The 72089-nt window shown below is 40.2% G+C and overlaps 1 protein-coding gene, 1 non-coding gene and 1 pseudogene across 2 annotated transcripts in view; 2 read left to right on the forward strand and 1 right to left on the reverse strand.

The window, feature by feature from the left end:
- The first annotated feature begins 35821 nt into the window (after positions 1 to 35821).
- LOC131252398 (small nucleolar RNA R71) lies at positions 35822 to 35928 on the forward strand. The gene has a single exon (XR_009174420.1). It is a non-coding gene; the product is annotated as a small nucleolar RNA R71 (small nucleolar RNA).
- Positions 35929 to 41967: 6039 nt separating this feature from the next.
- Positions 41968 to 49587, reverse strand: LOC131250681 (elongation factor 2-like; annotated as a pseudogene).
- Positions 49588 to 71659: 22072 nt separating this feature from the next.
- LOC131252157 ((S)-scoulerine 9-O-methyltransferase-like) overlaps positions 71660 to 72089 on the forward strand; it is a 3519-nt gene continuing 3089 nt past the window's right edge. Inside the window, exon 1 of the mRNA XM_058253028.1 lies at positions 71660 to 72089. This exon is cut by the window's right edge and continues 619 nt beyond it. Coding sequence (XP_058109011.1) covers positions 72030 to 72089 — 60 coding nt within the window. The 5' untranslated portion in view covers positions 71660 to 72029.

Here is a 72089-nt window from a genome sequence, read left to right on the forward strand (position 1 = left end):
TGTTTGTTAATCATGTGTTAGTGAGTTAATTAGTTAAGTCTTAGAAACTGAAGACTGAATACACATGAAGACTTGAAGCATAAAGAAGTGAAGAAATGTATAAATTGATGTGCCTTAGTAACCCTAACCTTAACTCCTTTAAGTTCCAAAGCAACCTCCATTAGATGACTTGATCTTAATAGATAAACTTTAAGCCATATTTGTATATCCTAAGAGTCCATTTGATTGGGTTAAGATTGACTAGTAAATGTGCGAAGTGATTAGAAAGAAAGAAAACACAATTGCACATTTTCAATGGATCTTCGATTGGATCAAGTGATGATCAATCGATGGACCTTGGCTTGATCGATCGAAGGTGCGCAAAACCATCCAACAACATTTTACCCCAGAATGAAATTAAGTTCAATCGATCGATACTAGCCGTTATAGATATGTTGGAGCTTTTTTCATATATATATATATATATATATATATATATATATTTCGCATTCGAATCTTTGAACAAATGATGAAATTTGGTGTTTTAGAGACCCTAGTGTATCACAATACTTACCAATGCTCCTAGGCTCTATCTCAAAGAGATCCATACTTTCTTCATAATGATTCTTCACTCTAATGAGCATTCAAAGCTCTATTGCAAGAAGAACATGTTATCCTATATTATTTATAGATCAGACATACATTTATAGGTAAATCCTCACGTTTATCATGCTTTAAAATGCCCATGTAGGTAAATCCTTAATTGGAAAATAATTATCACATAGTTGTAGGAGATTCGACCTCTCTTCCATTACCTTAGCATCTCAATGGGAAGATCATTGCCAGTAGTTGATTCTAAGAAGCAGAAGAAAATCAACTTCAAAGATCGATGAAGCATAAGAGAAGCAGATTCAAGCATTGAAGAAGGTTCTCAAAGGTGTGTCAACAGGGCTCATCTAAACATGTAAGGTATTTGAGTCTATAAAGTTTGCAACCCAAACTCAAAAAGGTTCTTATGTAGGACCATCATTGGACACAAATACATATGTGTTAGTCTCTTTGAGATCCTTCAGTGGGAATAAACATAAGTACTTGGATTAGGACCGTAGATATTATTGGTGAACTGATAGAAAATGGCATAGGGGAGGAAATGAGGTCGAGCACCATCTTCCTCGAGAGGATAACTATTCCAAATCCACAAAACTTCTCTAGACTCCTCACAGAGACTTCTCGAATCTACAAAGAAAGAAAGCAAGAATATAGAAATAAATTCTAATAAATTTGAAATTGATTGATGAATAATTGTTTAATGTGTCTCCTTACACCATTAATAAAGAAAAATTGAACTAAAATTCGTAATTACCAAAAATAGCAAAATTCTAACTCTAATAAAAATTCTAATTTTAATAAAAATATTTTTAAGCCTAATTTCTAAAAAAAAAAATTCCAAATAAACTTTCTCTAGAAGAGTCCTAGTATAATTAAAAGTTATTTCTAAAAGGGAAGAAAATCTAAAACTCAAAAAATAGAAAAAAAAAATTTTAAAAATCAAAATTACTAAAAATAGTGAAATTTTCCCAAAAAATTATTTTTGAGCTGAAAGCGCACATTTTCTAACGAAACGGATGATGTGACCCACAACGTGGGTCAATTCACCTCGGATGGCCCGTCTTAGTAAAGATTGATAGGTTGTGCACCCCGTAACGATACCCGCATCAAAAGTTATGATTAATTTACAGTCCACCTTTTATTGTACTTGGCATTAGGCTATTTAGCTAACACAATACATGTCCTCGTGCTTTCCTTGACTTGACTAGTATCGATCAGTTCCTTCACTTCTACCTTCAATATCTCACATTCTTTCTTATCTTTTCTTTTTTCTTTTTTCTTTTTTTTTAAAAGAGCCTTGATTCCATGGTAAAGACATTATACATGAGACACTTCAGGCTACCATCAGGCCAGAAAAGATGCCTGAGGCCGCCTATCATATGATTTACAAAACCACCACATCCTGCGCTTGACATTCTCTAATCATTCCTAACCCTGCTTTGTCAAGCACAACCAGCCCCCTGATATGAATGGGAAGATCCGCTGCTTTCTAGAAAGTATGTTGCTCTTGGTTTTTGCTTCCCTCTTGAGCCAGGCCATCCGCCTGCCCATTTCCTTCTCTAAGGATGTGGGAAATGTGGGTGTAGACTACCTTTTACAAATTTTGAATTCTTTCCAGCCAATAGCACTAATTTCGGGGGGCAGAGGATCTCCCATTAAAGACATCCACCACCAGCTTGGAGTCCATCTCAACCTCCACTCTAGGGATGACAAGATTCACGTATAGAGCGAGATCGTCATGGACAGCACAGAGTTGGGCTATGTTGTTAAAACCCACTCCGTACCCAGTAGCGAAAGTAAAAATGAGATTACTACGAACTTCTCTATAGATACACCTCCTCTAGACAAGCCCGGGTTGCCTCTAGTAGAGTCGTCCACATTTAATTTCGACCAACCCTCCTTCAGCCTGTACCACTTGACCACATGGCACTTCATAGGGGCTAAAGTAGGAGGGCTGATCCCCCTGCCATTTAACGAAAATGAACTAGATTCTAGATGAGTGTCGGTTGGAAGGGGATCATTGTAGGCCCACGACAGCCACCAATTGACCCTGACCACCACTGAAGAGACTTGAGGGGGAGAATCCTCAAATTTCGCTGCATTCCTAGCCTTTCATACCTCCCACACTATAAAATAGGGGGTAAGGTGCCTCATTTCCTGCAACCTGTAGCCCACAAAATCCATAACCACCACTGGTTCATTCTCTGCAGCGACGTTTGATTTTCAGGTAGGAGTAACCCAAAAACTGAGCTAAAATACCTCCACACCTTAGCTGCGTGTTCCCCTGCACAAATAGGTGATCAATGGACTCAGAGTCAAGCCTTTGCCCCTGATTTTCCCCACAGTAGACACAATTAGATGCAAGCATGACACCTTTCTTTTGCACCCTACCGTCCACCGGTATGACCCCCTCTAGTAACCTCCAAACGAACATGGAGATCTTGGGTGGCATTTTAGCATGCCACACCCATTTGGCCTAACTCCTTTGCTGCCCTGCTACTGTACTAACCTACCATACCGACTTCACTGAGATTTTCCCTAACGGATCTCGGGCCCAAATACAAGAATCTAGCTTTTCAGAAGTACGAAAACCACCCTGCCACTCTCACATTCTTTCTGATAACATGAGAAATTATGTAGACTTTCCCCTGAGATGGGATCAATGTGGTTTTGTATATCTTGTATGAGAGGTAATTTATTAGGGAGTTCATTGAGCACAACCGACTTGAAGTCTTACAACACTGGTTCCAAATCCTTTGGGATGTTCATAGGCTCCACATATTTTTTTCTCTTCAATTAATACATACATATCTCCTGTTTCCTTAGATTGTTTAGCAAAGGTCTGTTCAGTCATGAGAGATTGTCCCTTCACTTTAGAAGTATTGAGTTGGTTCTCCGTTCCCATAAGGGTCACATGTTCGCCACTGATGAATCATGTGGCCTGTTGCAACTCTATTTTAACTTGGTCACCTTTCGCCGACAAATAATGGGATTTCTCTGCATAACCCTTTAATGATTGGTTATCTAGCTAATAATTTTGATTTTGTTGGAATAATACCTGATCATAATCTCGGGGGAGGAATCGCATGCACAATAACTGCTTCATCTGCTACCATGTGTGGATTGGCGCCTCCATCTGTCTCGTTTGCTCGAGTTGAAGTTGTTCCCACCAATCTGAAGCTCTGCCCGTCAACTTGTAGGCCATGAGTTTAACTTTCTTTTCTTCCATGATATTCATGTAGTCGAAGAAACGTTCGACTTTAAGCAACCGATCGAGGAATTCCTTGAAGTAGAGTTGGTCATTAAAACTAGGAAGATCGACTTTCATCTTGAATTCTTGATCCATCTGATCTATCTGATCAATGCCTCGTCTAGGATGTTGTGGAATCATGTCGTTGGATCCCACCTTCTCAAAAGTGATCCTATGGTTCACTGATAGCATCACCCTACGATTGGTATGAATACGAATTCCAACAATTGCTGGTGGTGGATCACCATCATGAACATGGAGCTGCCCTAGGGCCTCCGTTATGCGATCTGCCATGTGATCGATGGAAGCCTGCAACCCTTGTATGGCGTGCCGATTCTCTCGTTGCGCTGCTTCGAAAACTATTAAAAGATAATTCAATGGAGCATCGTCCATGGGATTGTTACCCGTCCCGTCATTAGAAGCCATCGATCCGAGGAAAAACCTTGATCTGATACCAAACTAGTGCAGGGGAGGATGTGAGGTCGAGCACCATCTTCCTCAAAAGGATAACTATTCCGAATCCATGAACTTCTCTGGACTCCTCACAGAGACTTCTTGAATCCACGAGGACATACAGAAAGAAGATAGAAATAAATTCTAATAAATTAGAAATTGATTGATGAATAATTGTTTAATGTGTCTCCTTACACCATTAATAAAGAAAAATTAAACCAAAATTCATAATTACCAAAAATAGTAAAATTCTAACTCTAATAAAAATCCTAATTTTAATAAAACTCTTCTAAAGCCTAATTTCTAAAAATAAAAATTCCAAATAAACTTTCTTTAGAAGAGTCCTAGTATAATTCAAAGTTGTTTCTAAAAGGGAAGAAAATCTAAAACTCTAAAAATAGAAAAAAAAAATTAGAAAAAATTAGAATTACTAAAAATAGTAAAATTTTCCTAAAAATTTGTTTGTGAGCTAAAAGCTTTCGTTTTCTGATGAAACAGGTAGATGCGACCCACGATGTGGGTTGGTTCACCTCGGATGGCCCATTTCAGTATAAAGATTGATAGGTTGTGCGCCCCGCAACGATACTCAGATCAAAAGTTATGATCAATTTACGCTCCACCTTCTTTTGGCCCAACCATGCTAGGAACATACTTGTGTCATGTTCTGCATCAAAAAATTAATTAAGTCTTCGTGGGACCCATCGACATGGGTGAAAACTTGGTCTAGCGACATAGGAGTATGTGTTCCACCAATACGAGTGCGAACATGTAGGTTCTTGTGTAGGATAAAAGGTTTGTGGTAAACTTATTAAAAACTATTACAAAAGTTAGTGTTATGTATTGAAAACCATCAAGATAGTGAACTCTGGTATACTCAAGGAGAGTGTGTCCGCCGGGAATTGAGTAGGTATTTAACCGAACCACTACACAACATTGTATTTGTGATTGCTTATGTGGATGAATTTCTATTATGATTTTGTTTGAATTGTTTATTATGTATGTATGAATATATTGTATGCTAAGCAACTAATTTGTACCCAATAAAATTGGTATATCATATCTCACCTCATGGACTAGTTGTTTAATTAATTGTATTTTGTTTAGTTTATGATGTTGGACCCCTATGCCTTATTTCTTTAAAATTGATAAATATTTAAATTGGTCATATTCACTCTCCTCTGGGACTTAACCATAATTCTAACTCTGTAGGCTTCCGCATGCTTTGGTATCATGTTAGATAATTAACGCAATCTCATTAGGAACATAAGATCAAAGTGATTTTTTAAATCGATATTGAAAAGTGTGTCGATATAATAAACAACTGATATCACTAGTCAAACATTTTATAGTATAATAAATATAAAACATTTATCAATTGATCAGATCATTAGGAATGCTAGTAAAGAAAAAAACTACCACACTACATTTTAGTTTGGTTTGGGCCCATTTGAATGACCAGTGTGGAGGCCACCCATGAGGATTCTCCATTGAGAAATATTAGCTCTAATGACCATGCTACGATGATCAGGAACATGAGCAAGGTCTATTAAAATGCTCTCTATGCCCGAGACTCTTAAATGTTTTCATGTCCGTAATCGATTCGGGTGCCGAAGTGGACCCACTTCTAGTTTTTCTCTATAATGAGTAAGAATTACCCAATTTCTTAAGAGGTCCAATAAATGAGACTTGAGCTTTTAAAACCAGGTCGAATCAATTAGGTACCGGGGATTCCGATTCCCATTGACAACCCTAAGATCAAAACTTTCAACTTAGCATGCTCTTTAGAGCAATACAATATGTGGGGCCCACTTATGTGTCTTTAGCTGTCAATCCCCAAAATCAGAAAATGGGCTTACAGAATTCCCGATCATCGAATCCGGTGTCGATAGCCTCCGTAGTACCCCATTCTCGGTTCCTAGTGCCCATACACTAGGTTTCGATCCTGGGATCCTACAAGGAGGATTTTCCAATGTACATTTATCTCGTAAGAAGCATAACCACAAGGATACCCAAATCACAAAGGCAACATCATCATCACATATCCACTATTATAAACAGTTAAATACAGTGCTGAAAGGGAAATATATATATCAAAAATCAAAGCTCCAGAAGACAGCTGTACGCTCTAAGCTCAACACTGCTGCGACCTATCGTCACCTACACGCATCTATCGTGCATAAGCTTATAGAAATCTTAGAGGGTGGTGTAAGTGTGTGCGATTCACGTGCCAAGCATATAAATATTAGAGTAAGTGAAAATACTAGCAATCCATAAATTGTACAATATCAAAGTAATGTGGAAACATACTGGTAAGTCTATAAATACCATCAGCCATATCCAAGCTATGTGATGCAGAATGTAATAAACCAATATCACATACTGAGGAAGCAATGTAGATCAGCTATGCAATGCAGAGACATAGTAAGCCAAATATCATATACTTAGAATGCAATACAATATGCAAATCTTTAGGAGTCCACGAATACCGTTAACCTCATCTAGGTCATATAAATGCAGAAATATAGCAACTCAAAATGTCATATGCCGCAGATGTAATGGAATATGTGGTGCGAATGAAATGACTAAGCTGGAGTGTGAAGTCGGGATGATAGTACGTAGTATCGCAGGTTATAGGGTTCATCACAAGGGACTTCTATTAAAACCAGTTCCATACCTAAATTTGGATAACCAGATCCATGTGGTAAACTCCTAATATCTGGTTAGTCACGCACCCCAACCAAAATCCTGGCCATTGCGAAAGTACAGCCAAATAGTTGTGCACCACTAGCCCAAGTGGATAGTGTATGAATGAATGAATCAATGCTGAGTATGCAACTACTGCTCGGTAAGTCCACATACCAGTATCGTACATCTCTAGGATCATCATTGAGGTTTAGTATACTCCAAGCTAGCTACTGCCCCTGCCGGTCGTGCAGCCTAGTGAGTGGAAAAGACCTCATTACCCGCTTGCCAGCAGTATACCAATGCCTACTCGGCTCATCGATAACAGACCCATTTGGGAGTTGGTCAAACTCAGCCTAGCTTAAAGCCCCCTCACTCGGGCGGATATGGCCACACCCCCTTCCAACCAACCTGGGAGACGTGACCTACTAGTATTTGGCACTCAGGCGCTCGTGTATATCCATTCGGTCTAGATATTAGAGCGTCTCCTAGCCACAGAGGTTTAAGGACTTTTACCCACGGACATCTAACATGCCTAGATGCTTGAACTAAAACATTTTCGGTGTCCCATCTGGCCATCCACAATATGCCTATGGAGGCTACAGCCCTGATTTTGCTAGGGCATACAGTAGTCATATCACAAATGCACGATACATGAGTCACACAGTCCAATCATGCATCAATCCTGCCCATACCGTTCGCTCATATGGGACGACTCCGCCTATCAAGGAGTCCCATAAACAACTTACCCTATGACATATGCAAGGGTCAATCACATCTCATAACAAACATGCAGATGATGCGTATGGGTATATATCATGATGTTATGCTGTCACATACTCATAATCAGTATCGATAACCCACATAAATAATCGGCATCAATAATCGGCCTCGATAATCAGCATCAATAATCGTCCTCGACAATCGTCCTCAACAATCGGCCTAGATAATCGGCTTCGATAATCAGCATTGATAATCGACCTCAATAATCGGCCTCGATAATCGACCTCGACAGTTAGCCTTAATAATCGGCATCGACAATCGGCATCGATAATCAGTCTCGATAATTAGCCTCGATAATCAGCATCGATAATCAGCCTCAACAATCGGTCTATATACAAGGCGAGGTCCATAGATGAACATTTAACCAACATTGCTCCTAAGAAGTGGCCCACATAGAGCCGAACGTATAGTAGGCCCATGGCCTCACACAAGGGCTTAATATACATCACCATGGGCCTCACTCAAGGGCCTAATATACGTCATGATGGGCCTCACTCATGGGCCACATGTACATCAAGTGGGCCGCATCGCATGGGCCTCATATGCATCACAATGGGCCGCACCAATAGGCCTCATATACATCAAGTGGGCGGCATCACAAGGGCCGCACCAATGGGCCTCATATACATCAAGTGGGGTGCATTAATGGGCCGCACCAATGGACCTTATATACATCAAGTGGGCCACACATATGGGCCATAAATACATCAAATTGGGGTGGGCCCTACATATTTCAAATGGACCACAAATACACCACAATGGGCCTTGCTAAATGGGCATGAATACACCACAATGGGCCTCACCAAACGGGCTATAAATACATCATAATGGGCCGCTCCAAATGGGCCATAAATACATCACAATGGGCCGCATCACATGGGCCACAAATACATCATAATAAGTCGTGCCAAATGGGCCATAAATACATCACAATGGGCCGCATCACATGGGTTGCACCAATGGGCCTCATATACGTCAAGTGGGTCGCACCATCTATACCATTCATCTATTTAAGGATCTATTTAGAGCATTACCAAAAAATGAATCACATCGGAAGATTATCTGGACCATACCACAAATAACAATGGAGGTAATGATTTTCATAGTTAGAACTTCACGGGGCCCACCATAGCGTTTATTCTCCATCCAATCTGTTCATATGGTGACAAAGACCTAAATCAAGAGGAAAAACAAATATCATATTGATCTAGAACTTTCGTGGTACCAAAAGGGTTTTAATGGTAGCCATTCAACTCTCCACTAGTTTCTGCAGTGTGGTCCACCTGATAGATCTACCTCATTTATAGTCTTAGACCTTAAGATGAGCTCACCCAATAGACGGTCGGTTTGGATCTAACAAATAACTCATGATTAGGCCCACGCTTGCTGACGTGGACGGTATGGATACAACACATGCATCATGCAGACCACAGATTTTGATGACGTCAATACATCAGCTATGAAGCTGGTGGTCCTCACAGACATGGACGGCATGGGGTACACAATACATAGAAGTGGGTCCCACCCATCCAGAATGTTGGACGGTGTGGATGAAACACATACACCATGCAGACCTACGGAACTTGCTGACGATGCACAATAGCTATATAGCTGGGTGTGTTGGTCCACCGTCCATCACATGGATGGTCTAGATATGAAAAAAATGGACGGTGTGGGTGAGATCCACACATTAGGTGGGTCCCACGTGGATGGGCCACCTAGATATACATCTGTATATGAAATATATAATATAATATAATATAATATATATACACTATTCATTCATTTATTATTTTATTATTATCTTTTTTTTAAATGTGCAGCAGCGTCCAGGCCTGGGACGGCTTGGATGATCTGCATACATCAAGTACAACCCCACATGTGGGGTGGGTCCCACCATCCAAGCAATGGATGGTGTAGATGTACAACACATACATGAGGGTGGGTCCCACCGTCTAGGGACTAGATGGTGTGGATACACCACATATATCACGAGTGGGCCCCACAGCTAGACGGTGTGGATAAAATACAAAAATCATGGTGGGTTCCCACATGGTGTGGCCCACCCACTATATATATGTTATATATATATATAGATAAGTTTAAAACTAACTAATGTTAGTGATTTCCCTTCATATGGTCCAACAGCAGAAGCTGCTGGATGTCCCATGGCGGGACGGTAGGAATACAACACATCCATTAAGGTGGCCCTACATACACGTGGCCCACTGATGGATGATGTAGATCTAATCCATTTAACAAGGCGGGCCGCGAAAAGGGGAAAAAAGAGAGGGAGAAAGAGGATCGTGTGATGGAGGGACCCCGGCACAATGGGCCCTCCCTTCCATGCATACAACATACATCAAGTGGGTCCCATTACATGTGGGCCCATGTTCACACCCCTAATATAGGGTTGTGATGTAGTAATAAACTCGGTAAGACCGAGGTCGAATCCACAGAGACCGAACCTTATACGTAATCTGAAAATAACCTGAACCAAAACTAGGCGAAGATGAAATCTAAATCTGGAATAATTGAGGAAGTAATTATGATTAAAGTGAGTAAAACTACTTAATGAAATTAAAGGTGGGAACTAGGGTTTTCAAGGATCCACTTGTAGAGATTAGGGAGATCTATGCTTGATTCATAAACATAACTAGAATCAGAGTCCTATCTTCATCAAGATGGAAGATAATACGTTAAAAATCCAAATATGAACTTCCTTTGATATAGTTTTCAATAGAAGATAGGTATGAGAATTAGAATTGATTCCATCACAAAACCATGCCCATGAGACAAAACAAACAACAGAATTTAACCAATCCACAACCAATCTGAGAGATATATGAATGTTAGGAAGGGTTCCATCATCTGACCATGCCTAGGAGATGATGGTGAACAACAGTGTTCCCAAATTCACAACCCCTATAATGCTAAGAACATGCTCAAAGCTATCGCAGATCCATTGTAATTTAACTCACAACAAACCATTAAAAACTGAAAGCAGTCCTATTAATCAAACTATAATAAAATAGAGTTCAAGTAACATGAATTAAAGTCGTAGAAATCCTCCATCACACTGCAAGCTTCACCTCTTAGCCCTAGCTAAGAGGTTCAGCCCATCACAGACATGCTGAAGCAAAATCTCTTAAAAAGAAAGCATCTAAGAAAGAAAACAACTAAAGAAGAAAAGGAGAAAATGAAGAAGAAGAAAAACAAAGAGGAAGGAAGGAAGGAAGACTCCCAGTTGTCGGCTGTCCACTCTCTCTCTTCTTCTCTTACTTTCACCTCACGTGCATGGCCTCCACGACTGCCCCAGGCTTGGATCCCCTTCTTTCTCTTCTCATTTATATAGAACTACCAAGGGAGTCGGTTGGAGTGGAGAACTTCATGCAGAAGTCTTCCTTACGCAGCAATAGGCGGTAGAAAATTCTGTAGCAAGTAGTTTGCGCAGACCCCATTTACGCAGCCATGAAAACAGCGCCGAAATTGCCCACTTTCCTTTCATTTTTTCCAAAGAAATAACGTCCCTTGGGGCATTTTTAGATGAGCTACACGATGGACAGTTTGGATCATCAAGATGATAAAAGATAGTCGGCCACAAACGGTCAGAAAATCCAGATTTCCCAAACGCAGGGGCGGCATAAACAGAGTACGTTGTGATACTCGGTGGGCCCCATAGTGGTGTTTTTGGAAGAATTTACCCCATCCATTTGTTTCTTGGCGAAAAATCAGTCGGGAAGGGGTGGTTTTGGTTGGTTCTGGCGTGACCCACTGTACCAACTCAAGTCAACGTTCATCCTGCGTTTTCTAACTATCCACGTGCGTACACGTGTATAGGCCAAAAAGGAAAGCTAGGCGAGGGTCTTGCCCCCCCCCCCCCCAATGGAGTGATTATGCTATCCATTTTTTGAATTTTTTTAGTTTTCAGTCGGACTGGCTTTCTGAGATTTGGTGCACGACTAGTGCACGTGCGCATTGTGTACACACGATGCACATGTGAGGTCCACTATGATGTGTATCCAAAATCCGCTCTGTCCATTCATTTCTCCGCATAATTTAAAGTGTTGAGACTGAAATTGAAGCATTTCCAAATACCAGGCAGGCCCCAAATCAGGATTTTAGGGGCTAATCTATCTGTTGGGCCACTTTCACAAGGATCTAATGGCTAAAATTTGATATGTATAGTTAATTTATGGTCCTCAGGCCATATATGAAGTTTTGAACCAAACGGATGGTGGGAACCCTGTGATCTTGCATTCTGGACGATTTTCGAGCCCGTTTAACGTAAGTGGCCTGATTTTCTCAAATCTCTGACATGTAAATTCCTCAATATCGGTCTCATGGAGTCCGTCCCTTTGCCTTGGTGACTTCAGAGTGTTAATTCCATGCTTTTAGTACCCTTTTCAGTCCAGGCTCCTAAATTCACCATACGACACAAACACGATTAAAATATGACATTAAACAATATCATGTTCGTAAAAGCAGACAATAATTGGGGTCTAATATGCAATATTCGACCCTCAACACAACCCCCAACCAGCATTTTGCTAGTCCCGAGCAAAGTATGCGAAAAATAAGTTGAGACTTAAAGGACAATTTCTATGAACTCGAGTGAATTTTGTAAAATAATCCAGATATGAGAATTCTAAGATTCATGAATGTTGGCCATTACTTTATACCAGACTCAAGCACATGGTAAACTTCATAATCAAATTCAAAGTATTAGTTCATCAATTAGAAAAAATTTCTAAATATTAAGTTCCATGGGTGTATAGTGTAATCTCGGCTTATCATCATTAAGAGATCCGATCATCAATTTCATGATTGGTAACCAATAAGAGAATTCATGACAACCAAAACTTGCCTCACAGATCATCTTTTCATTCCTCAAATCCTCACCTATAGGGAGCAAACTTATGGTGAAGACCAGTTGTCTAACCCTTTCCAAAGGTAACCTTGGGGAATCGAACCTTTACCTATAGGGAGCAAACCTATGGTGAAGACCATTCGCCCAACCCTTTCTAAAGGCAGTTGTTTTTATTTATTTTTATTTTTTTCTTTTTCTTCAATTCTAGCATGATGGGCAAATTTCTCAGGCTGGTTCCTTTCATGCTTTGTGATTACCAAGTTAATACTTCAATATTGAACTGAAACCTCAATGTGTAAGCGAGATGTGACATGTGAAATCACAATTCAATCAATGTTTACAACTTCTAATTATGGATTAACAATTCAAACTTAACTGTGAAATCTAATAGACAACTAAATCCAAGAGTCATAAATCACCAACATTAAGTATCTTATACGTCTAAATCAAAGATGACCGTCAAAATCACTTCGAATTCACAAGAATTTCCAAAAAAAAAATTAAAAAATTTCACAATTTTTTCAATTTTTTTCACAATTTTCACAATTTTTGCTCAGAACTAAGAAAATACTAATTAGATAACCTAATCTCCCACCCCCAACCTCAAATCTACATTGTCCTCAATATAAAAAGAAATAACCTTGCAATGCACATGAGACAATGAAATTAAAAGAGAAGTGATGGAAAGATAGCACCTGACGAGGAAATTGAACGACCTTTCCAAAGAGGTATCAGCATGAGAGCGAGTTAGCACAAGACTGAAACCAACGAAAGCAACCTATCCTAAAACAACTTAGAAAGAAAACTAACCTAACAGCATATAGCCGACTATCCTATAACAACATCAAGTAAACTATCCTAGTCCTATTAAAGCAGAGGAAAAGTTACTCAGTCATGCCGCAAGGTTCCTCTTTTGGCTAGTATCGTGATAAATTTCTCAGTAGGTTTCTTAACAGGATCATCTAAAAGCCCTTTTTGTAATAGGCTTGGATGCCCTGGAGCATGACTTTTTAGAGAAACTTATGTACCTCTTCAAAAATTTGTCGTTGATTCACCTGAGGTATCCAAAGTATATATGATTCACGTGTGTCAGAAAAAGTTTCAAAGTTAATATCCCATAGTGAATCAAAGACTACAAGTAAAGAGAATTCAGAAAAAATTTTAGAAAGTGATATAGTCTCAACACAGTTTGAAGTTTTAGACTCTGATTCAATTCTTAGCTCCTCCTTTAATGGTAAGCGTTTAAGATCTATTGAGGGAAGGATTTCAGAGTAAGGGTTCCTTCGGCCCATGACAACCATCGAGGTATTGTTTTGCAAGGCATCCACTATTTCTTTTATCATGAGATCATTTGAATCTGCAAAGTGTGTCAAGTAATTATTCAAAGAGATGAGAAATTCAGCTAAGAGTGACTCGTTTTCCATATTGAAGCCCGTGATGATCTGTTCAAGGATTCCATCGTCTTTAAAAGTGGATGGACACATGCTCTCTTTCTCTTGTCCTGCACAGACAGATTGAAAATCAACAAGGGAAGCATTGATGTGAATACTCTATTCATTAACACTACTCAGTGGAGGCATTAAATTGTTAAAAGTGTATAACTCAGATGGTGACCTCAACTGGGTGGTTTCAAATTCCAGAGTCATATCGAGCAACTCATCCTTCTCCTGACTCATATCATCATTCAATTTAGAGTGGTCCAAACATGTTTCACAAGAGTTAGAAGGGTCGGTTGTAAGGGGCTCATCATTCACATTTAAATCAAGCATGTTAGACGAGTAGAGTAAATCCTTATGACCAATCACTTCGTGTACTTCTTGATCATTGACTTGGACAATACTTAAGATTGATTCTAGGGGAATTTGGGCTACACATTCATAATCGTCATCCCAATACGCATCATCACCTAATTCCATGCTATACACTCTTGGGATGGGATCGCTTTCCTCACATATTCTCTTTCTAAATTGATTTGAGGTTTGAATAAACTAACCTCTCCCTCATCATTGAAACCTATTGTGGCATATGAGTGAAGTGTGTCATCATCATTGTATTTGAAAGACACCCATGTCTCTTGACCATTCCTTTAGACCATCATCGAGATCGACTCATCAGCAAATTGAACTGTATGCTTATTATCACAATCCAACTTTTCATTCTCAATAGTTGTATTTTCCATAATCACATCACGTGAACTCAACTATTGTATATCGTTTATAAGCTCTTCAAATCTTTGAAGTGTATTTTGTTGGATGAGCTTTAGATTTTGTATTGAATTCTGAAGTGAAATCTCTTGGATTTCGGAAGTATATGACCCAAGAGAATTGTCACTATGATGTATTGCTGGTTTATCTTCCCAATTTTGATGGTTCCGCTGGTTATAGTCATATGGATCATAGGTGGGAGAATATATGGTTGATAATAGTCCTCACTCCCATAATTATGATTGCGTAAGGACTTATTAACCGATGGAGCATAATATTCCAGTTGGTTCTCGATGATGGTTTGAGAAAAATCTTGAGATATATGTTGAATTACATCATAATCATTATATACTCCTCCCCAACATCTTTTATCCATCTCAACATAATGACATACCCACTCTTCCATGGTGAAACCCTAACTCTAAATTTAATAATAAGAATAAAGAAAAATCCTATAGCAATAAGAGATCTAGAAATAGGAAGAGAAAGAATTAGAAAGAAGTTACCAGATTAGAAGCTCCTATGTTAGAATCCTGTAAAATAAAACACAATAAGTTAGTTTCTAATTTTATTTTTTAAAAAAAAATTCTAAAGTTAGAATGTTCTAAAAAAAAAAAAAGAAAGATGAGTTAGTTTCTAAAAAAAAAAATCCTAAAATTAAAAAGTTTTTAAAAATAAACTAGTTCTTAAAAAGGAAAGTTTCTAAACCCTAAAATTAGAAAGTAATGTTAGTTTCTAAAATTAAAACAAATCTTAGAATTAAAATTAGAAAAATAAAATCTAATCCTAAAGTTAGAAAACCCTAATCTTAACTTAATTATAAAACTAGTTAATCTCAGAAAAACGTAACCGTCAGTCCCCAGCAACGACGCCAAAAACTTGTTCACACCCCAAGTATAGGGTTGTGATGTAGTAATAAACTTGGTAAGACCGATGTCAAATCCACAGGGACTAAACCTTGTATGTAATCTGAAAATAACCAGAACTAGAACTACGTGAAGATGAAATCTAAATCTGGAATAATTGAGGAAGTAATTATGATTAAAGTGAGTAAAACTACTTAATGAAATTAAAAGTAGGAACTAGGGTTTTCAAGGATCCACTTATAGAGATTAGGGAGATCTACGCTTGATTCATAAACACAACTGGAATCAAAGTCCTATCTTCATCTAGATGGAAGATAATATGTTAAAAATCCAAATATGAACTTCCTTTGATATAGTTTTCAATAGAAGATTGGTATGAGAATTAGAATTGATTCCATCACAAAACCATGCCCATGAGACAAAGCAAACAATAGAATTTAACCAATCCACAACCAATCTGAGAGATATATGAATGTTAGGAAGGGCTCCATCATTCAACCATGCCCAAGAGATGATGGTGAACAACAGTGTTCCCAAATTCACAGTCCTTATAATCCTAAGAATATGCTTAAAGCTATCGTGGATCCATTGTAATTTAAGTCACAACAAACCATTAAAAACTGAAAGTAGTCCTATTAATCAAACTATAATAAAATAGAGTTCAAGTAACATGAATCAAAGCCATAGAAATCCCCCATCACACTACAAGCTTCACCTCTTAGCCCTAGCTAAGAGGTTCAGCCCATCACAGACATGATGAGGCAAAATCCCTTAAAAAGAAAGCATCTAAGAAAGAAAACAACTAAAGAAGAAAAGGAGAAAATAAAGAAGAAGAAAAACAAAGAGGAAGGAAGGAAGACTCCCAGCCGCTGGCCATCCACTCTCTCTCTCTCCTTCTCTTGCTTTCACCTCACGTGCATGGCCTCCACGGCTGCCCCAGGCTTGGATCCCTTTCCTTCTCTTCTCCTTTATATAGAACCACCAAGGGAGTCATTTAGAGTGGAGAACTTCATATGGAAGTCTTCCTGATGTAGCAACAGGCGGTAGAAAATTCTATACCAAGCAATTTGCGCAGGCCCGGTTTACGCAACCATGAAAACAGTGCCGAAAATGCCCACTTCCCTTTCATTTTTTCCAAAGAAATAACGTCCCTTAGGGCGTTTTTGGATGAGCTACACGATCGACGGTTTGGGTCATGAAGATGATTAAAGATAGTGGGCCACAAACGGCCGAAAAATCTGGATTTCCCAGATGCAGGAGCTGCGTAAACAGAGTACGTTGTGATACTCGGTGGGCCCCACAATGGTATTTTTGGAAGAATCCACCCCATTCATTGGATTCTTGGTGAAAAACTAGTTGGGAAGGGGTGGTTTTGGTAGGTTCTAGCATGGCCCACTATACCAACTCAAGTCACCGTTCATCCGGCATTTTCTAACTATCCACATGCGTACACGTGTATGGGCCAAAAAGGAAAGCTAGTTGAGGGTCTTGCCCCCCCTATAGAGTGAATGGACGGTCCAGATCTTAGAGATGTGAGATGGGTGGGGCCCGCAATTGAAAAACGGACGAACAACATAATGGCGCTATCCATTTTTTGATTTATTTTTTTTAGTCTGTTAGCATGCGCTAACTGACTGGTGAGATTTGGTGCACGACCAGTGCACATGGGCACTATATACGCACGATGCACATGTGGGGTCCACTGTGATGTGTATCCAAAATCCACTCTGTCCATTCATTTCTTTGTATAATTTAAGGAGTTGAGACCGAAATTGAAGCATTTTCAGATATCAGGTAGGCCCTAAATCAGGATTTTAGGGGCTGATCTGTCCGTTGGGCCACTTTCACAAGGATCCAATGGCTGAAATTTAACGTGTACAGTTAATTTATGGTTCTCAGGCCATATCTGAAGTTTTGAACTGAATGGATTGAGGGAACCCTGTGATCTTGCATTCTGGATGATTTTCGGGCCCGTTTAACGTGCATGGCCTGATTTTCTTGAATCTCTGGCGTGTAAATTCCTCGATCTCGGTCCCATGGAGTCCGTACCTTTGCCTTGGTGACTTCGGAGCGTTAATTCCATGCTTTTAGTACCCTTTTTCAGTCCAAGCTCCTAAATTCACCTTTCAGCACAAACACGATTAAAATATGGCATTAAACAGTATCATGTTTATAAAAGTAGTTAATAACTGGGGTCTAATATGCAATATTCGACCCTCAACAGCTCACCAATCAAAATCAACGGTGGAGATCTCTTCTCCACCAAAATGCAAGGTCTACATGACCCTTTTCATACAAGGAAATAGACATCATGATGGGTTCCATGGAGAATGGCCCCATCATGGGATGGATATAGGAATCATGGTAGGGCATCGGCCACACCTAGGGTCCAAAGTGAGATCCATACCATCAATTGGTAGGCCCCACTTGGCCCATCATCAAAACATAAAATCTAAGCCTATGAAAATACCCACCGTTGGATCTTCTTGATCCGATGGAATGCCAAGCTCCTTGGCCCTCTCTTTGATGGAAGATGATGAGGATTGAAGGGCTAGGATGGGAGATCTTGGAGTAGGAAGTGGGTCACACACAAAGTTCTCTCTCCTTAGGATTCTTCTCTCATGGTTGCTTGGAAATGGTGGAGAATGGTGTGAAATGCGAGAGGAGTGGGGTTGTGTAAAAAGGATGGGATGAGAGGAATGGGTAGTGTAAGAGAGAGATAAGTGTGTATAAGAGAGAGTTGACTTATAGGGGGTGAGGGGGCATGGGGTATGGGTTGCTTATCTTTGTTGGTAAGAAAGGGATGGGAGAGGCATGGGTTATGTACTTGACTTGTGATTGATTGATTGATGTGATGGGTTGTAGAGATTCTCTCAAATTTCACGTGTAGCGTTTCTTCAAAAAATACGCGGGCCCACATCTCCCGGCCTAGGTATCGCATCGACATGCAAGATGCGGCGTTTGAACAGCGACAATGGTGCGGTCATAATGGTACAAGTCTCGGGTCGAGCCTACTCAGAATTACATGATGCAACTTAGGGTCACACGCAAATACCGATTACAAGTCGAGGGTTGCCAGAATTCGATAGGGAGGACCACGGAAGTCTATGGAATGGTATGGTCTGAGGTACGAGTCTTACGTTAGCCACTTCCAAATTTTGGGTATATGTAGATCCCAATATTTGTATATTTGGAAGTAGTTCCTATTTCTACTCCACATACATCTCTGGCGTCGGTATCACCTTTTAGACTCGGTTAAAATATTGGTTTAACTGGGTTGGGTTGGTTCCTTGTGATGGACTAGGTTAAGGCCTTATCGGGTCTGATCTTGTTAGGTTTTATTATGGGAAAAGTTGAATTGCTCCCTCACACGGGAAGAACGATCAACTAACCATAAGAAAATCTGAACCAATGTGATCGAAGGCCCAAGGTGGGTTTTTGAGCCAATTTGTTCAATGCACAAGGCTCGGAGATGGAATGAGCAACTCTCCCAACAAAGGGATGAACCCTTAAGCTAAGTTGTTCGAGGATAGAGCTCGGTGGGGAATGATTTGTGTCACCAAGAACATTTACGACATAAGCGAATGGCTCGTAAGTCAAGGAGCTCAAGATCTGAGCTCTTCCCACCCTCCAAGTTGCCTCATCCAACCATCGCCAAGATGGTAGAAGTAATCCAGAGGGGATTATGCCCTAGGTTCAGAGAAAGAGAGCCCGACCTGATCTTGGCCGAAGAATAAGTTGACTGAGGTGGGCCGATGACAGTTTGGGGAGCAATTTGCGTCGCCAATTTTTGTGTGCCCCACATTGATGTATTTATTATATCCACACCATTCATCCATGTTATGAGATCATTTTATAAAGTATACTAAAAAGTATATCCACACCGTTTTGTGGGCTGCATCCATTTTCCACTCCAGCTCCTCTCAGATCTGGACATCAAACTCAGCATGTAGCCATATAACAGATGATGAGATAGACCCAACCGAAAATCTGCCCATCACAGCTTCAGCGAATCAGACACCTCATTTGGCTACCATTGCCCACCCTGCGTAGCAGAACGAAGCATTAGAACTTTGGGTTGACATTCAAGGCTAGCCTAGCTCCACTGATGGCTACGTCGGCCCCCAAGAGGGAAGTATCAGAAGGACATCTCTCATGCCGAAAAGGAAGAAGAACCTAAAAGAAATTCTGTCTAATAGAAGAAGTTAAAGACTAAAGAGTCTCTAGAAGAGGGTTGCGATCAAAAGATGTGTTACTGATGACTAGTATCCTATCTTGGAATGCAAGAGGGGTAGGTAACACACAAACTACCTGACACCTGAGAAGACTTGTTAGAAAGCACAACATCGCCTTATTGCTTATTCAGGAACCTATGGTCAGGGAATCTAAATGCCATCAGCTGGCAACGAAACTGGGCTTTCAGCATCACCTTTTAAATGATATTTTGAGGGGCAGAATCTGGATATTGGCTAAAGGAGATTTTCCCTTATAAATGGTTAATGCCTCTAGCCAATTGATCACATTCAAAATCAATCCAGCCTCCTTTTCTCAGCCCGTTCACATTACAGCAGTGTATGCAAGCCGATGTAAAGAGTAGAGAAAATTCCTATGGGATGATCTAAGATCTATTCATGGTATGGTCAGGGGTCCTTAGCTCATTTGTGGGGACTTTAACGCCACTACTAGCCCGAGAGAGCGGCTTGGTGGTACTCAACGTATCACAAGAGCAATGACTTATTTTCAGGACCTCATCAATGACATTGGACTGATGGATGCTGGGCACTCAGGCTCAATCTACACATGGTGCAACAACAGAGTTGGTACTAATCGAAGATGGGCCAGATTGGATAGGATACTATTTAACATTGACTGGATGCGAGCCTCCTCACCCTTCAAGGTGGATCATCTCACTCGATCCTTCTCTGATCACTCCCCTGTCTTACTGTCTTTCCACCAACCAATGGTTAGTACCCCCCACCCTTTCAGACTTCAGTGTATGTGGACTCACCATGAGGACTTCATGAGGATTATGAAATATGGCTGGGATGTTAAGATTGAAGCTCCTCCCATGATAAAATTCTTGATTAAAATGAAGAATATCAAGACCACACTTAGAGTGTGGAATTTGGAGGTATTTGAGAATTTACAGAGGAACATTCAGGTGGCTGAGGATGAGGTCAACAGGGCTGAGTATAATCTTCTGTCCTCCTAGTTAGTTGCCAACACCTTATCCCTCAACCTTGTGCAGGCTAAACTCAAGAAGGCCTACCTCCATGAAGAGATCTTTTGGAAGCAAAAATTGAGGGTCTCTTGGCTTGCAGAGGGGGACAGAAACACTAGGTTTTTCCATGATACAGTGCTGGATAAATATAGAAGACTCTAGATTAAGAAGCTTAAGAAGGACACGGCGAAAGTCATTGACAAGGTAAAAGACATTGGCGTCGAGGCGGAAGAGTATTATAGAAAGTCATCCTCTTCTCAACAATCTACTATGAACCAGGACCTTCTTCATTGTATTCCCTTGCTGGTGACTGAGGAGATGAATGTGGACCTTATGAGACCCCTAACCATGGATGAAGTGAAGCAGGTTGTCTCATCCATCCCTCCCGATAGTGCTTCGAGTCCGGATGGATTTGGGGGGTCCTTTTTCTCTTCATGTTGGGAAGTTATCAAAGAGGATTTGTTTGACATGGCCAACAAGTTCATCTAAGGGGGGCAGATTCCTAGAGCCTTCCAATGCACTCTTATCTATCTCATACCGAAAAGGAACAATCCAAAAGTCATCTCAGATTTTAGGCCAATTAGCCTGTGCAAGTGTATTATGAAGATCTTCTCTAAAATCATGTCTTCCAGGCTGGCTCCTATCCTCCCTCTTATCATCTCTAATCAACAGAGAGCTTTTGTGAAGGGCAGATCAATCACAGAGAATATCTCGATAGCTAGAGAGATGGCTTATGAGATAGACCGCAAGACCTATGGTGGCAATCTGATTATCAAATTAGATATGGAAAAGGCCTACGACCACCTAGAATGGTCCTTCATATCCAATGTGCTCCTCAAATTTGAATTTCACCCTTGTTGGGTCTCTTCCCTCCAACGTTGCTAGACAAACATGTGGTTCTCCATCCTAATCAATGGGAGAAGGTTTAGTTTCTTTTCAGCTAGTAAGGGCATAAGGCAGGGAGACCCGATCTCTCCCTCAATCTTTATCATAGCAACTGAAGTGTTAAGCAGGGGAATCTCCAACCTATTCTCATCTGGGGCATGTCATCCATTTCATCTTCTCAGGTGATGCCCTACTATCTCCCATCTTCTTTTCGCTAACGATGTCATTCTCTTTCTTAACGGCAGGTTGTCCAACGTCAGGAAACTCCTTCATTTTATTGTTGTTTATGAATCAGCCTCGGGGCAAAAAGTTTTTTTGTTTTTTTTTTAAATTAAAAAAGTCTTTCATTGATAAAATATTTTGCACACTATTTCGGACCCCTCAGACCAAAAAACAAAGAGAGGGTCTATCGTCGGGATCACAGGTGACCCCTATATATAAAAGAAAGCAAAGCCAGAAATAAGTAAAAGGAAGGAAGCAGAACTTAACAGACTATTTTGAGTGACCCTAGCCTGACCCTATCTAAGAACAGCAACCCTCGGACATGAATCGGGAGCATCATCAGCTATAAATGGATCACGTTTAGTTGACGATGACTCCCCTCCCGGGCCAGACCGTCAGCTGGACCATTACCTTCTCTGAGAGTGTGATGGAAGGAAAAAATTCCAAAATGGTGCATGCAGTTAATATGAGTAATCTAAGGTTTCCACTTCCACGGAATGTTGGACTGATTTGTGAGACTAAAAATCACCAAATTTGAGTCAGACTCAACCATAACTCTCTGCATACCTTTCTCTAAGCATAACACCATGCCATCGTGAATTGCACGAAGCTTAGCCAGGTTGTTAGAACCATTTCCATAGGCCGTAGAAAAATTGAACATGAAAGCACCATTGTCATTCCTGCAAACACCGCCTCCACCTGAAGGGCCAGGATTCTGTAACACCGACCCATCCACATTTAATTTTACCCACCTGGGGGTAGGGTGTTTTCATTTCACCAGGAACGAGGCAGTGCATCTCGTATTACAGGACGGCTGTCTAGAAACTAGTCCAAAGGGCCTGTCAAGACTACCCATCCGATCAGCGCCAATGACCAAGTTCGCCCACCATCGGACTTAGGCCAAGGATCTCCTGACGTCCATGGGGGAGTTGTCAAAGACCGTAGCATTCCTGGATCACCATATCTCCCACCGAATTAGAATTGGAAGCAGCGTTCTAACAGAGTTTGGCACAGATCCTGGTGTCGTTGCATTTCTCCTGTGATTCTGCTTGCTGACCATGGAATTATGATGCAGGGGGGCACACCACATTGTGTACTGAACTCAGTCCAGAGGGCGGTTGCATAGCTCCCAGCAAGAAAGAGATGGGCAATAGACTCCACTTGCGGACAGGCGTTTCCTTCTCGAAGGCAGCAGCAACACTTTGACGCAAGGCCCACACCTTTTGCTTGTACTCTGCTTTCAACAGGGATCGCATTTTAGAGAACTCTCGCCATAAATATGGAAAATTTTGGAGGGAGCGAACCGTGCCAAATCTAGCTTTCCCACTAGGTTAAGGTGGCCGAGTTCCTTAACAGTTTCCAGGTAGACCACAAGGAAAATGTACCTGAAGATTCAAACAGCCACAGGCACTCTGCATTCTCATCAGATGTTACGAAGCCACCATTGAAAATATCATCGATGATCTGTTGAGGAAGAAGGGAAAAAACCTGGGAGGGAGGGAGAGGGCCAGAGGCCCCGAGGACGTCTTTCACTTGCAACTCCATGAGCTCAAAGGGGATCGGGCTATCAATCAGTTGCTGAAGGGGGGCCCCTGCCCATCCAATGAACTTGCCAAAAATTCAAATCACCGCATCCAACATACCATTGGACAGTCTCCGAAAGGAGCGGGAAGAGAGACCTGACTCTCTTCCAGAAGGGGGACGCGCTTGGAGAAGAAGGCTGCTCGGCGATGGGGAGGAGATCCCTAATATACTTGCTCTGCATGAGCTTAACCCAGGGCCCCGAAATTAACAGCCGAAGCTAACTTAAGTTTGTAAGCTACCATAACTTCATGCAGATTTCTGACACCCAAACCTCCTTCTTTGATGGGCCTGACAATCTTCTTCCACGCTAGCCAATGATATTTTTTTCCCATCAATCCAACCCCAGAAGAAATTTGAGAAACTTTTCTCTAATTTTTCAATTACTTGACTGAGGATGTGCATTGCTGACATGATATGGATGGGAACGCTGCCCAAAACATGTTGAATTAACTTAAGCCTACCTGCTTGGGAGATCAGCCTGCCAGCCCAGCCCGAGGTCTTCCGACCCACCTTGTCCACCAGAAACTGAATATCTGAAGATCTAATTCTTCCTAGGCAGAGAGGGGCACCCAAATAGTGAATGGCTCCAACGGCTTGCTGGAAGCCAAGAGTATGCGCTATAGACCTAATTCTGTGTAGCCGAAGGGCTCTAGAACAGATGAAACTACTCTTACCTGTGCTGATTTTCTGGCCAGTTGCTTCCTGGAAAGCGAACAGAAACTAAAGGACCTGGCGGAGAGTCTCCCTAGAGCCGTTTGTGAAGAGCAGAATATCATCTGTGTATAATAAATGGGAGATGTTGGGGCTACCACGATGCATCAAGAAATGTTGAAAACCGACACTCTCGAACAGAAGTTGAGATTAGCTGAGAACGACTCCATAGCAATGATAAATAGGGCCAGGGAGAGTGGATCCCCCTGTCGCAAACCCCTAGAAGATCGAAAGAAACCCGTGGATTCGCCATTTATCAGGACAGAGAACCAGTTGTTCCCCTAACAACCTTGCATGATCTGCACCCACCTCTGGTTGAATCCAAATTTTTAAAGCACTTGCTTGAGATAATTCCAACTAACCCTATCATACACTTTCTCGAGGTTGAGCTTGAGGATAAGATTGCCCCCCCCCCCCTAACTTTTTGATTGATATCTCCAATCATCTCCTGGGTAAGCGTAATATTTTCAGCGATGGATCTTCCCTGGATGAAAGCACCTTGTTCCTACGATATCAACTTGGGTAATAAAGAGGATAACCTGTTAGGTAAAACCTTGGCAAAGATTTTATAAATCACATTACACAAACTAATAGGCCGAAAATCAGCAAAAGTGAAGGCAGACTGGGACTTGGGAATGAGGAAGTGTATGCTCTAGGGAGGGAAGCCCCAGCCATGAAATCATTCACTGCGTTGAGGATGTCTCTGCCCACTATATCCCAACAATTCGTGTAAAATGCCGTTGAGAATCCATCCGGGCCCGCGGCCCCATCCTTAGGTATAGAGAAAGCAGCCATTTTAACCTCGTCTATCGTTAGCGGAGCCAGCAAGGTGTCATTATCCATCTGACTAATCACTTGGGGGATAGGCTGAATAAACTCAGAACAAGGGGAGGTAGTCTCTGCTTGAAGAAGGTCTTGGAAGAACCTGACCGCCTCGGGGCAAAAAGTTAACACTGCCAAATCTTCTTTCATTGCTCCTAAGTCTATGTCCATGGCTAGAGCACTAAGGCTAACCAATCTGACAGGCTTTAAGCGAGCCTACTTCCCCATGACTTACCTTGGGGTCCCTTTAGCCAAAGGCAGAATCAAGCAGCCATAACTTCACCCGCTTATTCAGAAGATTTCCAACAAGATTGCAGGATGGAAGGCGAAGCTTCTCAATCCAACTACCAAACTAGTTCTAATCAAGCACCTCCTCTCTAGTATCCACATCTTCCTCATGTCAGCTATCAACATCTCGAAGTCGGTATCCAAAAGCATCGACAGGGTGCTTGCTAATTTCTTCTGGGGCAACTTTGAAGATGGTGACAAGAGACATTGGATTAGCTAGCAAAAGATTTGCATTCCAACTAAGGAAGGTGGCCTCGAAATCAGGCGTTCCCAGGATGTATTATGGGCTTTTGGTGCCAAGATGGGATGAAATTTGTTGTAGGGTTCATCGCTATGTGCTAAGCTCTTCAATGCTAAATACTTTAACAACCTCATCATCAGTAAGGGTGTTGCCCGATCTGCATCTTCCCCAGTCTGGAAAGAGATTTTTAAAGATCTCCGGTTCACCCTTCGGAATTCCAGATGGTTTCTTGGCATTGGCGACATCAGTTTCTGGTTCTCCAACTGGACTAGCAGAGGTTTTCTTAGAGTTGCAATGAGAGGATCTATTCCGTCGCATCTCCTTCAGATCTCTGTTTGTCAGCTCGTCTCCTCTGATGGAAGCGCCTCCTCTCTTCCTTAGCTCACTTACTCCTTGCGACCTCTTTACAGGTAGCCATCTGCAGTGCAGACGCTATGTCTGACCGACCTGATAAGCTTGTTTGACCTTGTCTTCCTCTGGTAACTTCACTCTAAAGTCGGCCTGGGATGGAATTAGAACTCATTAGCAAAGATAGTGATGGTCTAAATGGATGTGGAATGATTTTCTGTCCCCGAAAATAGCGTTATTTGTGTGGAAATTTATCCAAGGTGTTGTCCCAATCAATGTCGCGATGTAAAATGTTGGCATTCTGATGGTGTCGAAATGTGAATGTTGCCCATTGCTTCCTCCTCAGCCCCACCATCAACGGCCTTCAACTCTGCCAATTCCAGATGTTGTTGCTTCCCCTGTCGCTAGCCGGTCCCTCTGGTTAGACTCCCACACCCTTTCTCCCCCTCATTTAGCCCCCTCCAACCATGCGGCTGGGGATGTGAACCACTTGTTCTATTTGGGTGAAACATCTAAGTGTGTTTGGGCCCACTTTCATAAGGTTTTTGGCATCCCTTTTACCCAAAACCAAGCCCTGATACTAAAATTCCACCAGTGGAATTCTCTGGCCTCTCCCAAATCGAGGTTTAGAATCCTTCTTGGTTCAGCCCCTTCATTTATTCTCTGAGAGATTTGGCTGAGTAAAAACTCAGCCCAGTTTAATGGCACCAACATGGCAGCTTCTTCCATCATTCATTGAGTCAGCAACTGGCTGAGGGAGACTGCTTCTTTCATTATGGCCCTTGACAAGCACTCCCTTTCAGAAGTCATTTCTCTCCAGATTCTGAAGATTTCCTGTCTTCCCCTGCCTCTCCCTAGGAAGTTGACTCTAGTCAGATGGCTCAAACTGCCTGTTGGCTAGTTGAAGCTCAACTCAGATGGTTCTTCTTTAGGCAATCCAGGCCAAAGTGAGGGTGGGGGTATCTATAAGGATAGTCATGGCTGCTTTATATTTGCTTATAGGAGAAATTATGGGCTAGCTTCCAACACCTTTGCTGAAGCCCAAGCCTTGTTGGATGGATTGATCATATGTAACAATATTCGTCTAAACAACATTGCCGCTGAAGTGGACTCCAAGCTTATCTCTGATGCAACAAGTAACGTGCCTGTTACCTTTCCCTGGAGAATTTGGTGGATCATAGGAGCTGTCCATCGTTGGAGCAAGAAGCTTAACATCTCCTTTTCCCACACTTATAGGGAAGGTAACGCTGTTGCAGACGCTTTAGCCAGATCCGCCAGTGAAGGATGCCCAGACCGGATATCCAAATTGCGCTCTCTTCTCCCTAAAGAAGTTCAAGGATTGCTTGTCATGGATAACACTGGCTTACGCTCTTTCAGATTTCATTAAGCCTCCCTATTTCAGCTTTAGTTTCCTGTTTTTTCTTGTAAATGTATCATGATAGGTGGGGACCATCCCTTTTTGTAGGTCCCAAGCTGACACTACTAGAAAGCAGGGCAAAGGCTATGGATAAAATCCGTAGCTAAAGACCTATGGCTACAGTTTTAGTCCGCAGCACGACCGTAGTCGTAGGTGCCGTAACAATAGGTCTAAAGGCTATGGCTACGGATTTAATCTGTAGCCATAGATTAAAATAGCTACAGATATAATCCATAGCAATCATTTCTATAGCCAAAAGTAACTGTTCACTCCCCAAGTGTAGGGTTGTGATGTAGTAATAAACTCGGTAAGACCGAGGTCGAATCCACAGGGACTGATACCTGTACGTTATCTGAAACCAAGTAGAACTAGAACTAGACTAAGATGCGATCTAAACAAAATAGAATTTAAGAAATAATTGTGGAATAATTATCTAAAACTTTAAGGAATTCAGAGGAAGGAAACTAGGGATTCAGAGGATCCACTTGTAGAGATCAGGGAGATCTTATGCCTGCATCAAGGATTCAAACTGAACTTACTTGATCTGGTTTTCAAGAGATGAAAGGTATATGAATTAGAATGGATTCCATCATCCTACCATGCCCAGGAGACAAAGTAAATAACGGGATTAAACTAATTGCCAACCAATCGAAAGTACATGAAAGTTAGGAAGAGTACTATCAACCAACCATGCCCAGGAGACGATGGTGAACAACAGGGCCTCCTGACGTCATAAACATCAAAAGAGAAAAAGAGATATTCAAAGCCATTGCAAACCCATTGTAATTTCAGTCACAACAGACCATTAAAGACTGAGTAAATATTCTTTTAATAATCAACTCAAAACCAAGTTCAGTTCATGAAAAGCAGGAAATAGTGTCTCCCATCTCGCTACAGGCTTCACCTCTTAGCCCTAGCTAAGAGGATTAGCTACACATGATATGGGCTAAATTCTAACTAAAAGAAAGAAGAAGAAGAAGAAAACGAAGAGGAAGAAGGAGAACCGTTTCAGCCAAGCTTTGGATCCACACGCTGACAGCAGCCACGTCTCCTTTCAACCTCTTGCTTTCTTTTTCACGTCCAGCCCCTCCAAATTCCCTGTACTCTCTCTTTTTATCCTTCAAAGGGCGGTGGAGAGGTCGCAGTAGAGAACCGGCGCTGTTGGAGTCCCTCTGGAGAATTTCACAGCCAGCAACTATAGCTGCGTCGCAGAAACAGTTTACACAACCACAGAAGCAGCACCGACACTCCCACTTCCTTTGCTTTCTTTGCAAAGAAGCAACGTCCCTTGGGGAATAATTTGATGAGCTACACGATGGACGGTTTGGATCGTCCATCCGATCAAAGGTAGTGGCCCACATGATTCCGGAACATCCGGAACTCGCGGACGCGCGAAACAGGGGCCTGCGAACGCGGGGCTCGCTGTCGAAGTTGGTGGGGTCCATGATCGATTTCGGTTTCGAAATCCAGTCCGTCCGTTCGATTTCCCTCGGAATTTCGGTTGGAGATGGACGGTTTTGGTTGTCTGTTGATGCGGCCCACGGGATTAAATCAGTTGCACCTGCTTTGAACATTTTAAAACAATCTCCTTATGACCCCTGTAGCAGACATGCATGTATGTATGGCTGCCCACGGTCAACGTGGTTTTGATTTTTTCGATACCCTCTGCATGATGGATGGATTGGATCACTCGTCTGGATGATGAAAGTGGGCCTGCTAATGAAGCAGCGGACGGTTCGTGCGTGAAGGAAAACAGAGCTTCCGTCTCTGGAAAGGAAGCTGACGGGCGCGCGTTGTTTGAAGTTTTGCTCCGGTGCAGTGCACTGCAAGTGCACTTACTGCAGTGCTCGTGCAGCACTCGTGTGGCCCCTCAATGATGGTTATGCAAAATCCAATCCGTCCTTCCCCTGTATCATCTCATTTAACAGCTGATACCAAAATTGAGGCATATCCAGATATCGTGCGGGCCCCAAAATCAATGGTTTATGGGCTGATCTGTCCGTTGGGCCAATTCCACAGCGATCCAATGGATGAAATTTTACGTGTACGGTTCATTTATGGTCTTCAGGCCACGTATGGAGTTTCGAAATGTTGGATGGTGGGAACCCTATGATCTTGCATTCTTCACCAATTTCGGGCCTCTTTAACGTGAATGGCCTGCTTTCCTCGGATCCTTGATGCATAATTCCATCGATCTTCATCTCCTGGAGTCCGTCCCTTGCCTTAGGTGTCATCAGAGCGTTAAATCCATGCTTTTAATACTATTTTTCAGTCCACGCTCCTGATTCCACCTTGCAACAGAAACATGATTAAAATGAGATATTAAACAATACTATGTTTGTAAATCCAGGTAACAACTGGGTCTGATATGCAATATTTGACCCTCAACACAACCCCCAACCAGCATTTTGCTAGTCCCGAGCAAAGTATGCGAAAAATAAATTGAGAATTACAGGATAATTTCTACAACTCAAGGGATTTATGAAAAATAGTTCAGATACTCAAATTCTAAGATTCATGAATGTTGGCATTACTTTTTCCTGAAATCAAGCTCATGGTAAGCTTCATAATCAAGTTCAAAATATTAGTCCATCAATTAGTATAATTCTAAATATTGAATTCCATGGATGTATAGTCCAATCTCGACTTGTCAACATTAAGATTCACCTTGATATTTAAGGATATCATTGGTAACAGATAAGAGAAATCATGATAACCCAACTTGGCTTACACCTTATCTTTTTATTCTTTTAATTTTTGATTTTTTTTTTCATTAGGAGTAATGTCAAGAAGAGGGATCAAATCCTCACCTACAGGGAGCAAACCTAAGGTAAAGACTGTACACCCAACTTTTTCACATATCATTCATGGGGAAACGAATCCTCATCTATAGGGAGCAAACCTATGGTAAAGACTGTTCGCCCAATCCATTCAATTTCTCAAGTTGGTTCCTTTCATGTTTAGTGATTACCAAGTTAATCCTTTAATATCGAACTGAAACCTTCATATGCAAGCGAGATGTGTCCTGCGAATTCATGACTCAACCAATGTTCACAATTCTAATAATGGATTAACAATTCAAACTTAGCTGTGAAATTTAATAGATAACTGAATCCAAGAGTCATGAAGTACCAACATCACGCATCTTGAAATTCTAAGTGCCCTAGATGGCCTGTCAAAATCACTTCGACTTCATTAAAAATCCTGAAAAATTAAAAATTTTCACAACTTTTGCTCAAGACCAAGAAAACACTGATTAGGAAACCTAATCTCCCACCCCCAACCTAAAAGCTACATTGTCCTCAATGTAAAAGAAATAAACATGCGATGCACCTGGGACAACAGAAATATAAGAGGAGTGATGGAAAGATAGTACCTGGACGAAAGAATCAAGAGGCTTTCCAAAGATATCTATGTAAGAGCGGGTCAGCACAAGAGAGAAACCAACAAAAGTACTAAAATAAAATCCTACCTATACCACTTTCGTAGGTGCTCTCGATTGCATTTAGCGTATGCAACAAGCCTTTAAACCCCTAAGTTACCCCTAGTGGACGAGTTGTAGTCTCGTGAGGGTTTGCAGTAATGTTACCCACAAACATTGAACTGACTAATGATAAAAATGACATGAAATGAAGAACTGGGTTGCCTCCCAGGAGCGCTAAGTTTACCGTCTTCAGCCAGACAAATAAAGCAACTACCCCAGTCCTAAGAAAATAGGAAACCTACCTATACCTCCATCAGACTAGGAGATCAATCCTGGTAAACAGGATCAGTCAGAGGCATGGACATGTCCTCTGAATCAAATTTCTCGACAAATGGTTTCAATCGATGTCCATTGACTTTAAACTCCTTGCCATTGTCGGGATCTCTTATCTCAACGGCCCCATATGGAAAAATAGTGACAACAATGTAAGGGCCGGTCCAACGAGATCGAAGCTTACTCGGAAAGAGATGTAATCGAGAATTGTACAAAAGGACCTTCTAACCAGGCGTGAATGATTTTCACAAAATTTGTTGGTCATGAAATGTTTTCATCTTGTCCTTGTAAATTCTCGAATTATCGTACGCATCATTCCGGATTTCTTCAAGTTCATTCAATTGAAGTTTGCATAGCGAGCCAGCGTTGTCCAGATTGAAATTAAGATTTTTGATCGCCCAGTACGCTTTATGTTCCAGCTCCACAGGCAAGTGACAAGCTTTCCCATAGACAAGTCTAAAGGGAGACATTCCAATAGGGGTTTTAAAGGCAATACGGTATACCCATAAGGCATCGGTCAATCGGATTGACCAATCCTTACACTCTGGGTTAACCGTTTTCTCCAAAATGTGTTTGATCTCCCTATTGGAAATCTCAGCTTGTCCACTTGTCTGTGGATGGTATGGGGTGCTCACCTTATGAGAGATACCGTATTTCTTCATTAAGCTCTCAAATGGTTTATTGCAAAAGTGTGAGCCCCCATCACTAATGATGGCTCGAGGCGTTCCGAATCGAGAAAGGATTTTTTCTTTTAGGAATTTAATGACCGTGCGATGGTCATTCTTTCGACACGGAATCGCTTCGACCCATTTAGTGACATAATCCACGGCGAGCAAAATATACAGATTCCCAAACGATTGGGGGAATGGTCCCATGAAATCGATGCCCCAGCAATCAAATGCTTCAATGATAAGGATGGGATTCAAAGGCATCATATTTCGACGGGATAATGCTCCCAATTTCTGACAACACTCATAAGCTTTGCAAAACTCATGAGTGTCCCTAAACATAGTGGGCCAGTAAAAGCCACACTGCAGAATCTTGGTCGTGGTCTTTTTAGCAGAAAAGTGACCACCACAGGCCTCTGAGTGACAGAAGGAGATGACGCTCTGATGCTCATCGTCTGGTACACATCTCCTTAGAATTTGGTCTGGGCAATATTTAAATAAATAAGGATCATCCCAAAAAAAGTTGCGCACCTCGATGAAGAATTTCTTCTTATCTTGCGCAATCCATTGTGTCGGTATGGCACCTATAGCAAGATAATTAGCAATATCAGCGAACCAAGGTGAATGGGAAACTCGGAACAGTTGTTCATCAGGGAACATGTCGTTGATATGAGTCGCCTCAAGGGAATCAGAGGTATTAAGGTGAGAAAGGTTATCGGCCACTACGTTCTCTACTCCCTTTTTATCTTTAATTTCTAAATCAAATTCTTGGAGTAGAAGGATCCATCGTATCAAACGGGGCTTAGAATCATTCTTAGAAAGAAGATACTTAAGTGCCGCATGATCTGTGTAGATAATGATTTTGGATCCGATCAAGTAGGACCTAAATTTGTCCAAGGCGAACACTACAGCTAAGAGTTCCTTTTCCGTAGTCGAGTAGTTTACCTGGGTAGAATTTAAAGTTCTACTTGCGTAATGAATGACGTGGGGCCGCCTATCTTTTCTCTGGCCTAGGACCGCTCCAAGAGCATAATCAGAAGCGTCGCACATAAGCTCAAAAGGAAGGCTCCAGTCGGGTGGCTGCATGATAGGTGCAGTGGTTAACGTGCCCTTAAGCTTGGTGAAAGCTTCCTGGCACTGCTCAGTCCACTCGTACGGAGCATCCTTTTGAAGAAGATTACATAAAGGACGAGAGAGAAGACTAAAGTCCTTTATGAATCGCCTGTAAAATCCTGCGTGTCCTAAGAAGGATCGCACGTTTCTGATGTTCTTGGGTGGAGGTAGGTTAGAGATAAGATCGATTTTTGCCTTATCTACCTCGATTTCTTTGGACGAGATGATATGCCCAAGGACAATTCCCTTCTGAACCATGAAATGGCACTTCTCCCAATTAAGTACCAAGTTCTTTTCTTCACATCTTTTCAGCACACATTTAAGACTTTCCAAGCACTTGCTGAAAGATGGACTATAAACAGAGAAGTCGTCCATAGTCCAAATGGCATCCTTCGATAGGCAAAGGTGCCGTAGGGACATGTAAATGTGGTCTTTTTCTGGTCTTCAGGGGCTATCTCTATCTGGTTGTAGCCCGAATACCCGTCAAGAAAACTGTAATAGGAATGACCAGCTAATCTTTCAAGGATCTGATCAATGAATGGTAAAGGGAAGTGATCTTTTCTCGTGACGGTATTCAACTTCTTGTAGTCAATGCACATTCTCCAACCAGTAGTGACTCTAGTTGGCACGAGTTCATTATTAGCATTGGCTACGATGGTGATTCCGGACTTCTTAGGGACCACTTGAGTTGGACTCACCCATTGACTATCAGATATAGGGTATATAATACCCACGTCTCATAGTTTAAGAACCTCGGCCTTAACCACTTCCTTCATGTTTGGATTTAGTCTACGTTGTGGTTGCCGAGCGATTTTTGCATTATCCTCAAGGTATATGCGGTGAGTACAAATCAAGGGATCGATTCCCTTGAGGTCCGCTATCGTCCATCCCAGGGCTCCTTTATGCTCAATGAGAGTAGATATGAGCATACTCTCTTGTTCTTTCTCCAGGTGGACAGAGATCACCACCGAGTATGTCTCATCTTGACCTAAATATGCATATTTCAAATCAGAGGGCAAAGGTTTTAGGTCAAGCTTCAGCGGCTTGAGGTTAGACGGTAGAGGCACTACATCGGTTTATGGCAATTCTTCAAATTGTGGCCTCCACCGGTTAACTTCAAGTACCGGTGAAGTATCAAGCAAGGCACACGTCTCCCTAATCATGTCATCATCAAAATCATGGGAGTGGGCCAGGCACGTCTCCAGATGGTCGGAGGATAAGGTCAGCGGTGTCGCATCTTCCACGAAAGAGTCAATCATGTTAATGTCGTGGAAATCGTCATCATCCTCTAAGTTGCTGCCGTTATTGAAAAAAAATGTTTGACTCCAATGTCAAATTTCTAAAAGACATAGTCATGATACCATTCCTACAATTGATAATTGCATTTGACGTGGCAAGGAATGGGCGACCAAGAATGACGGGAATCTGAGTGCTCATGTTGTTGATGGGTTCGATGTCCAGGATGATAAAATCTACAGGGTAGTAAAATCTATCGACCTGGACTAACACATCCTCAATTATCCCTCTTGGTACACGAACAGAGCGATCAGCAAGTTGTAGTGTGGTTAGGGTGGGTTTTAATTCACCCAAACCTAACTGTTTGTATACCGAATAGGGAATCAGATTGACGCTCGCTCCTAAGTCAAGAAGTGCGTGATCAATTCGATGGTTCCCGATTACACATGATATGGTTGGGCTACCGGGATCCTTGAATTTCTATGGCACGTCTTGCTTCAGGATGGCACTCACTTTCTCAGTCAAGAAGATTTTCTTTTGAATAATTTTCCGTCTTTTGGTCGTGCATAAGTCTTTCAGGAATTTGGCATATGAAGGTATCTGTTTAACGACATCAAGTAGAGGAATGTTGACTTTCACCTGTTTCAACACCTCTAGGATATCCTGAGAGTTAGAGAGAGGTTTTGGTGAAACCAACCGTTGGGGGAATGGAGCAACTGGCTTCTCTAGAAGTTCCGGTTCTACTTTTTGTGGGGCATCACTGGATCCATCATTGTTGTCTTCTTCTGGTTCTTGAGGCTTTTTGGGCCTAACCGGAAGAGTTTTATCAATGATCTTCCCACTCCTAAGAGTGGTGATAGATTTAGCATGCCCCATCTGATTTGAAGAGCTGGGATCATTGATCTCGTACTGCGGTTTAGGATTGGGGAGAGGTTGTGCAGGAAGCATCCCCTTTTCTATAACCGTCATACGAGAATCTATCTTTTGCATAAAATCTGTGATTCCCCGCATTGCCTGAGCCAGCTCTTGTATGGAATTTTGAACCGGTTCCTCTTGAGGTTTCACTTGATTTGGATTTTGATTGAAGAAACCTGGAGGAGTAGCCGTCTGTCCATTCCTCCAACTAAAGTTTGGATGATTTTTCCAGCCAGGGTTGTATGTATTGGAGTTAGGTCCAATAAAAGGTCTTTGATAATTATTTACGGCATTGGCTTGTTCATTCAACACTCCTCGAAAGGCAGGTATTGTAGGACAGTTTTCAGTTGTGTGAATGTTGCAATCACAGATGCCGCAAACAATTTCATTGACCTTATCCTTCTTTCCTTCCATGGCCTCAACTTTCCTTATGAGCGTAGTCACTTTATACTTGAGATCATCCTCTTCTTTCAAGAGATATAATCCACCTTTCTCCTTTGATTGAGTCGGCCTGGACGTGGTGTTCGACTTTGGATAATAGTCCCAAGATTGTGTTTTTTCAGCCAGACTGTCGAGGTAGTCCCATACCTCGTCGACATCTTTAGTAATGAACTCTCCATTACACATTGTCTCGACCATTTGGCGCATGGAAGATGTCAGTCCATCATAGAAAAAATTTGTAATGCGCCACGTTTCAAATCCGTGTTGTGGGCATGAACTGACCAAATCTTTGAACCTTTCCCAACATTCGAAGAATGTTTCATCTTCCTTTTGGGCAAAGTTCATGATTGCTTTTCTGAGGGTAATCGTTTTATGATGTGGGAAGAATTTTTTTATGAATTCCCTCTGCATGTCGTTCCATGTGCCAATGGATCTAGGACGCAGTGAATGTAACCACGTCTTAGCTTTCTCTTTTAAGGAAAAAGGAAAGAGTTTCAGCCTAATTGTATCCTCAGATACATTAGGAAAACATAATGTAGCTATTATCTCATCGAACTCTTTCAAATGTAAATATGGACTTTCAGATTCAAGTCCATGGAATTTGGGAAGGAGTTGGATAACTCCTGGCTTGATGTCCATTTATCCTGTGTTTTCAGGAAAAATCATGCATGAGGGCGTACTCACTCCCGCCGGTTGTAGATAATCTCGTAAAGTACGAGGCGGGGGTGCCTGTTGCACCTCATTTTCATCTTGGGTATCCTCCACCCTGGGTGGAAGTAGAGGAGGTTGGTCTTCAGCCATAACCTCAATTAACTCAGGGGATTTCGAACGGTATCTAGTCCTGCGATGGATAGTCAACCCCTCAACCAATCCTCCTTCAGTCAAGAGACGTCGAGTGTTGTCACGGGCCCACTTGTGCATGAAAACACTCGCAGCCCTCAATTAAAAACCTAATCCTAAGAAAGGAAAAGAAAATCTAGAAAGAAAGAGAGGGAGAGTTGGAAAGGAATTACCAAATTGAAGCTCCTAAGTTAAGGACCTGCAAAATAAAACAAAAATAAGTTAGATTCTAAAAAGGAGAAAAACAATCCTTTAAAAGAAAGATAACAGCAAACTGATTTCTAAAAGAAAGTGGAAACTTCTAAAATGAATTAGGAAAGTCCTAAACTAGAAAATAAATTACTAAAAGAGAACTGAAAAATAGGAAGTAGAGAAAGAGGGTACCGAATTAGAGATTTCTATCTTAAAGGCCTACAAAATAGGAAGGTTAGTTTCTAAACAAAAATTCTAAAAATAAATTAGGAAACAAATTAGATTCTAAGATTAGAAAGTTACTAAAAATAAAAGTAGAAAGTTAATTAAGAAATAACCTAGTTTCTATTTCCTACAGATGAGAGGATACTAGAATTAGAAAATTTCTAAGATTTAAACCTTAATTCTAAAAACAGAAAAAGTAGAGAATTTAGGAAAGAATTACCAATTTAGAAATTTATGTCAGGATCCTACAAAACAGGAAACAAGTTAGTTCTAAAAATCAAATAGAAATAAAAATCTAAAACTAAAGTTAATAAAATCCTAATCTCAAACTAATTCTAAAACTAATTAATTTCAAAGAATCGTAACCGTCAGTCCCCGGCAACGGCGCCAAAAACTTGTTCACTCCCCAAGTGTAGGGTTGTGATGTAGTAATAAACTCGGTAAGACCGAGGTCGAATCCACAGGGACTGATACCTGTACGTTATCTGAAACCAAGTAGAACTAGAACTAGACTAAGATGCGATCTAAACAAAATAGAATTTAAGAAATAATTGTGGAATAATTATCTAAAACTTTAAGGAATTCAGAGGAAGGAAACTAGGGATTCAGAGGATCCACTTGTAGAGATCAGGGAGATCTTATGCCTGCATCAAGGATTATGGAATTCAAACTGAACTTACTTGATCTGGTTTTCAAGAGATGAAAGGTATATGAATTAGAATGGATTCCATCATCCTACCATGCCCAGGAGACAAAGTAAATAACGGGATTAAACTAATTGCCAACCAATCGAAAGTACATGAAAGTTAGGAAGAGTACTATCATCCAACCATGCCCAGGAGACGATGGTGAACAACAGGGCCTCCTGACGTCATAAACATCAAAAGAGAAAAAGAGATATTCAAAGCCATTGCAAACCCATTGTAATTTCAGTCACAACAGACCATTAAAGACTGAGTAAATATTCTTTTAATAATCAACTCAAAACCAAGTTCAGTTCATGAAAAGTAGGAAATAGTGTCTCCCATCTCGCTACAGGCTTCACCTCTTAGCCCTAGCTAAGAGGATTAGCTACACATGATATGGGCTAAATTCTAACTAAAAGAAAGAAGAAGAAGAAGAAAAAGAAGAGGAAGAAGGAGAACCGTTTCAGCCAAGCTTTGGATCCACACGCTGACAGCAGCCACGTCTCCTTTCAACCTCTTGCTTTCTTTTTCACGTCCAGCCCCTCCAAATTCCCTGTACTCTCTCTTTTTATCCTTCAAAGGGCGGTGAAGAGGTTGCAGTAGAGAACCGACGCTATTGGAGTCCCTCTGGAGAATTTCACAGCCAGCAACTATAGCTGCGTCGCAGAAACGGTTTACACAGCCACAGAAGCAGCACCGACACTCCCACTTCCTTTGCTTTCTTTGCAAAGAAGCAACGTCCCTTGGGGAATAATTTGATGAGCTACACGATGGACGGTTTGGATCGTCCATCCGATCAAAGGTAGTGGCCCACATGATTCCGGAACATCCGGAACTCGCGGACGCGCGAAACAGGGGCCTGCGAATGCGAGGCTCGCTGTCGAAGTTGGTGGGGTCCATGATCGATTTCGGTTTCGAAATCCAGTCCGTCCGTTCGATTTCCCTCGGAATTTCGGTTGGAGATGGACGGTTTTGGTTGTCTGTTGATGCGGCCCACGGGATTAAATCAGTTGCACCTGCTTTGAACGTTTTAAAACAATCTCCTTATGACCCCTGTAGCAGACACGCATGTATGTATGGCTGCCCACGGTCAACGTGGTTTTGATTTTTTCGATATCCTCTGCATGATGGATGGATTGGATCACTCGTCTGGATGATGAAAGTGGGCCTGCTAATGAAGCAGCGGACGGTTCGTGCGCAAAGGAAAACAGAGCTTCCATCTCTGGAAAGGAAGCTGACGGGCGCGCGTTGTTTGAAGTTTTGCTCCGGTGCAGTGCACTGCAAGTGCACTTACTGCAGTGCTCGTGCAGCACTCGTGTGGCCCCTCAATGATGGTTATGCAAAATCCAATCCGTCCTTCCCCTGTATCATCTCATTTAATAGCTGATACCAAAATTGAGGCATATCCAGATATCGTGCGGGCCCTAAAATCAATGGTTTATGGGCTGATCTGTCCGTTGGGCCAATTCCACAGCGATCTAATGGATGAAATTTTACGTGTATGGTTCATTTATGGTCTTCAGGCCACGTATGGAGTTTCGAAATGATTGGATGGTGGGAACCCTATGATCTTGCATTCTTCACCAATTTCGGGCCTCTTTAACGTGAATGGCCTGCTTTCCTCGGATCCTTGATGCATAATTCCATCGATCTTCGTCTCCTGGAGTCCGTCCCTTGCCTTGGGTGTCATCAGAGCGTTAAATCCATGCTTTTAGTACCCTTTTCCAGTCCAAGCTCGTGAATACACCTTGCATCACAAACATGATTAAATCAGGCCGTTAAACAATACTATGTTTGTAAATCCAGGTAACAACTGGGTCTGATATGCAATATTTGACCCTCAACAGTAACTACAGCTACAGATAGTATTTGTAGCTAAAAGTGGTGCTATGTCCGTAGCAATATTTAGAATTTAATAACAGCTATGGTTGTAAGATTACCAGCTACGGTCAATATCCGTAGCTATTACCTACATTTAAAAGAAATTGTAATCATTCATTCATTCAATTACCAGATGCATAATCATTCATTCATTCATTCATTCAATTACAATCATTCATTCACTAAGTCAATTACAATCATTCATTCATTCAATTCAATTATAATTATAATAATGTTGAAAGTACAAATCTTGGTGAGTCTGTGTGCACTCGCATATGGCTAGGTGATTCCTTCAGCCACCATAGATAGAAAATGGATGCGAGTATCAATAGTCCACCCGCACATCCGACAGCTATACTGAAACTTGTCCTGTGCATCTTCTGTAATTATATTCGAGGGCAAACCACCACTAGAGGACTCTGCAACATAAAAACAAAGAATCTGTCAATTGAATAATGATGAAAACTAAATGCAAGGAAAACATAAAATTCCCCTAATATAAACTGAATTAATGCTCCAAACAACGTTCATGCATTGCTAAAGTACCGTTGAAGCAAGCAATCATTCACTACACCACACATTACATAGAAGTACAACAAGTTCAAAAACACCTGCAGATGATTCATACATACCTTATTATAAGAATCAAATACCATAGCATTAGTCAAGTGATGAAAATTTAAAAATGGAAAGGGAATCAAGAGTGGTAAAACTGAAAATATGAAGAGAGATGAAAGTGCATGTAATTGGCAACTTTCAAAGAAAAGAAAAAAGAAGTAACTAATAAAGCAGCTTGTTAAGCCCACATGCACCTCATACAAGGCCACACTACTGGCCTACCACTTGCATGGGAAGTCTGACATGTGCATCAGGTGGGCTCAATGTGAAGAAAACCTAGAGAAACTCCCAAAGAGGACCATGTCCTCTATATATCAATGAAGATAAAAAAGCATTTTCCAATACAGACAATTGTTCTTTTTTTTAAAAAAGGTGATATTAGACATACTCAGTGTTGCAGCCATACATTGATACATCTCAAAATATTGCACTGCCCATTTACAAATATTCCTGAATATTATCGATACATGCGACCCGTATCAACGATATCTCAATTCAGAATATTCAGTTGTAGTTGAGCACTTGAGCATGAACCGAACAATCTAGCCAAATCAATTTTTAAACTTGATCATTTGATTTAGTATGTGAATTTCACAATCAATTTGAGACACCTTATATTAACTTGAGAGATGTAACACAAAAGATAACGCCAATGAGTGAACATACTGCCACCACAACAAGGATACATATCACTTTCCCTTCACCATTTTTGAAGAAAACCAATTGAGCTGCAAAAACAGAAAAACAAGAACATGGATAAATAATAGCAAAACTAGTAATCCAGAAATATTTCAAATTTCATATAAAGCATAGACCATCGTCGTAGGTGCCGAGCCAATAGGTCTAAAACAAGTAATCCAGAAACTTGTAAATTTTTCATTAGAAATTCTGAAAGGAATGAATTTACAAAATGGTCCACATTCAACAATCAACATACACATTGCCCAGCTGATGAGTGGATGGGCCTGATTTTTAGACCACATAATTTACATGCTTGGGCCCACCTGATGCATGGCATTAATGTGAATGTCCAATAGATTTGCCTGATAGGTCCATGTAGGCACATGTAAAGGTGTATGTGGACATAAGAAACTCTTGACTTCAACATAAAACAGGAGGGAGAACCCTTTGGATCAATCATGATAATAGAGCAACTGTTGTATTCAAATTTTCAATAGTTAAATCTAGTAAATAAACAAGTTGATGATTGTAAAAGAAGTTAATCATTCAAAACTCTTTCAGCCATGTGAAAAGGACCACATCCTTTATAAGGACCGTTCTTAATCTAGTTTCAAGCTTTAAATAAAATGGTTTGGTACAGAAGAGCAGCTTTATCTTGCCAACGACATTTTCTTTTGCTACATTTATTGTGTGAGTTGCTCCTAGCATCTTTGCATTACGAAGTTTATCATCTTGAACATCAACAACAATAATTTCAGAAGCCCCAAATGCCCGTGCTATCAGTAAACAACTGGGAGAAGTAATTTAGTCATAATGATGTAAACCTGAGACTTAAGATTCTATAAAAGCAGAAACGTTATATTATATGCCATCAACTATGCTGAAGGAATTTGAAAAAGAAATATACGGCATTTACATGGGTCGTTACCGGCATCATGGTAGAGTTGTCATCATTATTTTTATTTTTTTTATACGGCATTTACATGGGTAGTTACCAGCATCATGGTAGAGTTGTCATCATTATTTTTACTTTTATTTAAAAAAAAAAGTCAAATCACTGTCCCAGCTAATTTGATCAACAGCGTATGCATTTGCATATCAGCAATAATATCCAATTCAACATCATCATCACCTCAGACTTGTCCCAGGTATTTGGAGTCAACTTCGGGAATCCTTTTCAAAACAGAATCACAAATTAAAAAAAAAATTAAAAAAAAAGTTAGGTAAAATAGAGTATATATCCTCATCCCCTTAGAACATGTAGATAAACGAAACTCTGGATAAAAAATAGTCACTTAGCCAACAGAGACTGGCAGCATCTGAACCAAACAAGAACAAAAACCAAAAACCAAAAAAAAAAAAAAGACAAAATGGACACCAACTTACCTACTACTTGAATCTCTCCATTGCCAATCAGACACCTCAGAGCTTGTCCTCAAATTCAGAAAGAGGTGTCATCTGCTCCTTCAGACCCTTCCTCTTTTGGATATCAGCCACCAACTGCCCTGCCTGCGATCCCGCCTCCATTGGATCAGACGACATCATGTCCCAGTGATCAAACACGCACTGTGGGAAGGCCTGTCCAGATGTTGCTGCCCTTAAAGTCCCTCAGAACCCAAACGACTCAATGACAGGTAGGTACGCCTTGATGTTATAGAGAGGCGTGCCAGGCCTCTGCATTTCCTCGAAGACATGACCATGCTTTTGGTTCAGGACACCATAGATGCCACCGAGCGCTTGTTCAGGTGCCTGTATCTCCACCAAATAGACAGGCTCCAAAAGCCTAGGTTTCTCAATTAGCTGGGAGGCATATATGACCCTTCTTGCTGTCGGGATGATCTGTCCACTACCCCTGTGGATTGCATCAGCATGAAGAACAATGTCATAGACCTCAAAGCATATGCCCCACATGTTTTCTTCAGCCATGCTCCTTCCTTTGATGCCCATTAGAACCCAGCCACAGCAGAATCCTTGATTTCATTCAGGTACTAAACTCCCTTGTACATGTCAACAACCATATTTGGGCCAGTAGTTTCAAGTCTAAAACACCAGATCTTCTTGGCAAGATCCTTGTCCCACCCAAACTCTTCAGATAGGTTCTTTGAGCGGGCTTTTGGGTCATCCCTAGGGTCGATACGCCCCTCGTCAATGCCTCAGCAAGCCATCTTCCAAGGGACAGGCCTCCGTGTAGAGACGATTGTGCTTGTTAGGGGACTTGTTCATTACAGTCCTGACTGACTTCTCAAGCACCGTCTCACAGAAAAAGACAACAAGATCCGAAACAAGAATCTCAGCCCCGCCCATGAAATCTTCTTGCAAGTCCTTCAAGCAAATCTCGAGGTGGAGCTCTCTACAGATTTCTGCCCCAAAAAGCCCTTAAGAAACCCAGATTTACGACATACCCCACAAACCTCTACCTAAAACACCTGCTTTTTTAAATGTAGTAAATAACTCACAAATTGCATGTAGACCATAACCCATGCACTTAGCAGGTTAGAATTTATTCACTGGGTGAACCATAACCTATGAACAAAAACAACAAATATGATAAAAGCATTTCCCACATTTTTGCAGCATTGGACCCACATTTTGTTGGCGTCACTGTCTTCTCATTTCTACTCCACACTAAAGCTCTCATTTCCCATGAGTTTTGGAGCATAGACAATAACTTTTCATGCAACTGGGAAAACTAAATGAGGGAGCTTGGAAATGTGGCTACAAATGCAGACTAATAGGAAAGAAAGATATCCTACCAAAGCTGGAAATGAACTGTCCGATCTTCAAGGTACATAGTCTTTGACATGAAATCAATGCCTATTGTAGCCTGCAGTTCATAGAGCAAAGTTGCAAGGTATAAATTCGTGTATAAATTCTGAGTTCCCTGGTTTCCCTATACGAAAACAGTGTGGTCGAGAATACAATCTGTATACAATGCTAGAAACACTCGACAAAAACCAATGGTGGTTGATCCTCAGGCCAAGTCACATGAAATAAAGAAGCTGTTGGTTCAGTGCCATGGTCCCACGAGTCATCCACAGAACTCGACTAAAGATTCAACAAATTGGTCTAGGTAAATTTTATTTTTAAAAAAAAAAAAACAACAAAAATCAGGTGGGCATAGGCCAAAAATGGCCAGTTTGACCCACTTCCTATCAGTACATTCTGCCATCTAGACTTTATGCCTCATGCCAAACAGCTCTGCTTCCACAAAATGCAGATGAGGTTCCAATACAACGTTAGCTTTCCTCTGGAACATTGATGTTCATCATTAGCTGGGTTGGATCATCCAATGATAGTGATATATTAAAGGACATGACAAATTGCTTAAATTTGATATAGGTTGTACATTTTAGCAGCTACTACACGGATATCATTGACGTAGGACTCATCAAAAGAATACCATATCTAGTAAGAAGTATGAATAATGCAAAGAAAATGAATAGCAGAATCAATCACTAGGATAAGAAAATCCACGTGGCAATGACTATTGACATTGAGTGACATCTACCTGAAACTTGGAAAAAAGAATTTGAAGATTGCATTACAAGCCCACGTGCATACTCATGTGAGCAGAAAGAAAAACCTCGAACTCAACTAAAACATGATTTTTTTTTCCTGAAGTGTACTTAAACATGAAGAGGCATCTATGGAAGAAAATGAACCCTACAAACATCTTGGTTGGATCCCGATACTTAAGACTCCATACTACACTACGTCTTCTTCTTCTTCTATTCATTAGTTAAAGCTAAGGGGAATGCCATGTTGCATTTCCATGGTGAAACAATAGTGTCACTGAAATAACCAAGTTATGAGTTCCTTGTTGGATCGACACGTTGTATTAATTTTTAAGATGAAAAGTACCCACTAGCATATTCCTTTAAAAAAGAAAGAAATGAAGAAACTAACCACTAGCATATTGCAACTTGCAACACCAACTGAACAGATATAAAAGCTCACAAAAAGCTATGACATGATAAATAAAGAGGCATCTATGGAAGAAAATGAACGAACCAAAGAAGGCACTTACAAATACTGTAGATGTTCAAGTTTTCCAAGTTCAGGTACTAGATGGCCTGATAAATTCGAATTTCCAAGGTCCCTGAAGAACAAGAGCATCATAAGATAAATAAATAAATGTGTACAGCCAAGATTTCTTTCTTGATATGCACAAAAATTAATTTTCTAAAAAGGTCAGATAATACAATATGAACCCTACAAACATTAGCAGACATTGAACTTAGGAAAAATCTAAGGTACAAGAACACCACAGCGGCTCCAGCCCTCAGTGTGAACATGAGTTTTGCTTAAACGATTCCAAAACTGAAAATATCATCACTCTCTTTGAAAATAAACCACTAAAATGGTTCCCCAAACTTTAGCAAAGAAAAAGGATTAAAGAAGGTTAGTCATAACATAAGACATGGTACGAACCAATTCAAAACCATGCCTACATTAGTTTTCCAATATACATATATTGGCATCATAACCAATGTTTTAAAATCCAAACACAATCTAAACCTGTTTCTGTCAGCAATTCAGTCTCAAACGCTCCAACTGCTAGCCCAACCAGTCCACCCAGCCATTGCATCTACCGAACCAATACAATCATGACACTGCACCATACAACAGCTACAAACTCAACCCTGAATCTACCCAAAACTCAAGAACAATTCATCCTAAAGATTTGGAACCAAATCTTTGAGTCTCTAGGCATAGTTAATCTTGCATAAGGTGGCAAAGGATAAACTCTACCTCCTTAAGGGCTCCTTTGGAAGGATCATACATGTATTCACTGAATAAGATAGCTCAAAGATTGCAGGGCCATCCAGAGATGGAAGATCATGCTTCTTTCTAACTTTACACTTCCCTTCTATCATCTCCATTGGCACATTGAGTGTTTCTTCACTGTAATACACTTGCCAAGAATCATAACCACCCTCATATTTGCCAAAAATGTCAGAAAAAAAAAAAGCAGTCCCGATTACATGAAACGTCGTAGATGAGAGGGGTCTCTTAAAGAATCTGCCAAGTGTAGAGCTGGACACAAGCCTAGCCAACTTATACAAGATCTAACTTGTAGAAGTCAAAACATAGACTAAAAATATATAAGTAGGATAGCTAGGACTGCTTAAGTTGCTCAAGAAGCAGATTAAAAATAGATAACTAAGATGTGAGATGCGAGGCTTCATGCAATCTCAGGATGGCAAGAGAAGATCAGACTAATGCATTTCAACAAACTCTAAATATAACAAACCATTGAAAATATTAAAATTAGAAAGGCACTTCCTCTTTTTTAAAGAGGCAAAAAGGTACTTTCTTTTTTTCTTAAGGGAGAAGTACTTTTCTATCAAAAGACTTGAACAATTAAGAATCCCTTATGAATTCATATGTACAGTAGGTCAATTGTTTAAATGTATAATCATACAACTAAAGAATCATTATAGTGCATCCCAGCATTGCATGTAAACATCGATGATGCATGCAAATTAGAATTTAGCAAGTTCTAATGCCAAAGCAGAAAATCCATGGAAGCATACCGGAGACATCCCTGACAACCACTTTGTAACGACAGTAATATCCTGCCGCCACTCATGTTCACACTGCCAGCAGGTAGCATCCCATACAAGATTTACAGAACCCTGAATAATGCCAGAACAAAATGCATTAAAGGTGGAAGATGTAGCACTGAGAAAATAGACACCACGCCTCATGAAAATAAATAAACGTATACCACCTGAGAATAAATAAATAAAGAAAAAAAACTAATAAAAAAAAAGTACTCCATCCAGAGTTACAACATACCCAAAACAAACTCTTCATAGTCCACATGTTGAGGTATTCTGACCATTTTAACTGTCCATATTCTTTGAAGTACCATGAATAAGCTATGGTCCCATAATCACATTTCAGTGATACTCCTGACCTTTGATTTCTGGAGTCGAGCATGAGCCACAGGAAATTTCAATCTATTAAATTCATCTACACATAGTGATGGTAAGGATCATGCATTCAATGTAAAATGCTCACAATTTCACTTATAACATAGGACCTACTAGAACATAGATGGTTTTGATCATCAGACCAGCACAGCATGTGGGCCCACGAATGGAAGATTTTCAAATGCAGGTAAAAGCTGTAAATTAATTACAACTAACATTTACAGGAAATTTCAACATCCAAACAGGCCCTATAATCCATTTACCAGCAATTGATTTATGACTTGTAGATTTTATAGCATCCAAGCGACACCTAAATCAAATCCAAACGCCCAAAAAAAAAAATATCTAACACCAAAACATTAAAAACCTAAATAAAAAAATGCATTGTAAAATGGGATATTACTTATAGTAAATAAATAAATAAAAAGCTCTGGATGGGCAAATGTTGGCGCTGATCGGTGGAGGTGGCAGCATTGGTGGAGTATAGAGGTTACAAAGTGGATTACAACAGCGGTGGTTGCAGACGAAGGCTGCAGTAATGGGGGTTGTCTCCATATCTGTGCAATCAATAACAATTACAAATAGAGAGCAAACAGATGCTACAAATCAGCCACTCCTCCAACCCCATTCCAACTGTACTTGAGACCAAAATTGTTCTCTCGAATCTGGAAGGTGAAATCCCTAATTCTAAAAATTCTCAAATTCCCAAAATCCTAAAATCCCCACCTTGTAAAATCAGAAAAACCTAAATTCAAGGTCCACATTCAAATCTGTAAGCCCTAAAATCCCTAAATCCCTAAATGAGGGTCCATTTTCAAATTGGAAATCCACAAATTACTAAATCCCCAAATTCATAAATCAACATTAACATTGAGATTGAGAGAGAGAGAGAGAAATACCTCACCTTCGTGAATCTGATTTAATCAAGCTTCAGAGAGACAGAGGGAGGTCATGATTGAGAGAGGAATGAAGGTGGTGCGTGGGTAGGGAGGGCCTTGGACCACCACTCGGCCAACGTCAGTTGTCTGAACGAGTCCCTCACCAAGGATGGGCAGGGAGAGAAAGAGAGAAGTGGGGAGAAGATGGAGAGAAAGCAGTAAGAGGAGAGATGTATTTCCATGTGTGGGCGCGAGAATGAAAAAAGCAAGCGGGACCTTTTTCTTATGGGCGCAGACGCCCAATCGAGATAAATCCCATTTTTTTAATGTGCACGGACGCCCAATCGAGACAAATGGTCATGTTAGGGGCTCCGTGTGGCCCACCACGATGTATGTCATTTATCTGGGCCGTCCATTCACTTCAACAAATTTTTTAGGGATTTCTCTTAAAAAAGGAGGCAAATAGAAGGCTCACATGGACCACACCATAAATCAACAAAAGACACTTAATCTCCATTGTTTCCTATGGTGTGGTCCACTTGAGCTTTCAATTTACCTAAATTTTGGAGCTAATGCATTAAAATGAGCTATAAAAATGGATAGGCGGCTTAGATTAAACACAAAAAATTGTGGTGGGTCCTATAGAACTTCTAACGGACCATCAATTTGTATGTGTGATGTGGTGGGGACGAAGTATTTAGCTACGGTTTAAATCCGTAGCAAAATCGCTACAATTTATATCCGTAGCTAAAATCTCCAATTATCCGTAGCCTTTACTCAATTTTTTGGTAGTGCGAAGGACTGTAATTGGTTGCCTGTGATTAATAGATCAATGGCATGGGCCCCCCTTTTAAAAATAAAATTAAATAAATAAATAAAGTATACCAAAAAATGAAGCATATCAAAAGCTCACATGGACCCCACCACAGAAATTAGGGGGGACAGTGTTGGGCACCGTTGAAACCATCTTAGGGGCACAGAAATTTGGATCAAACTGATATTTGTTTTTTCTCTTCATCCATGTCTCTGTGACCTTATTAACAGTTTTGATGGTAAATAATTATCAAGGTGGACCTTAGGAAGGTTTTAACAGTAGGCGTAATTGACCCCATTTCTCTATGTGGTGTAGTAGTCCATTAGTGATTTGGATTTGGCTCAGTTTTTGGGCCATGCTCTAAAATGATCTCGTAAAATAGATGGACAGTCTGTATATAACACACGAATTATGTGGGCCCACAGAACTCGGTGACGTTAACAGACCACTGAGGTGGGTGGTGTGTGGAATACCACGGAATTTCATTCTGATTTCACCGTTGATTAGCCATCCATTTCCAAACGGACGCGGCTTCAGTGGATCCCAATATCCACTATCCACCAAGTGGATCCCTCATTGTGGGGCCCACCATGATGTATGTCCCTCAAATCCACGCCATCCGTCCGTTTTGAAAGCTTATAGTGTGATAATAAAAAATTACACAGATCTAGCATCTTAGGAGGATCATGGAAACGGCTTGGCTAGTGACCCTGCAACTGGTTTGTGGTCGCTGCTCTGTGAGCCCCACCATGATGTTTTTCATCCATGCCGTCCATCCATTCTTTCAGATCATTTTATAGTATGATCCCAAAAATGAGGTTGACCCAAGTCTCAAGTGGACCACACGGTGTTGATTGAACGCCCACCATTAAAAACTTATTGGGTGCCACGTAAGTTTTGGATCAAGATGATATTTCTTTTCTCCCTTCATCCAGGTCTGTATGACCTAATCAGATGTCAATCAATCACCACAATGATGGATTGATTGACGGTGAGTAATCAATCGCCATTGTTTCCCTTTAGTGTGAATCACTTAAGATTTGAATCTGTTTCGATTTTAGGATCAAGCCTAAAATAATATTTCAAAACGGATGGACGGCGTGGATTTAATATAGACACATCAAGGTGGATCCCACAATCGGGGACCACACCGACCGTCCCTTTTCAAACCTCTACTCTCATCTTCTCACCTTCTTGTATACATCTTCGTCTGCACTCCCACCATAGCACCAGCTGAAGATTTCATCACATTCTAATACCACAACCATTAGCCCATTCCCGGAACATGGCTTACCCTCAATCAGTAATAACCATGCCAGATCTCATCTTCTTCCCAATGGCACTAGGGGCTGCAATCCAGCTGAGAGTCTTCAATGTCATAGCCGAAGCCGGCCCAGGAGCGCATCTCTTCCCATCCGAGATAGTCGCCAAGATGCCCACTACTAGGGGTGTACACGGGTCGATCCGGGTCGAACTGGGCTCAACCCGGCCCGGCCTGGTCACCAGCCACACCCGGCCCGGCCCAGTACCTAGCCAACATGTCCAGCCCGAACCCGGCCCGGCAGCAATCGGGCGAGTTCAGGCCAAGTTCAAACCTGAGTTTGGGCCGGTTTTTAACACTGTATGCCGATTTACCATGATAGTATCCCACTAATAAAAATTAAACTCATTTGCATCCAAAATAAGATTGAATGGAACATGTGTCAAAATGGATACAACAAATTAAAGGAAACCCACATTTAAGGTTAAGCAATTCAATGGTAAGCTTCACAGTTAAGGAAAATCAATCTATGGAGATGTAATAGGTTCCACCCAAAAGCATGTATCCATCATATATCTTTTCTAGAAGACCATTTTGTAAGAATAGCAACTCATGTCACCAGCATGCATCACTTAATGGGGCCACATGTAAAGATTTTTGGATAATTGGAACTGTCCATCTTATTAATGTCACTGTAAATAAGACTATCTATCAATGAAATCAAACTATGATCTTGATCATTGATTCGTGAAGCTGAAAGCAATCATGAAAAAAATAAAAAATTCCTTTACAACGGTTCACATTTTTCGGCCAATGTGTTACATGTGTAGAACATCCTATCCATCCAGAAGGCCGGGTCGCCGTGGATATCACATTGCATGAAAATTAGCTGATCAAAGTGTCAGGTGGGCCACACCATCAAAATGAATTAACACATACAGGTTTCAGGTATAGCATGAGCGGGTATGTGATCTTAGCTAAGGGGCCGACTGTTTGGACAGATAGGATGTCCTAAACATGTGACATATGAGTGCCAAAAAACACGCCGTGCAGCAAGCTATGGTATTGTGGGCAGTACCTGATCATTTCTCCATATGTAAATGATGTCTCAGTCGGGCCCATTAGAGCAACCATTTGGGTCGCCACCATAAGATGGAACCTACTATGGTAGAGGCCCTGACAAACTCATCCAGATTTGGTAGGGTCGAGTCGTCGGGCAGGGAGAGAGGGAGATTAGAGAAGAGAGAGAGAGAGAGAGAGAGAGAGAGAGAGAGAGAGAGATTAGAGAGATTTGGTAGGGTCGGGCCGTCGGGCAGGGAGAGAGGGAGGAGGGTTTGGTGGGGTCGGGCGCTATTGCTAGGGTTGGGCGATCTCAAAAGGCGAAAGGGGAAAGGGGAAAGGGACCTCAGTACCCAGGTATGTCATATTCTCCATGTGGGGTCCATGGTTTTGTGATCTATTTGTTGAGAAATTAAATACAAATAATAATTTCAATAAAATATGAAAACTGAAAAATTAAAATATGTAATGACCTGGGAAATTTTGTGCATAGACCCGAGTATTAACTCTATTTTCCTTAGTAGTTGTTTTTGGGATAATTAGCGCTATACTCGATTGCTTGTGAAATTTGCATCAATCACTTTAAATTTGATCTGCATGACTCAAAACCTGTAGAATAGTTAGCGCTATGTTACTCTGAAATTTGGGATCCATCGCTAAGTCCAGTTGCTCTTGGGAATTTTTAAAAGTTTTGGATCGGACCTGGACCACGCGTCGAAAGTCCGATAACGATGATCTTAGGCTGTTGCGGTCACCATGTTGGACTTGGTCATCACCTCAAAAATCAAGTCCAGATGATGTTCTGGGTCGATTTGATTGAGTCCGGAGTGAAGAGTGTGAGAACGGTTGGAAATTTAATGAGATTTTATGAAATCTGAGTCGTATCGCTTGCGTGACGATTTTAAGCTATCTGACCGTTGGAATCTGACCAAATTTCACCCTCTGAGCAGGGAAGGTGGCCCAGGCATGTCCTTGTGCTTGTGGACCTGATCGAAATTCTGTGACCGTTAATTTGAGTGTGGTCCGCCACGGCTGATCTGAAGATCCGGTCGGTACGAAAACTCAGCTTGACCTAGATCCATGGTCAGTGAGCTTAAGTCCGACCTTTCGTGGTTATAGGCCCACCAGAAGTGCTTCGTTGGATCGTGAGAGGCTGGTTTTGGTTATAGCCTAAGTATACCTTGGCCCTGTGGTTATTTTCATCAATGTTAGGCCTATTTATAGACCTTAAAACCCTAGCTCTCTTTTCCATACGATTTTCCTAACCCTAGCTAAGAAAGAGAGTGAAAAAGAGAGAGAAAGTGAGAGAGCAGTTGGTGAATCATCCTAGATTCTTTCTTGTTCTTCTTCATCCTTGAATCTTCACTTTTGAATCGTTATTCTGGCGATTCTGAGTTCATCTTTGGGTAAGTTAACCTAACCCTAATCTGTGTTAGAGCTTAGATTAGTCTTTGGGTTGTTGTAGCGCATTTCTATTCTTGCTTTAGGTTATCTTGTCACCGTTGACGAAGACAAATCGTCTGAAATCAGTTCGATGTTCTTTTCTGGATTAAGGTGCGGACTTTAATCGTATAGGTTATGGTTTTCAAGACTTTCAATGCCAGTAAATGGTTTATTCTTGTTATGGATGAGATTTCACATGCCAAATGTTATGTTTATTTTGCGTTCCTGATATGCATGTGTTATATTGAGATTTGTGTATTCTATGTGTATGTATAAAGTACCGTATGCGTGTGAAATATGAACTTATGATTGCCATGATTATTTGTCGTGTACTTATGCTAATGGTATGTGCGACAACTCCTTGGCAAAAGGAATTGTCCAAATGTGTGTATTTCAACATATGTCACGTATGTTGTGTTATGTATTCTAAGTGTTTGTAGAAATGTCTGAATGATCTAAAGTGTGATATATCAACCTAGTATGGGCATTGAGAAGCGATTCTCAACTCTCCCACTAGTGTGTATGATTTCCTTCATGTCAGTTACATTCCTTATTGTTTAAGCATTACTTATGCTTACATTCATGTTAAGTTGATATTCTTCAAGTACTCATATGCTACATGACTTGAGTTGTTGTACCATTACTATTCTAAATTGTAGATATGAATATCTGTTGTAGTGTAATGTATTTGGGACTATGAATAGTCCAGGAAATCGGTAATCAACCTTAAGTTCGTGGCTGAGATTTTTTTCACCATGTAGGACGTGATTAGACGAACCCGAGTCGTATTAGAGTTGTCGGCAGTGGTTTGGTCACGCGGAGTGTTTGCGCACTCTATGTCGTTCAATTCAACGTGCACTCGTGTTAGTCGAGTTCGTCAAGTAACCCGATTGTCCGATGTATGTTCACCATGTATGGACGCTACTATTTGAATCTAGGGTACCAAACTCACCGATGAAATCCTGATAACCATGGTACCTTGATCCGCTAAGACTTATGAGCCGGACATGGTAGTATGGGACACCGTGGTCGAGCTGTCGGCCTATGCTGGGGTGACGAGCCTCCCCATAGTGACCAGTGAGCAACCAAACTCGTGAGCCGATTATGGTGGTATGGAACACTATATTCACGTTATCGGCCTACATTGATTGGTGACGAGCCCTTTGTAGTGACCTCGAGCATACCTGGATACCGTATTGAGGTGACGAGCCCTAGTGTGGTAATGAAAGTATGATAGGCGTGTATTGATTGGTGACGAGCCCTTTGCAACGACCTGAAACCATATGATTGTATGAGATGTCTAGGACTGACGACCCTAGTATGGATCATTGTTTGGATGGTGACATGAGGAAGGTATCTTAGCTTCTCAATCTTGTTGTATGAAAAGGACTAATAACCACCTAGTAATCATGATCATGCACCGCATTTGTATGTGCTTTGTAGACGTGGCGTACTTTGAGGCGATGTCATACGTAACGTAAGATGAAGACGCTGAGGGTGTACACGCGAGGGCACGCATCATTCTGCATACATCCTTGCATTAACAAGAGTACTTAGGACTTGTTTAATTGTTCTGCTTTATCATTACTGTTTGATTGAACTGATAACATGTTAACCTTTGCTTTATTGTTCCACTGAGTTGATCACTCACTCCCACGTTCTGGGGCGGTGTTAAACACCCACCAGACTCTGTCTTAGTTTCTGATGTTACAGATGTTGATGCAATCTTTGAGGCAAAGCCGGAGATTGAGGATGATGAGGCTGCTTTCTCTTTTATGCAGTTTTCAGACGGGTTCTAGTGAGGCTTGTTCTGATGCGCGGGATGCTGGGATTTCTTTTGGGAATTAAACGATGTAATTTGATACTTGTAATTTTGATAGTAACACTTGTCATACGACCTGGTATGTGTATATATTTTAGGGATTCACACATGTACACATATATTTCTTTATGTCTTCCGCTTGCTTTCTTCACTTATCCCTGAATTATATCTGCACTTTGGCTTAATCTATTCCATATTTTATGCACTAATACAGACAACATACATCCATCATTAAATATATTGCATAAGTGATGTTTTGGAACTCGGGAGCTAAGTTATGCTCGACCCCCGAATTTCAGGGCGTTACAAAATAATCTAAAAATTAGGACAGGCTAAAGCACGTTTGGAACGATGTCCTTAAAGCGTTATTTGGCCCCCTACTCAAGTAAATTGAGTGTGTTGAAAGGTTATAGGCAAATTGCTTCTAGGATATGATGAGCCTAGTATGGATCTACGTTCAGCAAATACGAAGACATACTAATGGAATTCTGTTACACAATTTCTGGCAGAAAAATAAAAGGAAAAATCCCAGAAAAAGAAGAAGAAGAAATGTGAATTAAACCACTACACTGGTCTATTCTTCAGGTAACAGTTTAGATGAACCGTTCTAAACAACACTGCTGGTCTGATCTTCAGGCAATGGTTTAGATGAACCTTACTGTCTTGTTAGAATTTCTAGTCTATTGGAGTGGCTATGGTTCATATGAATCTGCTAGAGTGAGTTATGATAGATTGGAAACTCATCCAGGCCTAGTTTATATAAGCAATGGTAGCTGGAAGTTATGGTCCAGGGAAATAAATCCATTTGACCGTTTTCTAGCTATTGGAGAAACTAGTCATTATTAGCAGTTTCTAGCTATTATGCATGTAGTGCAATGGTTACTGCATGCAGCTGTTTCTGACCGTTGTGAGACACTGGCTGGCTGTTTCTAGTTGTTGGGCTAGCCACATGCAGCAGTTTCTGCATGGTCAGCACTTAAGTTCATGAGTAGTTACACTTCCCCGCAACACCTCTTTTTCGGCCTCTATATATTGTAAGGGACCTGATTCAGTCCTCTAAACTTCCAGCCAGCCATTCGCTTTAGCTCTCTGTCACACTCGTCTCACGTCGGTTCGCGTAAGGTCGCGAAGGACCGACCCTTTACTACATGATGAGGACGTGCGAAGTGCAAAGTGCACCACTAGTGCCTCTACAGCCACACAACCTCACATGCCCATGCCCTCACCCTGAGCTTGTAAATAAGCCCATGCCGATGATTGAGACCAAGACCGAGCCCGAGCCTGTGCCTCAGGGTGTGCGCGGGTGTTCCAGTGCCTCGTTCTGGAACGCACAAGCATGATTCTCTTTAGACTAGGTGGGTAAACATGACAATACTCCACCATTCTCATATATACACAAAATTCATCTTTTCTTGTTCCAATGTGGGACTATTCCTAAAACACTAAAATGGTTTTTTTGTAAACCATTTTATAAAATATATAAAATATATTTTTTATTTAAAATATATTAAAATTAATATATTACAACAATCCCCCACTTGATTTTAAAATATATTTTTCAAAAAAAATAAATTCTGCCAGAATAAAAACAGCTTATATGCATAAAGAAAAATATCTTTCGATTTGAATCTTCCCTTAGTAATAAAGCCAGAGAAACCATACATATATTTATTGTGTTTTTTAGAGTTCCCACAATTTTACTCAGCACAATTAATGACCATGTGCTTATCCTATTTCTTGAATAATCCTAAAAGAAAACTCTAACTCTCATGAGAGACGGCACCATCTCTACATTCACAGAGGTGAAATCCTTCCAATGTCTTCATTACTTTAAGACACTTGTCCTTTAGACTGGATTTCATTAAAAGTGATATAACTCAACCTTTTTTCATAACACTCAACACTTATCTATTATGGATGAGGTCGTAAATAATTTAGTGCTAAACATTTTCCACATATCAGTAACTTATTTTTACCCTTTAAACCCGAAATTAGAGATTTTCTGATTTTAGGTTAGGTTACCATTACTAGTGGAACTTTGGTTGAAAGGTTTCAACCCTATCCCTATAGATATTGCTTTTACTACCTCTCTCGATAGAGGTTTAGTAAAAGGGTTTGTTAAGTTATTGCTTGATTTCATATAGAAAATAACAATGATTCCATCTTGACTCAATTGTCTGACATAATCATGTCGAAGACTTATATGTCTAGATTTACCATTATAGGTGCCGCTATAGGTTCTAACTAATGTGGCTTCACTATCACAATGTAGTGACATTGCAGATATATGCTTTATACAAAAAGGAATTTTTAATAAAAAATCTCTTAACCACTCAGCCTCTTTGCCTGTTGCAACTAGGGCTATAAATTCAGATTCCATAGTCAAGTGCATTATGTAGGTCTATTTCTTAGATCCCCAAGATACAGCTGCATCTCCTAGGGTGAATACCCATCCTGTAGTAGACTTGTTGTCCCTTACACTTGATATCCAGTTCGCATCAGTATATCCTTCCAATACGGAAAGAAATTCTGAATAAAATAATCTTAAGTCTTTGGTTGCTTTTAAGTAGCCAAGGACTTTACTGATTGCATTCTAGTGTTCAGCACTGGGGTTACTAATAAACCTATTAAGTTTACTCGTAGCATATGCGATATCAGGTTTAATGCATTGCATAACATACATAAGACTCCCTATAGCACTCGCATATTCCAATTGTGTAACTGTTCTTTCATTATTCTCCTTTAGCTTGATACTTAGATCAAATGGAGGTTTTTCTTCTTTTATATTTAGATGGTTAAACTTATTTAGTATTTTCTCAATACAATGAGATTAACACAAAATATAACCCCCATAATATTTTTTTAACTTTGATATCTAGGATGGCATCTACTTGTCTAAAATCCTTCATTTTAAATACGAAGTCACACCTTCCATTTTTTTTTACTAATTATTAATATGTCATCAACATACAGACAAATAATAATTATATAGTTACTATCTACTTTAAAATATATGTATTTATTAGATACATTATGCATAAAACCATGAGATAGTATTTTAGAATCAAACTTCCCATGTCATTGTTTTGGTGCTTGTTTTAATCCATACAAAGATTTGATTAATCTACATACTTTATTTTCATTTCTTGGTAGAACAAATCTTTTGGTTGTTCCATGTATACCTTCTCATTAAGGTCACCATTTAGAAATGCGGTCTTTACATCCATTTGGTGGATGTGAAGATGATGTATGGAAGTTAGTGCAAATAATATCCTAATGGATGTTATCCTAACTATAAGAAAATATGTATAAAATAATCTATCCCTTCTTTTTATCTAAAACCCTCAACTATTAATCGAGCATTAAAGGTTTAGATAGTCCCATAAGTGTGAAATTCTTCCTAAATACCCACTTGCAACGTATGGGTCTAGAACTTAGAGCTAAGTTTACTAGTTCCCATGTTTGTGATATTATAGATTATATTTCATCATTAATAGTTTTTTTCCAGAAAGCTGAGTCTACAGAGGATACAATTTCTTTATATGTTTTAGGATTATCTTTTATGGTCATTACTATAGGTATTTTTTATTTAACATTTTCTTTAGCTCTTTCTACAGGATGGAAAAAGATGCACTAAGAGTCTACATAGTCATCATCTAGACTCTTTCCTATTCTTTTCCTTTGACTCCTACGACGTTCAATAGGAGCTTCCATTACTTGTGGAGCCGTACTCTCTGGTTCTCTATCAGGAGTTTGGAATTTATTATCCTTAGACTCTAACGATAATGAGTTCTTAAAGAACTCAACGTCTCTTGATTCTATTATGGTATTAGACTATAGATTTAGAAGTCTATAAGCTTTACTATTTTGTGCATGCCATATGAAGGTGCACTTAATAGCTCTAGGTCTTAATTTAGTTCTTTTTTTATCAGGAGTTCTGTAATATGGAAGACACCCCTATACTTTAAGATATCCTACGTTAGGTTTTTTAGCTTTCCATGTTTCATATGGTGATATTTTATATTTCTTAGATATAATTCTATTTAATATATGACACGCTGCAAGCAGTTCCTCACTCCATAGATTGAGTGACAACTTTGCTCGTATTAGCATTGAGTTGACCATATCTACTAATGTTTTATTTTTTATTTCTGTTATTCCATTTTACTGAAGTGTGTATGGCGCAGTACATTGATATATTAGTTCATGTTCTTCACAGAAGTTATTGAATTCATTAAAGAAGTATTCTCCTCCTTTATTGCTACAGAGAATTTTTATCTTCTTGTTTAGTTAATTTTTTACTTCTACTTTATATACCTTAAACATGTTTAATGTTTCATCTTTGCTCTTTAACAAGTACACATACACATATCTAGAGCAATCATCAATAAAAGTTATAAAGTACCTTTTACCTCCACAAGTAACAATGCCGTTTAACCCATAGATATCACTGTGCACAAGAATTAATACTGGAGACGATTTCTTGACACTTGGAAAAGGTTTTTTTGTCATTTTGGATTGTATGAACACTTCACATTTATCAATTTCATTTTCTATGTATGAGATTAAACTATTCTTAGCCATGAACTTTAAGATACTATACCCTATATGGGTTAGTCTATCATGTCATAGTCCAACGAATTCAACCATATATGCAGAAGTGCTACTTTAATTCGGAAAAAACTTGACCATACCGTTACAAGCATATTCATTTCCAACAAAATTCACATTCTTTGATAGAATCAGTTTTCCTGATTCATACACTACCCTTATTCCTGATTTGCCCAGAAGATCCTTAGAAACTAGGTTTCGCCTCCTATCTGGGATGTGCAGAATGTTTGTCAGAATCACTTTCTTCCAAGAGGTGAATATCAGTTCGATGGTTCCTTTGCCGACAACTTTCTATCGGACTTCATTACCCATTTGAAATACTTGACCATCGGTCAATTCCTCATAGGTTTTGAAGGCTGATTTGTCGTAGCACACATGTATGGTAGCAGCAGTATCGTACCACCAACTAGGAACCTTTCCTTGGATGGTATTCACCTCAATGATCATCACCACAATATTGCCTTCTTCTACTGCACTTGCTTCTTTTTTAGATTTGCAATATCGGTAGACTCAAGCATAGTGCCCATTTTTCCCACAGACATGGCATGAGCCTTTGAACTTTCCATTCTTCTTTTGGGTGTTTTTTTTTTAATTTCCCTTTATTGGGTTTCAGAGAATCGTGCTTCTCGGGATTCTTGTAGTTTGTATTTTTTATTGCCTGTACTTTGGACGAGGAATTCCCGTTATCATTCTTTTATCGCAGTTGTGAGATTCTTCCTCAATTCTGAGATGTTTCTAGATTTGTTCCAGTGCGTGGTCCTCAGTCTTATGCATCAACTTCTTTCTATAGTCTTTCCACATCAGGGGCAATTTAGTGATAATAGCCCCAACTTGGAATGATTTAGGAAGATCAATCTTATTAGCTTTGATTTTGTTTACTATTAGTTGCAGTTCTTGAATTTGGGTTAGCTGCGGTTTGTTATCTACCATGTTATAATCGAAGTACCTGACAATCAGGAACTTATTGGTACCTTCTTCTTCAGCCTTATATTTGAACCTCAGAGCAGTCCATATTTATTTTGCTAATGATGTTTATGTTTATAGATCATACAGACGGTCGGAGAGCGCATTCAGAATGTGTCCACGTCACAGGAGTTCGTCTTTAGCTCGTTTAGTGCACCAGCAACCTGTTCAAGTGTGTCATTTTTAGATGCTTCAGGCAACGACTGCAAATTTGGATATAAGATGTAAAACATCTTCATCTCCGTCAGAAGAAACTTGAGTTTGTCTTGCCATTTAGTAAAATTGGTTCCATCGAACCGATCAAGACGAATCAAGTCTTAATTCATCAACTTGATATATAGATGATACACTATCGGCTTCCATTAAAAAAAAATAACGCTTTAAGATTGTTGAGAAATTATACAGAAATAATATTTTCTATAAAATATGGAAATCGAAAAACCAAAATAATATGGAAATTAGGACAGGCTGAAGCACGTTTGGAATGCTGTCCTTAAAGTGTTATTTGCCTCTACTCAAGTAAATTGAGTGTGCTGAAAGGTTACAGGCAAATTGCTTCTAGGATACGACAAGCCTGGTGTGGATCTGCATTAAGCAAACATGAAGACCCACTAATGTAACTCTATTATAAAATTTCTGGCAGAGAAATAAAAGAAAAAATCCCAGAAAAAGAAGAATAAGAAATGTGAATTAGACCACTGCGCTGGTCTTTTCTTCAGCTGACAGTTTAGATGAACTACTCTAGACCCCACTGTTAGTATGATCTTTGGGCAATGGTTCATATGAACATTACTATCTTGTTGGAATTTCTAATCTATTGGAGTGGCTATGGTTCATATGAATCTGCTAAAGTGAGTTGTGATGGATTGGAAACCCATCCAGGCCCAGCTTATATAGGCAATGGTGGTTGGGAGCTATGGTCCAGGGAAATAAATCCAATTGACTTTTTCTAGCTGTTGGAGATATTGATAGTTTCTAGCTGTTATACATGTAGTGTAATGGCTACTGCATGCAACTGCTTTTGACTGCTGTGAGACACTGGCTAGCCATTTCTAACTGTTGGGCTAGCCACATGCAGCAGTTTCTGCATGGTCAACAATCAAGTGCATGAGCTGTTATAACTCCCTACAACAACTCTTTTTTAACCTATATATATTCTAAGGGACCTCATTCGGTCCTCTAGACTTTTAGCAAGCCATCTATCTTTGCTATCTATCGCACTCGTCTTGCACCGATTCGCGTAAGGTCGCAAAGGACCGACCCTCCGCAACACGATGTAGACGTGCGAAGTGCAAAGTACACCACTAGCACCTCTATAGTTACACTGCCTCACATGCCCATGCCCTCACACCGAGCCTGTGCGTGAGCATGGGCGCCAGTCGCAAGCTCGATTCTCCTCGAACTAGGTGGGTAAACATTACAATACTCCACCATTCTCATATATACACAAAATTCTTCTTCTCTTTTTTTAATGTGGGACTATTCCCAAAACACTAAAAATGACTTTTTTGCAAACCACTTTATAAAATATATATATATATATATAATATATTTTTTATTTAAAATATATTAAAATCAATATATTACAACAATATTCTGTTGATATGATGGGTCCCATAGATTTATGATCAAAATTGTTAGCATGCATGATGGCTTTTTTTTTCTTTTTTTTTTCTTTTTTGTTTTCTTCATATGTTTAGAAATCAAAAGCTCAAAGCTCTTTTAAATTGTTTTAGTCTCTTCAATATATTCCATCTTGATTTTTTATTTTCCTTCATAAGTTCTTTTTTTCAGTCTCTTAAATGTATTCAATCTTGAATTAAGTTGAAGGTGATTGAAACTGTAGCTCTAATTGGGTTTTGCCATAGTTCAAAAACTCAAAGGCTCAACTTGACTTGAAGTGTACTGAGTTGAGTCAAGTTGAGTAAATCTAGTGAGATTTTTCAAGCTATTTTCTGTATTTTTCAACAATATTTAATATTTAGGATTTTTTGTAATTTCATCAAATTATTTACAATGATTCAAGCCTTTTACTAGCATTGTTAACTCTAGTTTCGTTTTCTTTTCTAGGTCTTTATTGAGTCATGATGAAATTGAATTTTTTTTGGAGTCTTAATGAAATCTGATGAGTTGAGTCGACTCGGACAAGTTAGGTTGATTTATTTTTTTAGATAGTTTCTTAGTTTTGTTTGGTTGCACTAAATATCATGAAATTTCATGATATTTCGTGATTAGTCAGCTTAATTTTGTGCCAAAAAAAAAAAATCATGAATATTTTATGCATCTAAACACACCCTAAACTAAATGGGGGATTCATGGGAAATATATACACTGGACTAAGCCATCCTATTAGTTAGATTGCCTGGCCTACTGATGTAAGGAGGGATGTGATGAGGTCGATCACCAATTTTCCTCAGGGGGATATCTACTCCAAATCCACGAAGTTCTCTGGACTTGTCATAGAGTTTCCTCGAATCCATGAGGGATAAAAGTAGAAATAATTTCTAATAAATTGATTGATAATAAAAATTGAAATTATAATCCTTCAAATAATAAGCTCAAACCTATGATAGAGTTTTAGACTCTAACTCTAACTCAAACACCCTAAAAATGTGACTTATTATAAATAGTAAACTTAATATTTATACACGGTCTCCATTCCTACTGGACTTCATAGTTTCTGGCCAAAAATGGTAAGTGTCCAATTTGGCTAAATTATGTTATTCTCATAACTTTTCTATGCCCTTCTTATGTTGGGAACGACTCCTACTACTCAAAGGATCAAAATTTATACTCTAAATTAAAACTTACTATTTATAGTAAAATTGAAATTAAAGGGGACTTTTGATCGTCGATATGATGAAATCTCGCAAATCCGACGTGGGCAACGAGCATAGTGGGTTGGTTGGCTAACATAGCTTCTCCTACCCAAAATCATATATGAAATGTCAAAAAACTCATCTTGGTTTGTGAGATATGACTGTTTTAAGGTTCTGATGATGTGGATCACTTCTAACTCCAATTTGGCCTTCCTGATCACTTTCAACGATGGATAATGTTAGAACCGTAAAATATATTTACCAAGTATAGTCCACTTGAGCATTAGATCTACCTTATTTTTTAGGGTCATAACCTAAATATTGATATGAAAAAAATAGATGGATAGTGTGGATTTTTCGCAAACACCATGGTGAGCCTTGCGTAGCTCACTACCTAAGGAAGTGGAGTGGAGTAGGTGTGACCTTGGCATTGGCAACACAATACAACCCTAATGGTGGAGCCCACCTTAATGCATGTATTGTATATCCACACCGTCTAACCTTTTGATAACGCCACACATAACTGGATGAAGCAAAAGACAAATACAAGCTTGATCCAAAATTTTTATGGCCCACAAGAAAGTTTTAATTGTCAAACACTATTGTAATTTCTTGTGTTTAGGTCCATCTAAGATTTGGATCTCCTTAATTTTTTAGGCATGCCCTAAAATGATCTAGAAATTGGTATGGACAGTGTGAATATACAATACATACATCAAGGTGGGCCCCAAGGTTAAGGCAACATAGTATGCGGTGAGACCGGGGTTGCACCTAATCTACTCTCTCCCATTGGGTGGTGAGACCCGAGCGTAGGGCCCACCTTGATGTGTTCAGCATATATCCATGTTGTCCATCTATTTTTACAGTTTGTTTTAGGATATTGTCCCCAAAATGAATCAGATACAAGTTTTAGTTGTACCACACCACTGAAAGTAGTGGTCATTGAACACTCACCATTAAAAACTTTCTAGCGTCCACCATAGTTTTTATTGAACATCCAACCTGTTGAGAAGGTCGCACAAACATGGATGAAAAGAGAAAAACAAATATCAGCTTAGATCAAAACTTACTTGGCCCATAAAAGGTTTTTAATGGTCAATAACCATTATTTCTTGTGGTGTGGTTGACCTGAAATTTTGATTCTAGTTCAATTTTGGGACCATAGGTGATAATAAGTTGTAAAAACATATGAATAGTGTGGATATGCAATACATACATTGAGGTGGGCCCCTGCGGTTAAGGTCTCACCCACATGGGGACTGGTGCAGATTGGGTACTACCCCCACCAGGACGTAGCTAGCGATAGATAGTCCTAACAGGGACTTTGTGTCCATTCATTTTGAGAACTAGATTTAGGGCATGATCCCAAAAAGGAGGCAAATTGAAGGCCCAAGTGGACCACGCCACAAGAAGCACCAGAGATAATGATGCCCACTATTGAAACATTCCTAGGGAAAACAATGATGTTTATTTGCCATCCAACTAGTCCATGCACTCAAAAAGTCTTGGATGAAGGGAAAACATAAATATCAACTTGATCCAAAGCTTCTATGGCCCCCAAGATTATTTATTTTATTTTATTTTATTTTATTATGGTAGGCACTTAATCCCGACTATTTCCTATGGTGTGGTCCACTTGAGATTTGGATCTGCCTAAGTTCTAGTATAACAAATGAGCTAAAAATACAGATGGATGGTATGGATATACAATTGGTACATTAAGGTAGGCCTCACATTAAGGGCACCCAATATACCAATCCATTCCCCTCTATTGCGAGAGCCGGGAGAAATTACAATTGGTTGATTTGACTTTTGAATGACATATTTGACCCTAGTGCACGTAGGGCCCATCGTGATATTTAGCAGAAATCCACTCTATCCATCCATTTGGATTGCATAAGTAGGCATCTCACCTAGGTTAAGCAGGTCGATCTATATAGTGTCTAAACTTGTGTTCAAGCCCATAGAAAAATCCAAGCCTAGAAGACCTAAATCCAAGCCCATATAGTCATGAATATAAGGCAACACTAAAACCAAAAGTTCAAAGTAGTATTGAGGGTCAACAAGAGCTCCCAGTCAAAATTGGAGCAACCCACGAAGTGGGCATTTGAGCTGCTTACCACATGGACGAGAGCTTGCACATTATTACTTTCGAGTGTGAATAGTTCTCTGATCTTAAAAACTTAAAAATCAATGAGCTTGCGTAGTCCTGCACTTTTCTCTTATTAGCTCAAATAGTGTAAGGGAAGTAAATGACAGATTTTTTAAAACAAGCCTTTGGGGTCTTTGGCTATTAATCCGAACAGGAAGTTAAAAACCTCAAAGGAGCATCTGGAATTCCATATGGGGAATCCCCCCAACACTATTTGTGCTCGTAAGAGATAGAGAGGTACAATATTTTGCAAGCGCTCATTGATCTTATAGTTTATAAGATTGAAGAGGGCTTCACACTTGAAAAGAGTTTAGTGTTGTTATCTATGGAAAAGAGATGAATTACAAGTAGAGCTACTTATCATAAATTATGATAAGTAGCTCATGTCTCTATAGTTCATCTTTCCTTTTACCTCTTAACACAAACCACCTTAGGTCTACTGGCAAATGTATCCTTTTTAGAGTACATGTATCCCATCGCACCCATCATCCATCACTCTTACATCACCTCTCTCTCTCTCTCTCTCTCTCTCTCTCTCTCTCTCTCAAAGTCCATCTCCCAAGCAACTCCCAAGGAGAGGATGTCCAAGCTTCCCATGGAGAAGTTATGGTGTGGCCCACTTCCTACCCCCCAATCCTAATCTTCCATCTCCACCCTCCGATCTCCATCATCCTAAATCAAAATCGAAGCTTAGGAGCTAAGGAGTCCATCGAGCCTAGAAGAAACGGAATTAGTGGGTGTTTAGTGATTTTGATTTAGGGTCCACATGATTTGGGACCCATTTTGATGTATGTATTGTATTTATATGGCCCACCTAGGAAGGGCTCATAGTGGCGGACCCCCTCCCCTCCATCACCATCTCTCTCTCTCTCTCTCTCTCTCTCTCTCTCTCTCTCTCTCTCTCTCTCTCCCTCTCTCCCTCTCTCTCTCTCTCCCCCATTTTTATGGCCCGCCATGATGAATGTATTTTATTCACGTCATTGTCCATCCAGGGGCCCACCTTGCTACCCATTTCTGGGTGGGCCCGGACGAAGAGACAACACAAATATCAGCCTGCTCCAAGGCTAGTGGGCCATGCTGGCATGGACCCACCTTGATGATGAGATGATCGACACCGTCCGTTCAGGCAGGACGGTGGCTCCCAGCAACACCAAGTTGTTGTATTAATGCAGTAAGTTCGGTGGTCGAACCATGACGTATGGTTATATCCATAACCATCCATCCGATTGAGTATGTGGACCCCACTGTAATACATGTATTATATATATATATATATATATATATATATATATATATATATAAACACACCATCTAACCGTTGGAGATGAGGGCCCACCCCACACGTGTGACACTGTGGGGGTGGGACCCACCTTGATGTAAGTATTTTACATCCACACTGTCCGAATTTGTAAGGTGGTAGGTGCAACCCACTGTGATTTTTTTAAAATATATTCAAGCCGTCCACCTGTCCAGGTGTGGGACCCACCCACCCATGCCACACGTGTGGGGTGGGACCCACCTTGATGTATATATTCTTTTTTTTCCAAAAACGGCCCAAAGCTACGGACCGACGGCCTCCATATATATCTAAAAGATATACAACCTGAACTATTTCAGGTAGGGCAACATTACAAAAAGGAGCGGCCTGCCTATCATAAGCTATACATGAGAAAAACCAAAAGAGCTAGCACAATAAAACTCCTAAGGAGGCCTAGGCTGGGAAGCCTTGTGAGCCACTCGAACATACCCAAGGCCCACTTTGTCAAGGAAAATGTAGCCCCGAAGTTGACGCAGAAGATCTCGAAGATGGAGGAAGAAGGAGGGTGTTTGGCTCTCACTAGCCATGCGGGCCAGGCCAGGCCGTTGGGCCATTGGTCTCACGACAAATATAGGCGAGCTTCACATTACCTCTCTGCATGTATATATTCTGTATTCACACCGTCCTTCTGGACGGTGTGATGTGTGGGCGACCATGATGTATGTTTTTATCCACACCGTCCATCTGGACGGGTGGTGTGGGGCGCACTGAAATATATGTGTTTTATCTACATCGTCCATAGGATGGTGGGCCCTACCATGGTGTATGTATTTTATCGGCACTGTCCAGCTAGGACGGGACCCACCTAAGGTATGTTTTTTATGCACACCGTTCATGGTCTGCGGTTCACCATGATATATGTTTTATCCTTGCCGTCCATCAGTTTTCAGGCCCACTAGAGGCATGTGTTTTATCAGGCCCACTTTCTGATTGATTGAGGCCCATTATGACGTATATGAGGCCCTTGTGTGAGGCCTAATGTGTTATATATGAAGCCCCTGTGATTTGACCCATTTTGATGTTTATAAGGCCCATTGTTGTGGCCCATTGTGACGGACATGAAGCCCATGAGATGCGGCCCATTGTGATGTATATTGGGCCTGTGTGAGAGGCCCATTGTGATGTATTTGCAGCCCATATATGAGGGCCAATGTGATGTATTTAGGGCCATGGATGTAGCCCAATGTGATGTATTTATAGCCCATTTGATGAGGCCCAATATGATGTATATGTGGCCCCATGTGATGCAGCCCATTATGTTGTATTTGAAGGCCAAGTATGAGGCCCATTGTGACTTATTTGAGACCCATGAGTGAGGCCCATTGTGATGTATTTGAGGCCCATGAGTGTGGCCCAATGCGACGTATATGAGGTCCTTGTATGAGGCTCATTGTGATATGTATTAAGCCCTTGTATTGCGATTCATTAGATGTATGTGAGGCCCATATGATGAGGCCCAATATGATGTATGTGAGGCCCATCGTGATGTATATTAAGGCCCTTGAGTGGGGCCCATGGTGATGTATGTTAGGCCCTTAAGTGAGGCCATGGGCCCCATTATATGTTAGGCTCTATGTGGGCCACTCCTTGGGAGCAATGTTTATTAAATGTCCACATTGATGGGCAATAATGGTTAAATGTCTACATTATGACCTTCCCTTAGACTTTGTTAGGCTCATTCTCATTGATGTTGATTATTAAGGCTGATTATCGATACCGATTATCGATGCTGATTATTAGTGCCAATTATCGATACTGATTATTGGTGTCAATTATCGATTGGTGCCGATTATCGAGGTTGATTGTCGATGTTGATTATCGGTGTCGATTATCGATGTTGTATTGGTGCCGATTATCAAGGCCAATTATCGAGACTGATGCTAATCATTGATGCTGATTATTTGGCCGATTATCGATATTGAATATCGGTGCTGGTTATTGATACCGATTATGAGTATCTGACAACATAGCATCATAATACATGCACATACGCATCATCTACATGTTTGTTATGAGATGTGGTTGACCATTGCCTATGTCATATGGCAGGTTGTTTATGGGACTCCTTAATAGGCGAAGTCAACCCATATGAGCGCACGGTATGCCCAGGATTGATGTATGACTGGATTGTATGACTCATGCATCATGCATTTTGTGATATGACTACTGTATGCCCTAGATATCAGGGCTGTAGCCTCCACAAGTATATCGTGGATAACCAGATGAGACACCGAAAATGTTTGGTTTTATCATACGGGCACCATAGATGTCCTTGGGTAAAAATCCCTAAACCTCCATGGCCAGGAGATGCTTTAACGTTTACACCGAGTGAATATACATGAGTGCATGAGGACTATATGCTAGTAGGCCGTGTCTCTCACTGTATCGTGGTCGGTTGGAAAGGAGTGCAACCTTACCCACCTGAGTGAGGGGATAATATCTAGGTTGAGTTTGACCAGCTTAAGGAATAAGTCAGCTATCAACGAGTCGAGCCCGATATTGACAGGCGAATAGTGAGGTCTCTTCCACTTACCCAGTTGTGCGCTCGGATAGGGGCGACAAGTGTAATAGACCCCTATAATGATCCCAGAGATATACAATTCTGATATATGGACTTATTGAGTAGGAGTTGCATACTCAGTATTTTTACTCATTCATTCATTCATTCACTATCCACTTAGGCTGGTGGTGTGCAACTAATTGTTATGTGTACCTTTATAATGGCCAAGATTTCGGTTAGGGCACGGGACCAACCTGAGATCAGGAGTCTATCACATTAAGTCTGGTTATCCAAATTTAGGTATGAGACTGGTTTGAATAAAAGTTCCTTATGATAGACCCCATAGCCTGTGATACTACGTACTATCATCTTGGCTTCACACTCCAGCTTGGTCTTTTCATTCGCACCGCATATTACATTACATTCGTAGCATATGGTATTTTAGGTTTCTATGTTTTTGCATTTATATGGCCTAGATACGGTTGACGGTGTTCGTAGACTCGTCAGGATTTACATATTACATTGCATTTCAGTATATGATATTTGACATACTATGTCTTCACATTACATGGCTGTTCTACGTTGCTTCCTCAGTATATGATATTGGCTGATTATGTTTTTACATTGCATAGCCTGGATACGGCTGATGGTATTTATAGACTTACCAGTATGTTTTCACATTACTCTGATATTGCATACTTGACACTTACCTTGCGGACACACTTACACTACCCTCTAAGCTTTCTATAAGCTTATGCATGATAGATGCATGCAAGTGGCGTTAGATCATAAGAGCTTTGAGCTTGAAGCATACAGCCGTCTTTTGGAGCTTTGATTTTCGATTTATGTATTTTCCTTTCAGCACTGTATTCAAATGTTTATATTAGTGGGTATGTGATGATGATATTGCTTTGTGATTTGGGTATACTTGTGGTAATGCTTCTTACGAGATAAATGTTTGTTAAAAAATCCTCCTTGTAGAATCCCAGGATCAAAACCTGATGTATGGGCACTGGAGCCGAGACTGGAGTACTATGGAGGCTGTCGGCACCGGATCCGGCGATCGAAAATTCTGTGAGCCCATTTTCCAAGTTTGGGGCGTGACCCATTATCAATATCGTAGCCATCATCTAATACTAGCATTATACATATGCCCTAAGCATTAGGCGTTTATCATGCATGAGGTTATCCTTATGTTCACCAATATCATTTATTTATCATCATTCAGGCATAAAATAAAAAATAGTTATCTTATACATGAGATCATTGTGACCATCAACATGTGCATTATTGTCACTTGGATATCAATATCATCTCCAATGTAACCAATATTGTAAAGTATAGTGATTATACACATATCATCATCATGAGCATCAACACGTGCATAATTATTAACTAAGATATCAACCTCATCACCCAATCTAACGATCATCAAGTAAAGCATGGTGATCAATTAACATATTTTGTCATCATATACATGTACATACTATCATCATCATCAATGTTACGAACCTAAGCAAATATCATGAACTAAAGATAGACAAGAACTAGAGGTCGAGTTCCTTTGAAGTGGAGGGGACTAATGTAAAGTGGGTCACGAACACTTTCATGGCAAAGGACTAGAGAAGCCTCGATGGGAAGCAAAAGTGATTAAGATCGCCATAACCTTAAAACAGCCATATCTCGCAAACCGGAATGAGTTTTTCGACACATCATATTTGATTTTAGGGTAGGAGAAGCTACTTTAGCCAACCAAGCCCGCTATGTCGGGTTACCTATGCTGGATTTGTGAGATTCCATTAGATCGATCGTCAAAAGTCCCTTTTAGTTTCGTTTTTACTATAAATAGTAAATCTTAGTTTCATTATAACTTTTGATACAATTTGAGTTTTAGAAGTCGTGCTCAACATGATAATGGCTTAGAAAAATTAGGAGAATAACCTAGTTAGGCTAAATTGGACACTTACTATTTTTGGTCGAAAACCATGAAGTCTAGTATAAATGATGACCATCTATAATAGTAAGCTTACTAATTATAGTAAGTCACATTTTTAAGGTGTTTGAGTTGGAGTTTGAGTCTAAAACTCCATCCTAAGTTAAGCTCATTATTTAAAGGATTTTTAATTGATCATTAGTTTATTTATGTTCAATTTATTAGAAATTATTTCTATTTTATTCCCTTGTAAATGTGAGGAAGCTCTTTGAGGAGTCTAGAGAGCTTCGCGGATTCATAATTATTATCCTTGAGGAAGATGGCGATCGACCTCATCACATCCTTCCCTGCATCACACACGCACCTTAATTTTATATTAAAGTCTGTTAGGTCCCTCATGTGGAGAGGGCACCCACATGTGTGGCTTAAGTAGTTTTTTGTCTACATGGTTTTAATAGGGGTATTTTTAGTCTTTTGATCAAGCAAGTAAAATGAGAGAAAAATGATATTTTGTGAGAGAGAATTATAGAAACAATGGGTTTTGGGAAGCTCATGGCATGATTAAAAAAATGACACAAATCTAGCATGTTAGTTAGACCATACCAACACACCTATCAATAGCTGACATAGTAAAGGACGTGAGGTCAAGCACTGTCTTCCTCTGGGGGATTCCTATTTCGAATCGACGGAACTTCTCTAGACTCCTTACAGAGACTTCTCGAATCTATGAGAAAAAGAACAAAAAAAAATAGAAAATAAATTTTATAAAATTCGAAATTGATTGATAATTGACTAATCTATATGCGCTTATACATCATTAATGTAGAAAAAAAAAACTAAAATTTGTAATTACCAAAAGTAGCAAGTTTTTAACTCTAATAAAATTCCTAATTCTATTAAAACTCTTCTAAAGCCTAATTTCTAAAAATAAAAATTCCAAATAAATTTTGCTAAAAGAGTCCTAGCATAATTACAAGTTATTATTATTATTATTATTTTTAAAGGAAGATAATCTAAAACTCTAAAAATATATAAGAAAATATTAAAAATTCGGAATAACTAAAAATAGTATTTTCTTTTTCCTAAAAATTCGTTTCTGAGCTGAAAGGGCGCATTTTCTGATGAAATGGACAGATGTGACCTACTTTGTGGGTCAGTTCACCTCAGATGACATGTTTCAATAAAGATTGATACGTTGTACACCTCCTAGTGATACCTGCATCAAAACTTATAGACAATTTATGGTCCACCTTCTTCTGGCCCAACCATGCTAAGAGTGTATCTTTTACATGTTTTACATCAATAGGGAAAGTGATGGACTGAGCGAAGATAACCTAGTCTTGGGAATGTGTGCTTATTACCGTGCTAACCAACAACAACAATAATAATAAAAGTGGACCATATATATTATTGGAAACCAAGTTCCCTTCATTCCCGTCTTTGTAACCTTATTAACAGGTTGGATGGCTAATAAACATTCCAATGGCTCCCAAAAAGTTTTTAATGGTGGGTAATTAATCACCACTGTTTCCCTTCGGTGTGAATCACTTAAGACTTGGATCTACTTGATTTTTGGTTTCAGGCCCTAAAATAATATTTCAAAATGAATGGACAGCGCGGATTTAATATATATACATCAAGGTGGGCCCCACAGTAAGGGACCACACCGACCTCGGTGTATCCGGGGATCCACCGAAGCCAAGCCTTTTCAAACCTCTACTCCTATCCTCTCACCTCCTTGCAAAAATCTTCGTCTGCACTCCCACCTTAGCACCAGCTGAAGATTTCATCACATTCTAATACCACAACCATTAGCCCATTCCCAAAACATGGCCTACCCACAATCAGTAATAACCATGCCAGTTCTCATCTGCTTCCCAATGGCACTA

The sequence above is a fragment of the Magnolia sinica genome, chromosome 7 (assembly GCF_029962835.1).
Source record: "Magnolia sinica isolate HGM2019 chromosome 7, MsV1, whole genome shotgun sequence".
Taxonomy (NCBI): domain Eukaryota; kingdom Viridiplantae; phylum Streptophyta; class Magnoliopsida; order Magnoliales; family Magnoliaceae; genus Magnolia; species Magnolia sinica.